The 52,484-nt window shown below is 46.5% G+C and overlaps 12 protein-coding genes across 12 annotated transcripts; 8 read left to right on the forward strand and 4 right to left on the reverse strand.

Moving 5' to 3' along the window:
- Window positions 1–1,437: 1,437 nt before the first annotated feature.
- B0T23DRAFT_2029 (uncharacterized protein) lies at window positions 1,438–4,038 on the reverse strand. Its single transcript, XM_062833415.1, has 2 exons — window positions 3,085–4,038; window positions 1,438–3,023 (listed from the first exon to the last, which is right to left on the reverse strand). Exons 1-2 carry the CDS (start codon window positions 3,870–3,872, stop codon window positions 1,571–1,573), a joined length of 2,241 nt encoding a protein of 746 aa, XP_062696446.1. The 5' UTR covers window positions 3,873–4,038; the 3' UTR covers window positions 1,438–1,570.
- Window positions 4,039–12,503: 8,465 nt separating this feature from the next.
- B0T23DRAFT_409026 (uncharacterized protein) lies at window positions 12,504–13,033 on the forward strand (the record flags this gene model as incomplete). The annotated part of the gene is made up of 2 exons (XM_062839357.1): window positions 12,504–12,811; window positions 12,878–13,033. Exons 1-2 carry the CDS (start codon window positions 12,797–12,799, stop codon window positions 13,031–13,033), a joined length of 171 nt encoding a protein of 56 aa, XP_062696447.1. The 5' UTR covers window positions 12,504–12,796.
- B0T23DRAFT_368617 (uncharacterized protein) lies at window positions 13,032–13,383 on the forward strand. The gene has a single exon (XM_062836457.1). The coding sequence runs from the start codon at window positions 13,109–13,111 to the stop codon at window positions 13,334–13,336; it is 228 nt and encodes a 75-aa protein (XP_062696448.1). The 5' UTR covers window positions 13,032–13,108; the 3' UTR covers window positions 13,337–13,383.
- A 1,707-nt stretch (window positions 13,384–15,090) lies between these two features.
- Window positions 15,091–16,074, forward strand: B0T23DRAFT_348538 (Cerato-platanin). Its single transcript, XM_062836014.1, has 2 exons — window positions 15,091–15,258; window positions 15,318–16,074. The coding sequence occupies exons 1-2, from the start codon at window positions 15,198–15,200 to the stop codon at window positions 15,671–15,673; spliced, it is 417 nt and encodes a 138-aa protein (XP_062696449.1). The 5' UTR covers window positions 15,091–15,197; the 3' UTR covers window positions 15,674–16,074.
- A 964-nt stretch (window positions 16,075–17,038) lies between these two features.
- B0T23DRAFT_2093 (uncharacterized protein) lies at window positions 17,039–17,953 on the reverse strand. The gene is made up of 2 exons (XM_062833525.1): window positions 17,422–17,953; window positions 17,039–17,342 (listed from the first exon to the last, which is right to left on the reverse strand). The coding sequence occupies exons 1-2, from the start codon at window positions 17,851–17,853 to the stop codon at window positions 17,163–17,165; spliced, it is 612 nt and encodes a 203-aa protein (XP_062696450.1). The 5' UTR covers window positions 17,854–17,953; the 3' UTR covers window positions 17,039–17,162.
- Window positions 17,954–19,013: 1,060 nt separating this feature from the next.
- B0T23DRAFT_368624 (uncharacterized protein) lies at window positions 19,014–19,920 on the forward strand. The gene is made up of 3 exons (XM_062836458.1): window positions 19,014–19,286; window positions 19,467–19,623; window positions 19,694–19,920. The coding sequence occupies exons 1-3, from the start codon at window positions 19,229–19,231 to the stop codon at window positions 19,779–19,781; spliced, it is 303 nt and encodes a 100-aa protein (XP_062696451.1). The 5' UTR covers window positions 19,014–19,228; the 3' UTR covers window positions 19,782–19,920.
- On the reverse strand, window positions 19,921–22,911 carry B0T23DRAFT_368625 (uncharacterized protein). Its single transcript, XM_062836459.1, has one exon. The coding sequence runs from the start codon at window positions 22,590–22,592 to the stop codon at window positions 20,217–20,219; it is 2,376 nt and encodes a 791-aa protein (XP_062696452.1). The 5' UTR covers window positions 22,593–22,911; the 3' UTR covers window positions 19,921–20,216.
- Window positions 22,912–37,007: 14,096 nt separating this feature from the next.
- On the reverse strand, window positions 37,008–38,380 carry B0T23DRAFT_368631 (uncharacterized protein). The gene is made up of 2 exons (XM_062836460.1): window positions 37,559–38,380; window positions 37,008–37,426 (listed from the first exon to the last, which is right to left on the reverse strand). Exons 1-2 carry the CDS (start codon window positions 37,931–37,933, stop codon window positions 37,040–37,042), a joined length of 762 nt encoding a protein of 253 aa, XP_062696453.1. The 5' UTR covers window positions 37,934–38,380; the 3' UTR covers window positions 37,008–37,039.
- On the forward strand, window positions 37,714–39,536 carry B0T23DRAFT_2147 (Thioesterase/thiol ester dehydrase-isomerase). The gene is made up of 3 exons (XM_062833624.1): window positions 37,714–38,423; window positions 38,913–39,083; window positions 39,152–39,536. Exons 1-3 carry the CDS (start codon window positions 38,025–38,027, stop codon window positions 39,509–39,511), a joined length of 930 nt encoding a protein of 309 aa, XP_062696454.1. The 5' UTR covers window positions 37,714–38,024; the 3' UTR covers window positions 39,512–39,536.
- Window positions 39,537–41,547: 2,011 nt separating this feature from the next.
- B0T23DRAFT_433760 (uncharacterized protein) lies at window positions 41,548–42,493 on the forward strand (the record flags this gene model as incomplete). The annotated part of the gene is made up of 3 exons (XM_062840464.1): window positions 41,548–41,595; window positions 41,652–41,948; window positions 42,024–42,493. 3 exons carry the CDS (start codon window positions 41,548–41,550, stop codon window positions 42,183–42,185), a joined length of 507 nt encoding a protein of 168 aa, XP_062696455.1. The 3' UTR covers window positions 42,186–42,493.
- Window positions 42,494–42,761: 268 nt separating this feature from the next.
- On the forward strand, window positions 42,762–43,175 carry B0T23DRAFT_296775 (uncharacterized protein; the record flags this gene model as incomplete). Its single annotated transcript, XM_062834292.1, has 2 exons — window positions 42,762–42,834; window positions 42,904–43,175. Coding segments are annotated over 2 exons (345 nt in total), but the record flags the coding sequence as incomplete, so codon positions are not given.
- Window positions 43,176–44,748: 1,573 nt separating this feature from the next.
- Window positions 44,749–47,799, forward strand: B0T23DRAFT_2216 (glucose-repressible alcohol dehydrogenase transcriptional effector). The gene is made up of 2 exons (XM_062833739.1): window positions 44,749–46,318; window positions 46,374–47,799. Exons 1-2 carry the CDS (start codon window positions 45,205–45,207, stop codon window positions 47,639–47,641), a joined length of 2,382 nt encoding a protein of 793 aa, XP_062696457.1. The 5' UTR covers window positions 44,749–45,204; the 3' UTR covers window positions 47,642–47,799.
- Window positions 47,800–52,484: the final 4,685 nt, after the last annotated feature.

Here is a 52,484-nt window from a genome sequence, read left to right on the forward strand (position 1 = left end):
GAGAAAAACCAATTTAAATAATAGCTCTATAACGATAATATTTATAGTATTCTAATTTATTTAAAATTTATAAGCAATAATTCACTATAATTCAGCGTAAACTAATATATATAATATTACCATCGCCTTCTAATATATAATCTAATACTTAATAACCTTTAAACTATCAAATTAAAACTAAATAACTAGCATATTGAAAGTATATCAATCTATACGAAAGAAGTCTTTAAATTAAATCTCAAATCTATAATATATAGTATCGGCTAACTTTTTAATATATATTAAACTACCCGGGTATATAGGAATAGGCGGCTTACAATCTTTTCTAGTACTAAAGAGAATATAAATAATATTCGCTACAACTATAGCAAAAATAACTTAATTAATACTATCTATATCAATTTATATAATAGAATTTAAATAATTAATTTATATAAGAATTATAATAGACCATTATTTCTAACATCCTACAACGAGAAATCCCAAAATACAACAAAACCTCATTTATACCCTAGAACTATACTAACTTAATTAGATTTTCATTATTTTATACTATCTATACGCGCTAATCTATACGAATAGTCTATACAAATTTAAAAATACTAGTCTAGAGACTATTTTTAATTCTAGTAGAATTACGCGTGTAGAGTACTCAACACTATAAAAAAGTAGAGATATCTAACCTATACTGGAAGGTGATGGGCGCTGTATTAGCGTGGTACGAAATTTAGTACCCTAGTTCGTATAGAAATTCGTCAGAATAGCTTTTGGTGTGAAAATGCTGCCAAATCTAGTCAAGTCTGTTTCTAAAATCGATCTTAGCGGTCAAAAAGCCAACTTTTGCCTCTGCACGAGGTGGGTGTGTAGGATGCCGATCAGGGCCTAAGGCAGTTTGGTTAAGGCTGCTTACCTTGTGTACTTGCTTTTCTTTGATCTGGTGGTATTGATAATTGCAAGACATAGAGAGGTGATCAAATTTTATCCAGCCAATTCCTATAGAATCGTATAAAAACCCAAATATAAACAAACAAATACACCAAGCAATAAAGATTCCTTTCCCTTTTCCAGCTATCAAATACTTCATACATCCAGATACCCGTACAACCATTCAAAAATCCATAAATCCAATGTCTACACGTATTTGGGCTTTTGTTCGCTTCCCACTTATTTCGCCTTTTTACACCTCGGAAAGCCAAATGTTGAAAAAATGTCAAAAAGCCCCCCTCCCCCACACCATTACCACCAATTTCAACATACAATCCACCGTTGCTTGGAAACAATACCTTGTGCAAGAAGCCAAATGATCCAAACACCCTTTTTGAACGCCTTGAGTAGTCAATGACATAGAAAACAAGCAGCCCTAGGCTTGAATGACTAGCAATGTGTAGGCATGTACCTGAGCGCCGTGCGTGCGTGTATGTGTGTAGTCAAGTAGAAACAACAATAACAACAAAGGAGAGAAAAGACCCGAAAACAGTCAAGCGTTGCTTGATTCGCAATGATTAGACAGTAAAGCAGAGTAGATACGAAGAAAATTCAAGCCTCCCCGGCTTCCCCAGTTCTAGCGTTGCTACCTATGCTGGACCTGCTGCTGCTGTAATGAGTTGTAATCCATTGGGTTCCCGCCGATTGAGTGGGTGTTTATCCTCAGAGAATCCATTGTCCCGCCCATTGGCATTTCCGTGTTCGCTCGTTGCAGTGCTTGGAAGTCTCCCACGGTTCGTATTTGCTGTGGCCCTCCTGGTTGCCCAGGTCCTGGTCCCATAGAGAGAGATGCTCGTTGGGGAGGTGGTGGCCTGCTCATGTTCATGGCTTGGTGATCCAGGGGATTGTTCAAGCCGCTGCCGATACCGCTGTCCATGCCATTATTTATCCCAGAATTAATCCCCTGGCCCATGCGTATTGGTTGCGGCATTGATAGGTTTGGAGCCGAAGTGATGTTCCCCGTGTTCATCCCTTGCATCTGGTTGATATTGGCAAAGGCGGGTATTGATGGGTGGTGACCATGATGCGACTGCTGACCGGTCATGCTACTGGGCGCACCTAGTGTTGTTGGTGGCGCGTGGCTTGTTGGGCTCATCACCATCTCGGGTAATGTGGTGAACTCGGCAGGGAGGCCATGGTGCATGTCCATCTGACCGGTTGGAGACATGATGGAAGGGGAGTTGCCATATGGAGAGCTCATGTCGTTGTTGGAATGTCCTCCGTGAGGGCTTCCAGAGTCATTGCTCAACTCATCCATGCGAGGAAGACTGAATTTGTTGTCGTCGTAATCAAAGCATGCAGGCTGACCCATGCCAGCGTTGCCAAATCCATCAAAGATGTCAATGTTGCAAGGAGGCAGGCCAAGGTTGGGCTGCTCGGGTGCAAACTGGAGCATCGGGTTCGCCAGCGTAGGGATGAAGTCGTGGACCTTGCCGAGAAGAAGCGGCAGGAATCGGTGATCACCAGAGCGAAGCACCGAAAGAACGTTCAAGACCTGGTGGAGCTGCTCACGAGGGCCCACCTTGAAGGGGATCCGCCTCGATGGCTGGTTGGAAAGCACGTCGGTAAGAGTGCAGGTAATGCCGAGAAGCTTCTCGATCAAGGTCAAGCCAGGAAGACCGAGGTTACCAGGGAAATTGGCGACCATGGGAAGCAAGTCGTTCGCGATATCAACCGGATATGGGTAAGGAAGACCGGCCTCTGTGCTGTTTCCGCTCGCCACCGTCAACTGCCATGACGTGTTCTTGAGCCACTGCTGGTTCATCTGCATCTCATTGAGCTGGTTGTCCTCGTCGCGGAGATATCCCGGGAGAATGTCATCAAAGCTCTTTTGTAGCCCGCTGAAGTAGCTGGCGCACTCGTCTCTCGTCTTGTTCCAAAGAGGGAGAAGGGTGTTGTCAAAGGCCCGGAATAGGTTGACCTTTTGGAAGAAACCGTTGAGCTGATGGGGCAGCAGTTCAGTGTTGTCATCGTTGATGGTAGGAGGGTTGATGGTCGCCTCAAGGGTCAAGGGCCGACGTCGTTGCAGGGCATAGGCTCTAGACAGGATCAATTAGCTTGAGGCAACGTAGGACGAATGGCGTGGGGGTAAAGACACACCTCTCCGTGGCAAAAAGAAGCCAGTACAACCGTCTGCGACGAGACGACTCGATAATGTCGTACTGCGTTTGCGAGTACGTGTCCTCCTTGTTCATCCCAGCAATGTGCGCCATTGTTGTGACCTCGCGCAGATGGAACCAGGCCTTTTCGTGCATGTCGAGGCCGTGGAAACACGCAAAGAGGAAGTAGCTGGTGACTAACGTGTTGAGGCTCGGGTTGTCGGAATATTCGAAAGCCTTGCGGACACGAAGCGTCTCCTCCAGCAGTAGCGTGCTCGAAACAATGTTGGCTCCAGGCATGTTCTCGAAGCTGTAGGGATCGCCACCAGGCATGGGCATGCCGGGCTGCAGGAACATGAAGGCGCATAGGGCCGTAAGTACGCAGTACGTGTCGACACTCTGATCGACGTAGAGGGCTTGCTGCTCGAGTCGCTGGCGATTTAGGATGGGCATCGATGTGTACATGTTGGTGAAAAAGAAATCTATGCATTCCTTGACCATATCGCTTGTGAGGAGGCCGGGGGTCGGGGCCAGGTTCGGGCTCGAAGGCGGGCTGTTGATGCCATTCAGGCGGTTCTGGACCTTGGCGGAGAGACTTGTTTGTCGCTGTGTTTCGCGCAGTTCGCTGATGACCTTTGCGCGCGAGCCCTTGGGGCCCTTCTTCTGGGGGATGGCATTGTAGGTGCAGGTCAACTGCGAGGCGTGGCAATTTCGACACGGATTGATGCCATCACACTTGACCTTGCGACGATGACAGGCATCGCACGCGCGTTTGACGGCGGTGGACATGGCGATGTGTTAGAAGCCCACCTTGGTGTCGTCCGTCGTGTTACTGGTCGGTGCAAGGCAAGGTACGCGGACGGCCTTTTTTAGTAGGTAGCGGTCGTGCGGTGTCCGTGGCAGCGGCCCTTGGTGGCACCGGTGGACCCCTTGTATAGTGTAAAGATGGGACGAGATGCAAGTGTGCTGTTTGTTTGGACGGAAGGATCAGGAGGTATGTATGTAGGTATCGATGTGGGTATGTATGATGTTATCGCGGTTCCTCGTTTGGAGGTGCAGTTGGTTGCAGCGTGGGCCGTGGACAAGGGAAGAACAAGGTCGCTTTTGGCTAGACGGGCTAGCTAGACTGGATGCGAAATTGTGCTATGCTTCAGGCCAGCGCCGACACATGCGGCTCTATTTGAGAAAAAGAAACAATAAGGTTGTAGATGATCTGGGGCAGCTAAGCGGGATCGTGGAGACTCTCCAGAGTCAATCGCATGCAGTCTGGGGTTGAATCGGCCCGTCGCACGAGGTTTGTGTGGAGGAGGGTGCCGGGAGGATGGGATGGGATGGGATGGTAAGGTAAGTTGTTGGGATGGTCGGTCGGTTGGAGAAGTTGGCGTGTGTTTTCTGGGTGCCGGCTGGCTGCTTTTTGGGTTTTGGGGCGCCTCAGGGTAAGGTAGTGCTGCTGGGGGGGCTTTTCGATGCGTCTTCAGTGCTGGCGTCGGGTGTGTGCCGTGCGTGTGTGCTTTGGGCCGGGCGGTACCGTAGTGTAGGTAAGAAGAGCACGGGACTTTGATGAACCGTGGTTCGTTCTTTTTCCCTCGTTTCGTTCGTCTGGTTTTTTCCGTCCAGTCCTTCTTCCTACTCTTTCTTTTCTTTGTTTTGCTGCTGATGCTGTTGCTGCTGTTGCTGCTGCTTCCTCCCTTCCTTTGCAGTGAGTGGCTTCCAGAGCAACAAAAATGCACGGGCAATGGGGAAACCCGAACAAAAACAAACAGACAATTAATGTGGTCGCGGAAACAGCTCCGGCAAAAAGGAAGGCTTCTCGAAGGGTTGGAGTTAGGCAATGACTCGCGCGCGTCTTTGCGAAGTGTCGCAATGCACGGGTCTCGAGTGCGGTGAACAGAGATAAAATCTCTGTTTTTTTTCCCCTCTGGACTGAAGAAAGCTGAGGCGCGGCCGGTGGACTGGACAGGTGGACTGGTGGAGAGGGCAAAAGGGAGATCAGCGCAAAGGGGAGTGCGTGAGTGGACATGAGGGCGACAAAAGAGAAGCGAAAGAGTGGATAGCATGAAACTGGGAAAGCCAGGACCAGGCACCCGCAGACATCAGCGGCGGGCGACGGACGGGCTCCATCAGGCACTGCACAAGAAGACGGGAGCGGGAGGTTCTCGAGTGCAGCAGCTACCTCTGCCGCCTGCAGTAGTGTGCAGTCGGAGCTTGTATCGTGCCTTGTCTTGTACCTCAAGGAGTGAGGCAGGCTGAGGCGGCATCTACACTAGGATTGGCAGGAACGGTGTGGAGCAGCGCCCATGGTGGGTCTTGGCGTCAGGAGATGAACGACGGGTTAAACCAAGTCAAGGCCCCCTGTTGGGTGGGTTAATTTGGCCTTTTGCACAACTTCCACTTCTCTGCTTTGCAAGCTATTTCCACTTCATGTCTGTGCAGCCAATGGTTCAGACCTCACTTGCTCGTCGGATGTCCCAAACGGGCATCGTTCATGGTGATTGAGGGACCGTGGTTGATGCCCATCATCAAACTGCCAGCACGGGTTGTTCATGCAGAGCGGAGGTGCCGTATTCCATCAACCATCGATCGTAAGCCTTGCAGTCAGTCGGGTTTCTTCGGGGTTCGGGCTGGAGGAACGGCATCATGCTCCGTCTGGCAAGTCAAGAACACACAGTAGAGCCTCATGTTTGTTCAGGTCACGACCGCGCCAGTTGGCTTCTCTGTAAGACTAGCGGGAATGAATGAATCTTGAGAGGAGATGCATTGTACCACGGTGCATGGTGGAAATGAGACGCTATACACAAAGAACTGCCCGTGGTCAAGGTGGTTCAGGAACCCGTCGTCTAGCGTGGCTGTCCGTCCTTCTGCTTGGGTCAGAACAAAAAAGGGATGGTGATGCAATGGATATGCGAACCCCTAATCAAAGCCAATGTCTTGCCATTGAGCATGCGTATTAGCGACTGCTGGGTTCAGCTCATCACGTATCTGAACAACAAAAAAGCCACATCATTTTGGTCGATTCGATATCGTGAATCTCGATCGCAGCAACGGCGCCAGTATACGAAGGCGAGCCCACTATTGTCCTGGAAATTTGCTGATTCCCTGAACTTTACCGAATTCCTCTTTTCCGACTGAAATCGGATATTGTCGTGCCGCATCCCTTGACGGATTAACGCCGTCGTAAGTTGATGGGCAAGTGGGAGGGAAAAAGAGGGCTGTCTAGCTCTTGCCTGATCTTGGTGGTGAAGCCAGCAAAGTGGACTGCAATTGCCTGGGACTGGGGTGGTGCGTGCATTTTGGGAAAGAACTGGTTGCTTAGCTGATGCGCCAATCAGAAGGCAGAATCCCTGGAATTCCTGCAGTTCGCAGTCTCCACTGGATTCTCGGCTGCTTCCGTCGCTCGTCTCCCTCCTTCGTCTCTCTCCAGTTCACACTTTTTGCGAGTGGAACGGTGACAGGCCACTTTCCATCCACGCAACCAACGCAACTCTTGCATTTCCTGTTCTCCATGATTACCCCGGATTTCATTTCCCAAGTCAGCAATTCACTCGCAACCGCGCAAGGCTACCTACTTATCACCGCTGTCCAGTGATAGTCGTGTCACTTGTCAGATGGTGCGCCGTTGACGATGCCGTCCCTTCCATTTCCATCGATTCCACCCATCCGGTTTTCGCGCCCCTCTGTTTCTCCCCTCTCTCATCCCAGCCAAGCCAGCCAAGCTTTTTCTCAGCTGGCACCTCACCCACATCGTCTCTCCCACACAACCCCCTGGCTTTACTCGTTCAGGTATGGCACGCTGCGAGATGTGCGAGGCCAAAATAACGCTCTCCGCACTTTTCCAGGCTAGTCCAGTCTAGTTTCATTTCACCAGCACACGAGGAGATGCCATAGGTGTTGCGAGACATGTCAAACCCCAACGTTCGCGTGCACACTGCTGTTACAGGTTGAGTTGAACGACGAGCGAGCCTTTCCGTGACGGGAGCCCATCGTGTTCCAGGGCAAGACCTTTACGTTGGACACCCGCCCACAAGGATGGACAGAAGGACAGCGTTTCATTTGCCCTGTCCTGTCTCACCGTCGTTCGGATTGGGCAATCCGTGGGATCCATCTGTAAAGTGCACGCTGTGGAATCACCATCCCGTCCTCATGGAATCCATCCCCAGGCAGCCAACGCACCACCGCTTTCTTCCTTCCCCGGTTTTTGGAGATCCCCTGGCAATGCACAATGGTGCGACCATGGTCAACGGCTTGACAAGCTTTCTGTCAGCACCGTTGTGTGAGACACTGAGACCAAACCACTCAGTCTGACGCAGCGCAGATACTGGTGAACTCCCCAAGACTGGACCATGGACCGTACCCCAAACGGAGAAGCCTGCCGACCTTCGGAACACGGAAAGGCCGTCTCAAGAAAAGTGGACATTACATAACATTTGTCGCGAAAAGAATCAGGCGTCACGCACACGGGGCTGGGCGCCAAGGACCACCAGTCACTGAGCCAAGGGTCATTGTTCAACAAAGTTCTCGAAATGGGTGGGAGCATGGGTATGGCTGCGTGAGAATGCGGAGAGCTCAGTAGTCCAGGGACCAATTGGATATCCGCTGTCTCAGGGACCCTCACGTCTCCACAGTCGGTCCGATGAGGCTGTCGGCATGTATGTACTTGCAGCAAACCACAATGCGGTGTTAACCTTTCTTGGAACAGAAAGCATCAGACCATTGCTGTTGCCTTCAGTTACGATACCCCGGATTCCCACATTCCAAATCTCCAGATTTCGGTGCCAGAAAACTGACAAGCAGCAGATATCCGACATGTTTCGGGCGCCGACACTCGGGAAAGGGGCAACTCAATATCGACAGGGCTGATCAGCCTTGCATGTCCTTGCAACGCCACCCTACCAATTTTGCAGCCTTGTTCAGACAGTGTCTCCTGTTCTTGTTCAGTACACAGTGGATGAAACTCTTGTCTTTGGACTCCCACAGTAGGGCGCAATTCATCATCCACCAGCATCTCCAGGTTGACACCCGGTTTCCGGACAAGTGACATCGGACGACGGCCCATCCGGCTGTCTCCGTCGGATATTTTCCTCGATCGGAACCGGGATCACTTTGTTCACACCATCACGGCATCGGTTCCGTCACTCCATCAACAACGTCTGCCGTCTTTTCCCGGTATCGCGGAAGTCTCCGGACAAATGTTTCTTCCCCTGTTATCTCGAGACTTCCTGTTTAGGGATTTCCCCAGACTTCATGATTTGGTTGCGGGGAAGCGAGAAAGACGTCAGCTCGCTTAAGTGAAGAGGCCGCACACACACACACACATCTGTAACCTCTGCCGTGCCGCTTCTCCCCTGTCCCATTTTCACACCCATGACCATTCACAAGCCGTTCATGACCACTTTCTCCTGCGGTGCTCCGCGCGCAACTGCTGCATGCTATATTGAATAAGACCAAGGCTAGCCAATCAGGCTTCATTTCTCAAACAATAATGCCGAAAGGTATTTTGCATGGCCATTCTAAACTTTTACTCCGCGCTTCGTTGACGTACGTCGCATCGCACAACCTGGGGACGCAGAAAAGGGTCTGGAGTTTGGTCTTGTGCCTTGTCACGTTCTCGTCACTTTGTTGCTTTCTTCCTTCATTGCAAGTCGATTCTAAGGGCTTTGTTGCTTGGCTAATGTCGCCATATGGTAGTATCAGTGCTGTCGGACCGATGACTACGCAGTAAACGAGGAGAATATCCAGATCTGGAAGTGTTAGCCTTCATTTTAGTGTAGAAGCTTGTCGTCCAAGGGTTCTTCAATCCGAGATTCCAAGATCCTAATCACATCAAATGAAACCTCCGACCGCGCTATCCCCGCATTTCCATCTCTTTTCTGCAATGCAGGTCCGGCTGTAACCTATTTCTCCTTGCCATGCATATTTCATCGCGACATCGTTCTTGGAAGGTGCGGGGATGGATTCCACCTTGGATCGAAATCCAACCCCATGAACCTGGGGGGAGATATCATCAAGGGATCGCTAAAAAATCTGGGGTCGGTTCTGGTCGCGAAAAGAAAAGCCACATTCACATGCATTTCCATGTGTAGGAGCATTCAGGAGGAAAAGGACACTCTGCCCCTTTCAATCATCTTCTTCGCCCGCTCACACTACTACTCGCAGGACCTCCGCAGCGTCGAGTCGGTCCTTTTATCCTTTCTCTCCTAGGCTACTTACCTTCCAGCTCTAACGGCGCACACGCTGTGAGGCTTAACGCCTCGGCGTTGTTGCTTGGAATGCTTCTAGCTCTTCACGGTGTCCAACATGGCGCTGGACTAGTGACAAGAAAGGGAAATCTCGGCCGTCGCTCACGGTATTTACAACATGATAGCCTACGTACCTATTTACTACCTCGCTTAAAACAAGTCGACTGCTTACATGGATCTGCAACAGCCACTAGAAACAGATACGCGAGCCCCAGACTGTTGACCCGTTCCATGCTTGTGACACTGGACATTGGAGTAACGAATTAGGAAGCTCCTTGATACCACGGTGTTTCAAAGGACCTTGAGGGCCGCGATCGGCCGCTGGGACAAGAGAGCAAGGCCGTCGAACAAGGCCGTCGTCGCGCCATTGCCAATACTCCCTTCTTTTGCATAATGCTTTACGACATGGCATGTCGAAGGACCCTTATCACCGGCATCGTTCTCAGAAAAAAAATCCACGAACAGGGTCATGGCGAGATAGTAGACCTGACAGTCATGTCCATCTCCATACTACATACCTCTACTCACCAAGACCAAGACACAAAGAGAAAAAGGATGTGGATACTGAAGTTAGTCCTTCCTTCCTGCCATGTCGAATCATGCATCCGTTTCTACCTACCTCAGAGTCTTGTCTGACCTCCAATCGGACTGGACTTTTCGATGTCACGGCCCATTACTGCAGGTACGCTTGCTTGCACTTGCCGTGGGTACGCAATCCCTTGGGTATCTAGGTACACAGTCCTTGATCAATCAATCAAGAAAATACATTACTGTATCAGGTCCCAGGAATCATAAGCTGTGACTCGATCCCAGATCAACAACAGCAACACTCCGACACTCCGACACTCCGACATGCCAGTCAAGTCTGAAGCAAGCCCCGTGCGGAACCCCTTTCATTTCTGTCGTTGATGTTTCCTCCCGCTTTATGCCAGTTTTGGGGTGCTCACTCGGGGTAGTGTATCTTGCTCGATTCTAGGTAGGTAGGTATGCTATTGATGCTGAGTGTTGGTAGAGATTTTGGGTCTCATCGAACGTGGAGGTCTAGTCGTCTCTATCACGTTATGTCATGCTTGTGGGCTACAGATGGTGTCGAGTGTCTATGTCTCCATCTCTAGAGGTACATACCTTCTTTCAGCTATCCATAGATACATTAGGCTATACTACTAGTGACACTACCTCTAGATGATCTGTCTATCATCATTTACCTACTTACTCAGGTAAATACCAACAAGCCAACCTTTACCCCTTTTTTTCCTATCCGGGTAGGTACACAAAAAACAACAGGCACGCTTGATGCTGCCGTGAACAAAAACACATCGATTGTAACTCGACTAGCTTCCATAGCGGCATTTTCTATACAATTACCTAGGTACCTACCGACATGACCTACCTACCTACCCACCTCACCTCATTGGATCCCTGCTTTCCCCCCTCGTTGCATATACCCTCCAAAGCACGCGCAAGCGGAGAGAGGGAGGGAGGGAAGGGTACAGACGGCCGAGCGGGCCTGGCTAAGTGCCACACTTACCTCATCGGAGGTACCCAGCTTTTACTACCTTTATAGGTATGATACATGTACATCAGATCACAGCAGTCGTGTACGAAATGTGATGCCCCTCTCCTTCCTTCTGAATGGCTCGGCGATTGATCCCGGCCTCTTTGGTGTGGTGTGGTGTGGTGTGGTGTATACGCGTTAGTTAATGGAAAGATGGGTGAGGAGGAGGAGAAAGAAGGGGAAAAATAATGTGAGTGCGGAGTGCGGAGTACAGGAGGTGGTCACTTGGTTAGAGGTAGGTAATCACTTTGAGACTAGACTACGAACCCAGAGAGGGGAGGTAGCATGCGTCCACATCGCTAGGTAAGGGAGGAAAAAAAAAAAAAAAAAAAAAGGAAAACAAAAGAAAGGACCGGTGGAGTGTTGATTGTGTCTGCTTGTGCTTTGTGAAAGAGCTTGAGCACCGCACTTTTTGAGAAAGGTATATTATAATAGAGGCGAGATCCCTTGTAGTCTTAGGAGGTTCTTGATGTCCCGTCCTAGTATGTGGCGACTAAGAGAAGGGAGGGGGGGGGGATGTTCGTGCGTGCGAAATTTGTTGGTACCTGAATAGGTAGGCATTAGACAGTGGGTAGATATAGACCCAGATCTGGGGTTCAATCTCCGAGGAGGGGGCCGAAAATCGTCAGGTAGGTACCGTTAGGGGCTTGGCTGGATGAGAAGAGGGAGGGGCCAGTCTCCGTCTACCATCTACCATCTCCCGTCTTCCTCTCCGCGATAGTTTTAATGAGGTCGAAAGCCAGGAAAGGGGGAGACAAGAAAGGGACAAGATGTTGGGATGTTGTTGTGAATCAGTGAAATAAAAATGACCGGTGACGTTCGTTTGTTTGTGTCCCATAGTTGGGAATTGGTCTGAATGAATGTGGTAAGTGATGGACTGATGGGTGGTGCTGTGAAGGTGGCTGTACTGCCGTTGTTGATTCAGCTTGAGCTAGCTGTGTATGTAAAGTTCTCTGTTAGTGTAGGGACGTCTCATCATTGATCTTCCTCCTGTCGTTGCCTGTCTTTCAGCCTCCTTTTGGCCTTTGTCCGCCGTTTTCATAGCAATCGTTCCTTCTCCTCCTATTAGAAGTAAGTAAGAACGCCCAGATTCTCTTTCAAAAAATTAATCCGCCTTTCGATATTTCTTGGTCTTTTCGTCCCTCCTCCCAATCGTAGGTACCCTTTGCCAGCAATGTTCCTTCTCCCATCCGAGCGTTAGTCCATGACCGTCAGCTGAATGGTGCTATTTGGGTTTGCCTTCCGGACACTTCCGTTCGTCGCGACTCTTGTCCACTCGATGCTGTCACCAACTCGAGAACTGGAGACGATCCTGGATGCTAGGATTGGGAAAGCAAGCGACACTAGTAGGATGACCATGGACTGCAGTGGACTTGAGCAGAGAGTGCGCTTGCTCCCTCGCTCCTTCCGCGACTATTGGTGTAATAGGAGGAAGCCATCACGCCCATGCCATATCATGCATGTTGCAAAGAGTCAAATGAAACATGGACCGTCCTCGTCCCCTTCGCATCCTTCATTCCTGCCATCGCCAGGTCCTTCGAGTGAACGTTGAGTTGTAAGATCGTACACTCATCGTCAAGGTTCCGGCCTCGTCAAGACAGCTCTGTGTTGGACACTCAGTCACTGGGAGTGGAGGTAACGGGATATGGACAGACAAAAGCGGTGAACAGAAGGCACAACCAAATGCGAACCTGAAGGTAGGAAACATGAGCGAAAGAATCAAGGCTGTCGTGCTAACGTAAGGCAACTTTGCACACAAACAGATACGATACACGACGCCGACCGGTTGACAGTTTTAGTAACTCCGTCGTGTCCGGTCGTGTTCGGGTCTGGTCGTCTTACATCATCGTCAGCCCAGTTCGTGTACTTTGGGGTACGATGCGCAACGTTACTCAAACTAAAACTCCATCTCTTTGCAAAAGATGATCGGCCAAATCGCAAAGTCACTGACATCCACATCCAGTCAACATGGAGGTTTTTGTTTGCACCAGGATTTCTCCCAGCCTCCAGCCCTGATTGGAACTTTCGGTCACCTGCCTTCACGTATCGGCGCCTTCCCTCTATTGCCTCCCGGATTAGAAACGCGCAGCCGCGTTCCGCAACCCAGCGATACGGCGGCGGCTGAGCCGCATTCCTGGGAGTCTCTGGGAAGTGGGTGACTGAATGGGCAAGTGGCGGGATCCGACTTCAATCGGCCGGCCCGGAGCGGGGGCGGAGACGGCACGTGTTAGAGGATGATCGGATTGGCCATTATTATTGGGACCCTGCTTCTGCTATGTAGCTTGCCCGAGCTAGCCGAGCCTAAAAGGACGTGTTGGCAAGCCAAGTGGTGGCCAAACTTGGCCGAGACATCGCTAACGAGCAACATGCCGTGCCGGGGAAAGAAGTGGAATTGGAACAGCCGAGTTCATTCAAGCATGTTCCAAAGAAAGCCCTGTGAGACCTTCCCGCATAGGCGTTGAAGAAATGCAACAAGACGATGTCGTGCACGGAAAGATGCAGAGCGGTTGATGGCATGGCAGGTGACTGGTGGAAGCCCGGTAGAAGAGAAGCAAGCACTACAAGCTTGTTACGCCTCACACGAGTGGACGCCTCCCCAGCCTCTGTTTGTTGTCATACTTCCAAATCCTCCTCGGAGAATATCCGTTGACATGGTGAGGTAGAGGTACGTAACAAGACTTTCTGTCCAGAGTCCAAGTGCACACACATTATGCGAACAGGCCGATGTCATGTTACCTCCGATCCAGCTCTGGTGATCCCCCGCACTTTTCCCATTTGCCCATTTCATGATTACCTACCTTTTTGCTTTATCAGGCGGCAGTCAATATGAGATAGCAACGATGATTTGTCTGACTGTAGCGACTCCATACCTCTATGTCATGGATATTGTTGTTTTCCATTGGCAGAGTTGCACCGGTCGTGGAAACTAGCTGAATACGAGAAATGCTGAGTGCCGATCGTGTCCAGAAACCTCCACTTTTACCCGCTGCCATGGTCCTGCCACCGCTGTGAGGATGGTGTGAGGATTTGTTTGTTCGTCGATACGAAGGCTGAAAACTCCAGAGATGGGAGCATGAATCGAATGTTGAGGACCGTTTGGTTCCGCTCCCTCGAAGTTTTGGTTTTGCTTGTACGGTTCTGATGTCAAAAGAGCTGCCAAGCCTGTACCACTTGGTGTTTGCTTGTCTTTCCGAGTGTTTCTCCTGCAAAGCCGTTACTAATTAATGGTTACACAACATCGTTGAGGCTCGGTGAGTGAACCAGCCTCTCCAGAACTCTCAAGCCAAGCTAACAAACAAAAGCAATGGGTAATACGGAGTTTCATGGCATCCAACCATTGTCAAAGGTTGCAAGCCTCCGTACTCGATAAGGAGTAGTTTACACTAGTTGCTGACGAGATCTTTTTAGGGGTGTTCTTGGCTATCTCTAGTTCGTAGGTTGCAAAACCTGGGCCAGTCAAGACAAGATGGGTTACTGCATGGAGTCAAAAACACGGGCTTGGCATCGCCAATGGTTGATGGCTGCGGCGGCATGCTACCCTACTCGGCTCTGACGACCTACCACTTTCCACCTGGGCTGTTTACACATCTGCCGGGGGGGAAACGATATTTGAATCCTGTGCGAATTCGCGGTCAGTAGGATAGGTAGGTGACAAAGATGAATGAGAAGTGGAAGTGTCTACAGAAGAATAGCACTCGTACCGGCAAGAAAATCTACTTTTCTGTAGGCTAGAAGGATCACGCTAACCGTTTTTGCCCCGGCAGAGGTCCAAGTACCCCATTCCTTCGAATCGGCCACTGCACTGCTTTCCGCCGTTTTCCTTACCCATGACGTCTAACAAGGCAATCGGAACTGCTGGCTGCATAGTGTGGAGACTGGGGAATTCTATTTGCGGTAACAAGATGTTGCAAGTGTCCGTATGGTACGTAGCTTTCGCAGTGTCCCTCGCGTCGTGGGTGGTGACTGACTGGTGGATCTCCGCACCCAACCACCACCAAGTTACACCCGCACGATGCCGTTTAGTCCGTTCTTTCCATTTCTGGGGTGCTGATGTTGTGTTCGTGAACGAGAAGAAGGAGCTACACCAAAGGTAGAAGGGAGGGATGATCTTCGGGGTGCATATAAGGGTCCTACTCCCTCCTTCTGAGACATCGAGCCTTTGCATTCCACATCAGCATCCAGCTTCAGCCTCCATCCACAACAACTACTACTACTACTACTACTACTACTACTACTACTATACCTTAATACTACCAAGTCTTCTTCTTGGATAATACTATAATCACCAACCCCATCACATCACATCCCACACCCATAATCAAAATGCAGCTCTCCAAGATCCTCAGCCTCTTCACCCTAGCCACCGCCGCCTCTGCTACCACCGGTATGTCTCTGCATTTCTCTCCCCCTTCATACTTAGACACATACTAACGTGCATCACAGTCTCCTACGACACGGGCTACGACGACCCCAACCGCTCCCTCACCGTCGTCTCGTGCTCAGACGGCTCCAACGGCCTCATCACCAAGTACCACTGGAACTTCCAGAACCAAGTCAAGAACTTCCCTTACATCGGCGGCGTCGAGGCCGTAGCCGGCTGGAACTCGCCCAACTGCGGCACCTGCTGGTCCGTCACGTACAACGGCAAGACGATCAACATTCTGGCCATTGACCATGCCGGCGCGGGCGTCAACTTGAGCAAGAAGGCGATGAATGAGTTGACGGGCGGCAACGCGGAGCAGTTTGGCCGTGTGGACGCGCAGGTTCAGCAGGTGGCGTTGAGCGCTTGTGGGCTTTAGGGGATTGAAGCAAGGAGTGTGGGAGGTGGAGAGGAGGATTCAAATTCTCACTTAACGTAGGAAGTGAAGTTCGGGAAGTGGGTGGTGGGATGGATGAGGAGGCTGGTTGGATGTACGGCGGCGCCTCGAGCACACCACCCGGTGCAGGTGCAGCAGGAAAAGGAAAATGGCATAACAGGAGGGGGACCACCGAAGAGTGCACATGGTGGAGGTACCTCTAATGAGTCCTTTGCAAAGATGATGTTCGTGGACGGCACTGTGGGGACGTGGGACGAGTTTCTTGTTAGGTCGGCGTGCCTGACGGTGGCGTTTTTGCTGGTGGTGAGGATTGGGCAGATTACGGATTATCATCGTTAGTTTGGTGTGCTATGGTTAATGAATGAATGGTTATTACGTATGTTACTCACTTTTGTCCATGATTGGTTTGCTTCTCTTCGTGATGTGTGATGTTTCCGCTTGTATGGTTTATGTTGATGTTGGTAACATGTCAGCTGCACACTGGTGAACGTTCCCGTTCTGCTTAGATGCCCCCATCTTGAACTTCCCCTTATATTACTACCTATTATCCGCCTATAAATCTTGCAAACCGTCTACCTTGGAAATTATTCAGGGATTTGCTAACTTTCCCTCTGCTTCCTAGCCATTGTGTGCCGCCTTATGTTCTATGAGACGGCTGGCTGTCTGGGGGTGGTCGTGAATTGGGATTGAACATCTGTTAGCATTATTCCAGGTATTTTAGTCTCGTTGAGAGGTGGTCGGAAGAAGGAGAAGCAATCATACTAAAATTGATGAGCGGTAGTCAAATTAAGGTTAAAAAATCAGGAACGTTGGTCTAAGCACGTTTGGGGAGATACCACACCGGGCCGGCCGCTTCCAGGCAAAAGGTCGGGATGAGGGGTCGGAGGATTGGGACGAGATGTGTCGATGGAGCGTTGGGATGAAACACTGGTGTTCGATGTTTTCAATAATACAACAACATGTCTGGCCCTCCCATCGGATCCTGGAAAATGTACAAGGCTCCGTACTCGAGGCAATCGATGATTCTACATCACCAACTCGCCTCATGGGCTCCGGTGGCCTGGCATATCACAACCTTTGTATCAGTGTAAACGATCGGACGTCTGTACTTGGCGTTGTCAACAGCGATCCCGCCCTATGTCTTGAACGTTTATGTTTGTAGTATGAAAGCAAAGTTCCGCTATACATGGCATCGCGTCAATGTTTCGCAAAGACGGATGTAACAAGTTGATGAGTACCCTAGGCGCTTGATCGTGATGCTGAGCCACTAATAGCGGACCGACCAGCTCATGTCTTAACATCTGAATGTAAATAGGTACTTCCTCCCGTGACAGTTTTTGATCATACCTAACCATCGCCAACATTCCTGAGCAAGCTCGTAGTCTCCATGGACTTCAAGCCATAGGTGACTCTGTCTATTTGCACCACGTACAGGCAGAAACCCACCCACAACACGCCCTGCGCTGTTTGCCTAGCACTCGTCATACCTAACAATGACATTCCAATTATCCGTCATGAAGATCTGACCCTTGGTCAATTCCGCATACGGTCCCATGTTCCACAAACCTATACGTTGAGGGCAGTTGTTGACAATGGTCTGGGCAGCGCCAGTAATGTAGCCGAACGTGTCAATCGTTTTGCTGACAGTGTTCTGTATGCCGAAGTCCATGTCAGCAAGATGTACCTAATTTCATTCTCGAGCCTCAATAGAGACGGCAGTGTTGACGTACATCATTGCACCAGTAAGTAGCAGCACCGTATGAGCAACTGACCCGACCACAGTTACCAGGGCCAGGGCCGTTGGTCGGTTTGCCGGGAATGTTGTTTAGGTAGAACATGCCCGTTTGGATTTCCTCCAGGAAGGCCCATTCAAAGACGTCGCAAGTAATGTGATCGATCGTGTATCCGCGTGACTCGAGGGGCATGGAGAGCGAAGAGACGTTGACTGGTTGGTCAAAGCCAAAGTCGGAGATGAAGCCTGGGTTAATGGTTTTCATGTGCTTGTAGGCTTGCTCAATGGTGCCTGTAACGTTTACGGCAGGACCTCCGGGAGCAGTCTGAAGCTCCCATGTAAGCTCTTTGATGCCATACCCAGAAATGGCTGAGGCATCTTTGTTGGCAACGGTCGGTGCGGCGACAGCAGGAAGGACCTGTTTCATCATGTCAGTGTCATGAATCGTGTTGGTGGGTCAGACTCATACCAGTAAAGCAGCCAGGATACGGCCGGAGTTGATGAACGAGGACAGCATTATCACGATACTTCTCGAGGGAATATTGCAGCAAGAGGGATTGAGTGGTCTGTACCGGCGAACTTGGGCATAAGAGAAGGAAATGTTTTTCCAGTACGGATTACTCGTCCCATTTATACAAGAACCTGAAAAAGGACACTTGCAGACTTCCGCTTCAATGACCTCATGTGATTTGGCCTGGCTTCCAAACCGACGATGGTGTTTTGGGCGGTACTACGACAAAAGTCGTGGTGATTCATCGGCGAAAGGCAATGGGGGATTGAGACGCAAAGGCGACCGTACACAATCACAGTGTACGCGAATATAGAAGAAGCGGGTTGAGCTGACTGGCGGAGAGATGGTCCACTGCTTCGACCTGGTACGCCAGGAAAGGCGAATGTTGGGAGCCGCATGCACAAGCAACCACTCACCCTCTCAACCGATGGCCAACCGACCCATGACTCCATGATGGTCTATCATGACTCCAGCTGGAAGTTGATCTATTCGATGGGCCAGACTTGACTGCCAATGCAACAACGAATCTCCGGGGAAATCGCCTACATGTTGGTATGTAGAACATGGTGAACACCGCCCGTACTGGTTGGAAGACGCCGATGAGCTTGCCAGTCTGAAAAAAACGCAGCTGGTCAGGGCCAGCCAGAACGCCGCGGGAAGTTTTCAATAGAGGCTGAGCGAAACTTGTGAAGGGAAGGCAGTGAACTTGGTGATAACAAGGTGAGAGGTCAGGTATAGATTCGAACTGAGCAGGTGGTTCGGCCACATCATGACGATCAGCACGTCGGGCCACCAAATGTCTTCATAGGATGAGAGATGCAGGGACCGATGGGTGGGATGGACTTCGCAGAGCAGACCAGACTGTTCATGTTCTTGATAGAGTGCAATATGAGAAGGTAGATGTAGAATTGGAAGTAAGTGACCAAGACAAAGAAAAGAAGGTGGAATTTGATAACATCTTGCGGTGCTCCAGACGGGAGGTGCTGTCCGCAGGCATCCAACTGATAAGATAAGAGCTCCCCAAGCAGCTCCCGTCCCCCAACTTCGGAACCACTTCCTTTCCCCAAGCCCCTAGGTATGGCGTCACGCTACGGTTAGTACTCAGTGATGTGCACGGACTTTCCTCTTTATCAACACCAACACCATCATCATTATTGGATGCAATGTAAACACTCATCATTTACACCACCAACCACCCTTACAAAACAACTAGCATCTATTTTTCTTTTTTTTCAAAATCATCCGTGAACCCCAGTTATTTGACCCTTCAATAACAATAACAATATCAACAACAATGGCCCTCCCACCACCTAACCCCGTCCTCCGTCGCCAAGTCATCCAATTGTACAAAGGTACTAGTAACCTTACCTCTTCTTCCATCCTCCCCATGAATTCTTCCACTTTTCTACGAGGTACCTCTAGGCTACACTAGAGGTACCATCGATACCACCAGCACCCATCCATCCATCCATCCATCCATGATACAGAAAAAAACAGAACGGACAACTGACTGACAAAAACAAACAAAACAGAACTCCTCCACATGGGCAAAGAATACCCCCAAGGCTACGACTACTTCCGCCCCCGCCTGCACCGCGCCTTCATGTCCAAATCCAACCTGCGCGACGAAGGGGAGATCAAGCAGGCGATTGCCACGGCGCAGTTTGTGCAAAAGGAGTTGCAGGCTTTGTGAGTACCTCTACGTTGCCTTAGCCCCGGTCAAAGCGATACTAAATGGGAATTGACTTGACTTGAACAGATATTATCTCAAGAAATACCGAACGTTAAAGAAACAGTACTATGAAGTGGGGGAACCACAGGTTTTTGGGGAGTATCATCAGGTTTGAAAATAAAGGGTTAGTATCTTTTATGGGATCTCCTCGGGTGTGTCAGTGAACAGAAACGGTCATAACTCGACAGATCCTACAAGTTGTACACATAGCAGTGTCATTGGATAGCGCAAAATTTTCAACTCGGAATCAGGGAATCTTGATACGACAGATGCGACTGGACTTCACAGGTCCATCTTTCCTATATACCTATCCATATACAAGTCCATCCAAGACATCTTCCACCAGACCTACCCACCCAGATGCATCCCATCCAATCCCATCCATCCACCCATATCCAAAACACGCTCACCCTATATCCCGGCCTCCTTCCTTTCGACTCCAGAAACAGAGGCCACCATTAAGAAATTACCATTCGATCCGTCACAAATGAAACTACACCTCCCTTGACTACTCTCCCTCGTTACTTGCTCAACCTCAAACAGTCTCACCTCACCTCCTCCTAGCCCACCATACTCCAACCTCCAAACACTCTCCCCAACTCGTCCCATTCCCCTCCACCAGATCATTCATCATCTTGCCCAACCACGCATCCCACTCATCCTGACTCTTTCCCGACACATCCCTCAGTATATGCTCCAAACTCTGAATCATCTGCACAACCGTTATCAACGCCGTCCTCCTCAGTGCCCGCGCCTCCGGCCCCAACGTCTTTCCCATTCCCCCATTCGCATCCATTTGCAGATTCGAAAAACTCGGCTTTGTCGAGATAAACGCCTTTCCATCCTTGGTCACCACACCGCCCACGCCCTCGCGCTCCCAACGGACTTCTGATAGCGGAACAGCCAGCCGCTTGTTGCCCATCGCCGTGAGGGTTTCAGCTTCTTGAAGCATAATGGGGCCGACGAGGGTACAGGGCATGGACGACAGAGAACGGGCTTCGAGGGCTTTGGACAGCCAGGCGTTGTATTCCACCAGGAAATGATTGAGCGGGGAGGAGAGCGGAGTGTTGGGTGTCATTACGTAGGCTCCCATGCGGGCGGCTTCGGCGGCTTCGATTTCCTCGGGGCTTTTCTCGACTTCGTTGTCCTCGCTACCTTGGGCCGGCTGCCCATCCTCACCAGCGGCCGGCGCTGACGAGTTCTGCATATGTTCGGGGACGTGCGGCCTCAACATCCGCAGGGTATGATCGCTTTCCCAGATTTCGATGGCACCGCCCGGCGCAAGAAGGCGAATGTACTCGTCAATCAACGGCTGCTGCATGGCAGTAGTAGTGATGAGAGACACGTCCTTGCACATGATCAAATCGAACGAGCCGTCAGGAAAGGGGAAAGGGAACTTGCGGCAGTCATGCTGAACAAAACGCCAGTTCATTTGCGGGTCAGGTTGCATCCCCGAAGAGCTCGTGGCGCCACCTCCACCTGCTGCGGACAGCGTAGCAGACGAGGAAGAGGCGCGGTTGCTGCGGCGCCCTTCGCTACTGTCGCTGTTGCCCGAGCTGCTGGGTGGAGCCAGGGGAGCAATGTCAATACCCGTAAAGGAAATGCCGTCGGCCTGGCCGAGTTTCTTGTAGTGCTTGTAGCAGAGCATCGACCAAACGCCGGAGCCGCAGGCAATTTCCAGAATGCGCTTGGGTGGCTGGTCGGCGAACTCGGGCGAGCATATGGGTTTGCCAAAGAGCTGCAGAAGCAACAGCGTCCTCAGTGTCTGCCTATGTATTTCCTCGAGATCGACGGGCAGCGGGTACGCCAGCGTCGGATCGGAGATGTACGTTCGGCCGCTGCGCACAACAAATGGTCGGGCCTCGTTGTTGGCGAGCTGGTCGGGGTTCGGAAGCGGGTCGCTCGAGAGGAATGTCCGACTGCTTACCGTGGTGCCAGCAATGCTGGAGACACTTTCGGCGCGGGAGCCATCGTAACCAGAGATCTTGGAGCTGGTGCCGGACGAGAGAGGCATGGCGCCGGCTGCGCTACTGGCATGTTGTTGCCCCTGGGAATGGGGCGGCTGCGGCGGCGGCGGCACGTGACGACCACGCTCGAGGATGCTGGAGGCGGCGTGGGCGGCAAAAGCAATGGAGGCGCCGGCTCCTCCCCCGACAAGACTGAGGTTATTGCTCGTAGTGGGCGCGAGTGTGCGGGTTCCGTCACGAGAGACGGGCGACCGGGCTGACGAAGGCTCGGAAGAAGCGCTGGCAGTATTGGGGGGAGTCCAGTATTTGCTATCGTGCGTGTCGATGCGAGACGTCGCGGGGAGCTGCCTGTGGCCGTGGTGTGGGTTCGGGTGTAGGCCAGCCGTAGGTATCCAGTCGGGATAGTAGCTGCGGTGCTGGTGATGGGATGATGAGGGAGGGCTGAGGAAGTCGCGGCGCGAGGGGCGATAATGTTCGAGAGACGAGGTCGCGCGGGGTCCCGGGCCCGCCGAGGCAGATGAGGCAGAGTTGGCAGCGCTTGTGGCGGCCGCGTCGTCGCTGCGATCTGATGGTGGGTGATGTGTTCCACTTGGCTGTAGCCAAGCTGGCTTCAACAGCTTGTGCTTGTGGGAGGACGATGCTGGTGTCGATGGATGATGATGACCGGCGGCGCTGCTGACCACCTGCAGAGGAGCGCCCGAGCTGCTGCCGGTGGTGCTGGCGCTGTTGGTGCGAGCGTGGCCGTACTGGCGATGGCGTCTGTGCGAGTGAGCGCCCGAGGTCGACTTGGAGCGAGTGACGGTGGGATGGAGAGGATGCGGCGGCGCTCGACGATCGGAGGAGGACGAGGGCTGCAGCAGCTGGCCAGAAGATGAAGTCGACGGTGGAGGCGGCGGCGGCTCGACCTGGTAGGCGGATAAAGGGGCCCTTGCGGCTGCATAGCCTGACAGGAACTCCATCTTTACGGTACGGTAAGGTACCTACACTACGTGAGGGAATCTGGGCCGGTCGTCCTGGTGGACATGGAAGGCAGGGCACTCAGCCGGGCAGGCAGCCAGGGCAGCCCAGGCCAGACACAGAGCCAGCAGGGTTTCAGCAACCTAGCTCTGTAGGTAGGTACGTAGAGGTAAGTACTGTATGGAGGTAAGGTACCTACGTAGGGAGTAGGTGAGGTAAGGTAGGTAGGTAGGTAGAGGTAGTGGGTAGGTGTTGCTCGTTTCCCGAGACGGGGCGGAGGATGGAGACGGGGTCACGGTCACAGTTTGGAATGAAACAAACTCTTTTTTTTTTTTCTTTTTTTCTTTTTTTTTTTTTTTTCCCTCCCTCTCGTCCCTGTCTCTTTCCCGCCCGTCTTTCGTCTCTCTGCCCGCTTGCGTGTCCCAGTTAGGGCGTTCCCCCTCCCCTCCCCCCGTCTCCTGATTTTCCAATGGAACTGCCGGTGTGTGGGCAGGGGTTTGCTGCAAGCTGTGCCTGCCCTCCATCTGCCCACTGGTCGCCCGACGGGAATGGAGATTCCTCAGGGTGCAGTGCTAGAGGCATGTAGAGGTAAGAAGGTCCGTGCACCCCCTTCCACTTCCCCCCCGCTAGTGTAGCCGACCCCGCTGTGCAGTTCGTTGGAAACAGCGCACTAAACCACTAACAGCGGAAGATCCTCCACCCTATCCGACCGACGGGACCAAGCCTGTAAGGTACACCCGAACCTTGTGCACCTAGGGTCAATTCGGGGTTGACAGGACAGGACCTGCAGGGCACCCGGGGGGCGTGAACCGCTTCTCCTTCGTTGGTCGAATTGGTTCCCTTCCCTTGCTCCAAACAGCTGGAGCACCTAGCCAGTGAGCCAGCCAACTGTAACGTAACTGTGGACGGTGACCAAGGGTTTTTGTTCTTTTTGACCGACCCGATGCCATGTGATGCGATGCTACCTTCCCTTCTCTCTTCTTTTCTTCAATCCAACCCACCCTGTCTCCAGGCTGTATGTACGGTGGCTGCCGGATGTTGCGATCCTGCGGCCGCTATCGTTGTAACCCCGGCCGGACTTCCCGTCCGTCTTGTTTCTGCAATGCAAAAGCACCTTCTGCACTGAGAAGGGATTCCGAAGCACGCTAGGTAGGTAGCTACGTAGGTATTTATTTGGTTGGTGGTAATGTTTGGAAATACCTACGTAGCCTCTAGGGTGATTGACCCCTTTTTGATGAGCCTTTGTTTCGGTCGGTCGTCTTCAATCCCGCTTCAACAATAATGACAAGCGACGATGGGACCTGAATTGAAGGATTCTGAATTATCCCATCCGATTGGATCCCCTACACTGCCGTCACTTGTCGTCCCGTCCTTCCTTTGGATGATACCTTGTAGGTGGCGGGACCGAACTTTCCAAAATTTCACTTCGTCCTCAACTCGGCTATCGACCTTGGCTTCCTTTCTTGCAAGTGAAGAGATGTTGTTACTCGCCTTCCAGTGGAATCGATGCGTGGAGTTGGACACGGAGATCCAAACAACAAGACAAAAATAGAGTTGGCACTTGGCTTGCAACGCTTGGAAACAAGGCAAGGAGTAACAGTGACGAAAAGGCCGGGGGGAAGTAGTGTACACTATCAAACACAGCCCTTTTTGCTGTCGATCATCGATTCAAACAAGGAGCGAGCGGGCCCCGAAAGGTGCACTTGTTAGGGCGCGTTCGGTAAACCAGTAAATGCACCAGTAAAGGCTTCCAGTAAATGCCTTTTACAGGGTAACGCACTGGCCAGATCGTAAATATATATGGCGGTAAGCTCCGCCTTAGTATTAACCCACTTTTAGTACTTTCTTAAGGGGATTTCCAAAATCTGTTCGAATCGCTAGAAATATAGAAGCGGTCGTATCTAATCATCTATATATAATCTTGGTGTTGTTATTAAACAATATAGATCTTTTTCTTTCTTATTACTCCCCGTTCGTCACCACCCTTCTTTATGTCTGTTGAAGAACGAAATCCGCTTATTTTTACACTCAAATAAGTAACAGCCAAGTTTCGCAAGTAATACAAGAGGAATCCCAGATAATAGGGTCTCAATTATTGTCACAAGGCAACTAGCTTCCCCTAAACTAGCTCAACCTATTTCCCTATAGTCAGTCTACCCCCCCTTCTAACTAGTCCCAATTTTAAATTAGAGGTAAGAAGAGGAATTGTACGGTTACTAAGAATTAGATATAGAATAGCGAATAGGAGGTTTACTTATTTACCTTCTTAAAAAATATTGCGAATAATAGGGTAACTAATTAGAATAGTTATAAAGATTAAGTATATAATAATTTCGTAAAGGATATAATTAAATAGTTTAATATTAAACTAAATAATAATTAAATCCGTAATAAAATCGACTAATTTTATTATAAATAGCGTATATAGTTAATTTTAAAGAATTACTCGTAATTAAAGTTCGGATTTAATCTTAATACTAATACCGCAATTATTCCCAACGAAATATAGGATTTACTAATCGAAGTTAATATATTATACTAACCGGGCATAGATTTGGACTATATATACTAACCCTAGTTAATAGAAGAATAAAAAGGTCGGCTAATTTAAGAATAAACCTTTCCCGTACTGTAAATTCATAGAAGAAACTTTTGCTAATAACTAAGGTACTACCGGTAAATATACTAAAACTTTAAGCGTATTATTAATTATTAGAGAAAGTTAGGCGCTTACCCCCCTATTTAAATTTAATAATAATAATAAAGAATCCCCTTTACTTATCCCTATTTACGTTTATAATAGTAAAAGGAAGGTTGCCACTTCTAATAATAATCCCAAAAAGAAGAAGAAAAAAATTGTTAACAAAATAGTCGCTAAATATATACGGGTATTAACCAAGGTAGTAAGAGAGATTATTCAAAAGCCTGCCCCCGCCCCGCAATTTAACGTATAGCTTAATAAGGCGCTTGAACTCTTCTATAAGAAGTAAGAGGATAGAATTAATAATATTATTATTAAAATCGCGTTTTGTAAATAGGAGGAGTCTAATAGAAAAGTGCGCTATTTTGTAAAGATATTTAATAAAAAGAAAGAGGTATACTTTTAATTATTGAAAGAGAGGATTAAAGGGGGTAATAGTATAGTTATTGGAAGAGGAAGCTTTTATTTTAAATACTCTAATTTTATCGATCCTAAATTATAATAAATTTAAAAATATATTTATTAGTAGGGTATAGGCGGGAGGGAGCGGGAAGTAGGTTAATCCCGGATTTTTATATTTTATTTTTTTAATATACTTTTTCTACAATTAAGCAAAACTACTACAAAAAATCGTATTTATAAAAAAAATACACTATTATAATCGCTAGAATAAACCGAATTGATATATCTACTTTATATTAAATTTAAGGCAATATTACAGGAAATACAAATATTATTAATAATTTTAGGATCTCGGTCAATAAGGAAGTCGAAAAGCTAAGACCGTACTAATATTACTTAATATATCAAATATATTCATTTAAAATTTGAAATATTTTAACACTTTTTACACTTACACGCACTCAATTCAAGAAGGCCACACTCTAGTACTCTAGGGGGGTAATCCAATAATTTAAATTTATAGCTCGATATATACAATAATAATCAATTTAAATACTTTAAAGGGTAATTTAAACAATTAGTACTAAATTAAACTATTTATTCCCAAACCCTTATTTACACTAGTAAATTAATTCTCCTCCTCTCTCTACTACTAAATTTAACCCCCTCTCTTACACAATCTAAATCTCTACCTCTCTCCCCTTCTATTAAACTTATCGCAATAACTCCTCTATATTTATTTCACAATATAATTACGCAATTAAATTATATACCTATTCGCGCCTCCCCTCCACACCTTATTAATATAGTTATTCTAATTCTAATCCCTTTAATTATCCTAATATATACTAATTCTACTAAATAACTCGCTTTCTTTACCGATTATATTATAGAATTTCACCTTCTTATTTATTATTAAATTATAGTACTTATTGAAGAGTTCGTTATACTTAAGAAGCTAATTCAATACTACCGTAATTGCAAAAATAACTTTCACTTATATATTAATATTGAAATTAAACGAATATTGGTAAATATAGAACGTACCCTTCAATCTACTAATAACCTTCTCCATAATAATATATATCTAACTATAACGAAGGTTAAAAAACTCTTCTATTATTACTAATCTAAACCCCGCCCTTACAATTTTTTAAAGGTAATATTGAACACTACAATACGGCACGAGTAAATAGTTACTAGGGGTATACCCCACGTTGGTAAAGTAATACTAACTTTAAAAGATACAAAACCTACTTACTCCTTACTATATAAAGGTACTATTAAGAACCCTTATATTATTAATAGAACCCTCCCAACCAAAGAGGATATATATAATATAATTATTAAAATTATATACAATCAATATATTAATTAAATATATACTTTTATAATTACGCTAAAAGCTCGCGAAAACGTTGAAACGCGGGTACTTGGTCGACGACAGCGACAAAATCGTTTTTGACATTAGAATCGTATTTAGGACGTCTAATTACCCCCTTCTACGATATTGTATTAATTGTGTATTGAAAGCGCGGGTGTCGGGGCGACTGGAAGCGTTGGGGGCGGGTTAGCGTCGAGCCGATACGTACCCGGGGTGGCCGGAGCCGATATAACGACGATAATACTCCGAACTGGTATAGAGTTAGTAGAAGCTTTAGAAACTTTAGGCCTATTTTAGGAAGAACGAAAGAAGTTTATAAAGGAGGCTATAAACTTTCCCGGTATTAATAGCCCGCTTGCTGCCCGGGCGGTATAAGTTGAAAAATTCTTCGAAATTATAGTAGTTACCCTACGTACCCGAAGTTAGAGCCTTTAAACTATTAATAATAATATAAAATAATTCTAGGACAATATTAATAAATTGAAAAAGATAATTGCCGAAATTGCAAAGATTTAGAAGTCCCCCCCTTTAAAGTCCTAAGCTATAATTATTACGGGCCTAAACACCCCCCCTATAAATATAAAGAGACCCTATTTTATATTAATAGGTATTTAAACTATTATTCCCCTCCGGGTTGAATGGTACTTAATAGTAAAATTAAATAGAAAATTTTTATTAATTAATAAAGAACGACGAATAATAGTAGAAACTATTGATATAATTAATAAAAAATATTTTAAAGTTAAAATTAAGGCGGTAATAAAATTACGCTTTAGTAAAGATTATATAGTAATATTTAATAAGGAAGGTAAATGTTAGAATTTTAAAAATTAAATTTAAGTAATATATATTTTTTATTAAAATATTATAATTACCTTTAGGACGGTTTCGGTAATAGTTTATAGTATACTATAAACGTTTATTAATAACTTAGAGCTTAAAGCGTTAATAAAGAATTTATCCGAAAAGAATAGTATTAATATTATTCGGGCGAGAGTATAGCGAAGGAAGTACGGGAGTAAAAGGGGCTCCCTACTATTCGAAGTACTAATAGTAAACGATGGAATATATTTAATAAAAAACTCCTTCCTCTAAATAGGTAATACCTTCTATTATAAGTCCTTTGAGCGAGACGTAATTCCCCAATAGTATTATAATTATTAGGAGTTCGGCTACTTAGGCCGGTTCTACCTTAATAAAAAAGAGGTGCGGTACCCCCGCTGTACTAAGAAGAAATACCCTAGTACAATTATAATAGAATCCAAAGCTAATTACCCCTTTAATTAATAACCCGAATTTAAGAAGTACCTCCTTTATAATTATAAAGGCTATACTACAATATTAAATAAATACCTACTTATAAAAATTATAAAAGGCTACGCTTTAATAGTATTTATAGAGTAATTAAAAGAATACGCCCTATAATTTATATTAATTATTATTAATAATATACCAGCCCCGAATTAGGACCGCTGAAAAATTGCTTAAACCGTCCCTACGACCCCCTAATAAATTTACTCTAATATAAAAAATAATAACGTTAATATCTCTAATACTTTACTTAAAGACTTAAAAACTTAATAGTAGGAGGTTCGTTCCTCTAAGAGATGTAATATTTATAAAAAGGAGTATAGGATATTTAAAACCCAATTCGATAGAACGTACGCGAAATAGTAATAGTAAATTACTAATATAATTAATATTATACGGAGAGCGAATCCCTAATTACGCTAAAAGTTTACCGAACTCTATTTATTTATCTAATAAATTTAAAAATCTTCTATTAGAATATAATAAAGTTATATAATAAAATAAAGATTATATTTGAAATAGAAGACTATTATAATATTATAGTAATATAGGAGCCGGGTTAAAGTATAATTATAGGTAATATATTTAATATTAAAGTGTTTTATTATTAGGTATTAAATAGTGCTAATTAAGGATATGTAATAATATATATTAGTAAATAATTTATAACCGAATAGTAGGATTATAAATAAAAAGACGATTAAATAATAATATAATTAAAAAAAGGTACTGAGGAAATACGAATATAGTTAATATATTTATTAATTTAGGACGCCGGACCCGAGGCGTATTAGCGGACCCCTTTTAAAAAGATTGTATTAAGGCCGAGGGGAAGAGATATTATAATAAGTAATATAAACCTTTATTACTTAAATTAGAATATTTATAGGAAGGAAAATCGAAGTAGTAGAATATTTTTAACGTTAGTGGTTAATTATTAATTAATTTTCGTAATACTATATAGTAAATTAATAAAATTAAGAAATATAATAAAAGACGAATTCTATAGTATAATCGATTATATTTAAATTATAGAATTACTATGTATTATATATTAAATAATAGAAAACGGAGCGTTTATCGGGTTAAATTATTAAGTATAATTAGTAATTATCTATACCGGAATTGTAAAAGAGCCGAAGGAGGGTAATATAGGATATAATTAAATATTTATAAATATTAGGAAAATTAAGGAATTTACTAATAAATATATTATAATCCTATAAATAGTTTCGATAATAGAAGAATTAAAGGAAGTAGCGAATTAATTAATATTCTAGTTAATTAAAATTATAAATAAGGCGGTTCCGAAATAGAAGAGAAGTATTAATAAAAGAGCCAATTAGTAGGATAGGGATATAAGGGAAGTAATTAAATATATAAGAAGGGCGGCCTATATATAAAGGTTAAGGAGAATATTAATAAAGAAATAGGAATTAAATAAAGCGAAATAGAAATAGAATAAAGTTATATAATTTATATAAATAAAGTAATAGTATATATTCGCGGAAAATACGTCTAAGGATTTGAAAAAACTATAAATATTAGAATAATAGGGAAGAATATGTAATTATTTACTATCCGAATTATTTAAAATACTGGTATTATACTGTAAAAATAATAATAAAGAATTGAAGAACTATAAAAATAAAGTAGAAGTTTTAATAGAGAGGTTCTTTCCGGCAGTTAATATACCGACGGATTACCTACTAGATTAATATATAAAATAAGAAACCTAGTTAATAATAAATTACATAGTTAACGCTGATAATATAGCGAAGATAATACGGCAAATAGTACTTAATAAAATATTAAAGAGTAATTAAATTTTTAATAAATTTTTTAAAATATATAAGCGTAAGTTAATAAAAATTTTAATAATAATAATAATAGGGAGTTTTATATTCGGATTATTCCTAATATAATAGCGATATATTAAGGTAATAATCCTAAAGAAATTTAATAAAATAGCGGTATAATAAAAAATTATAAACGTATAGAAGTTTATCGCCCTATTAAATTATATAAGTAAAGTATTAGAAATTATAATTATAGAACGGTTTATATTTGCGGTGGAAGAATATAAACTCCTACCTAAGGGTTAAATAGGAAATTAAAAAAGGAAGTTAATTAAATTTATAATAAGGGTTGTAATAGAAATAGTATATATAATATAAAAGTTAAGAGTAATTATATTACTATTTCTCTTCGATTTTAAAAGGGTATTCAATCGGGTAAACTATAAATAACTCCTATATACGCTCTAGGAAAAAAAATCACTAATATAGCTCTTATATTAAATAACAAATTTCTTATTAAATAAAATAAATAATTTCTACTTCGATAGGGTAATATTAAGGGAATTCTATATAATTGCAAGGGTATTATAAAGCTCCCCCTTCTCCCTAATCTTATTCCTCCTCTTTATTATAATGTTATATAAAGTACTAAAAAGGTTTAAAAGTATTATTATAATAGGATTCGCTAATAATATTAATATTTTAGCCTTTTCAAAGTCGATAAGGGAGAATTGCGAAAAATTCGCGATTATATAGAGAATCTATTACGAATAGACAATAGAAAGGGGAATAGAATTTAAAGTAATAAAATCGGAATTTATTTATTTTATATAGATATAATAGCCTAAATAAGAGACGGTTAATTTAAAAGGCTACTAATTAATACCTACGGAAATAATATAATTCCTAAATATATAGTTCGATTGTAAATTCATTTACAGAGCGCACTTCTAAATAATAAAAAAGAAAATATTGATATAAATATATACCCTAGTGCGAATTATAGCGAAGATATAGGGATATAATTTCGTACGAACGTAAGAGGTTTATACTAAAATAATTAGGGCGGTAATAACTTACGGTATATTAATTTATTATATTCCGACGGAATTAATAGGGGAATTTTATAAATTAATACGGGATTTAGCCGTAATTTAAAATAATTACCTACGGGTAATTTCTAATATATATAAAGCAGTATTAATATTTAACCTCGAAACGGAGACCTTTTACCCCCCCTTTAACTTTTATTTTAATAAGAGAATCCGGGTATTTAAAGAGTAGTTAACCTATTCCCTAATTATAATTTTTATATAGAGTATATTAGTATAAATAATAGCCGAGGTTTAGGATTGAAAAATATAATATTTATTAAATTTAATATTAATTAATAGTAGAATGAAGGTTGAGTAGGCCGTATAATAGGCGCTATTTAAAAATATATTAGTATTATAAAAAGAAGCGAGAGAATTTACGCCGGAGGAGAAGGAGAAGTAATTAAAAGAGGCGATAAAGAGGGAGTAGGTAGTAAAATAGTATATAAAAGTAATAGAAATTATAAGGAAGAGAAAATACTTTAGTATTATAAAGGTATAAGTACGATTTAATAGAACTATACTATAATACTATATACGGCCTAATATAAATAAAAATCCTACATTATACTATTTATTAAAAGTAATAAATTCCCTATTAATATAGGCGAGAATTGGGAAGATAGGCCTACGAATATTCCTTTTCGAAAGAAAAATTCCGGAAATAATAATACTATATTATTAATATAGCGTAGGGAAGGAGACGTTCGAATACTTAGCGTTAGAATACTAGGAAACGGAATAAACCTAATTTTAGGGCGAAGGTATATTTATATAATTAATAAATAAGGAGGAATTCTATAATAAGTTCGAAATAAATACGGAACGGATTTTAAAATAGGCCCTATAGTTAGGGAGGCTATAAGAATATAAATTGGTAATTAAGATTAAGAAGGTAAGGGAAATAGAAAAAACGTTTAGGGATATAAATTAGTGTATTTAATTATATATATAAAAGATCCGGCTAAAACTAGTAATTATTAAATTAGAACGGAATTATATTGGAATTAATAAGAAGCCGATTAAATATATATTAAATATATTGAAGGTAGCCCCGGAAGAAAATTAAATTATAATTAGACTAAGGGAATTAGAGAATTAACTATTCTATATTGCTATTATTTAATATTATATTAATATTACTATAAGCCTCAACTTCTTTAGGATTATAGTTATTTTCTAAATTAGAATTTTTATTATTATTCTTATTAAAATCCTCGGTAATAATGCTAATAAATACCGTTTTTATACTATAATAGGGCTAAATAGAAATTGAATTATTAACTAGACCTATAATTAAAATACAATTATAAATATTATAAATAATTTATTCGATATTAATAAATTATATAAAGGAAATTAGTAGAAATATTAATATAGGAGTAATATAGGGTATTTATAGTAGAGAAGTAAATATTAAAGTTATTTTACTTAATATAAACCGCTATTATTCCCTTACTAATATGTATAATATCGATAGTAGCTATATTAATTTTATTAGAAAGAAGGCGGACGGATTCTTCGACCTTCACAATACAAAAACGAATTATAGTAATATTATTACGAAGTATAGTAAAGTTTATAAAAATATCGATAGTAGTATAAATAAATTTTTTTTTTTTAATAGGAGATTTAATTATAATTATTAAATTAAAAACTAAGAAATTACTAATAAAGGAGGGTTCGGCGCTAATATAATCCGCTATAACCTATATAGTAGCTACGGCCTCTACCTTACTAATAAAAACCTTAAAATCGCTTTTAATAATATTATAACCGTATAGAGCCGTAGCAGCTTTAATAAAGGTATATACTAAAAGAGTAAATTTAACGTCCGGGTATTCCTCGGTCCTCTTTTACAACTAACATTTATAATAGGGAATAAAAGGATAGACTACTTTATAAATTAGAAATAAAAATACTATAGTAATAGTATAAATACTTATAAAAATCCTAAAAATATTAAGCCTAATTAAAAATAGTTTTAAAAACGGCTATATTCTAATAAATTAGAAGGAGGGTATATTAGAGCCTATAAGTATAAATTTTATACTATTTATAATTCGTAGGAGTCCGGAAATACTTTATAGTAGTATTTTTCTTTTTTAATATTTCTTTTAATAAATATTTCTAAACTTTTTTAAAGGTAATAGGTTTAATAGGGGCGTCGTCGTACAGCGAATTAATAGGGCCGATATTAAGAAATACTATATTCGAAGCGGCGCCGCCCTCTAAATTATTAGGGGAAGTTGTAACCTTCGTAGCCTTAACTGTCTTTAAAGTAAGCGTTTTTTTAGTAGCGCCGTTAGGTTTCTTATATAGTATTATAAAGTAGTAATAATATTAATTTAGGTTAGGTATGGGCGAATAGTAGGAGCGGATTCGGTTAAAATATAGATATAATATAATAAAGGCGGTAATATAGTATAAAGAAGAAAGAAGGGAAGGAAGGAGAGAATTAGGTCGAAATTTCCTTTATAGAAATATTTAGGCAGCCCGGGATAATATAATTAAGGAAAAATAGGATGAAAGACTATTAACTGTAGAGAAGCTATAGTAGGAGGACGAAGGAAGGACGGTTACAGGCTAGAGTCGGGTCGGCTATGTATATAATATAAATTTATAGCTTCGGTTATAATAGTGAGGTTATACCGAGAGGAAGGAAACCGGGAAGGTACAGAGCTAATATAGTGCTATTGCAATAGCGAAGCGGAGGGTTTTTACCCGGCTATTACAGTACGGTTTTTCCTACCGACTACGAGCGAAGTAGTACCGCGTGCCCACTGGGCGGACTATGTATATAGTTAGCGTGTATAAGACTAATAATAATATAATTACGCTACGGTCTCGCTATACTAGCACTAGATTGTACTTCAAAATATAATTTATTGAATATACTTAAAACCTTACGAAAATAAAGGAAGGTCTTCGGGTTACCCTCTATAATACTAAAAGTCTATACGGGGGGTAATTTAATTTTATAGTTCCCAAAGATAACGTAAGTATTAAGGACCTTATAAAACGCCCTACTTTACTAGTAAATAATAGGGTATAATAATTTTTATAACCTTTATTAATTAACCTACTAATAGTATCAATACTATAACTAAGTAAGTAAAATCCTATCCGGAAAGTTACGCTTTAAACTATTATAAATAAGAAAATCAACACTTTCTTATAGGCGGATACATATTGCAACAAATATAATCCAATACAATAATAAAACCATTCAACCAGGGCATAGAACGTACAAAGTCCCATACGGATTAAGTCTTTAAATTGACCCCAATAGCCATAGAGAAACTACTTTATTATAAAAATACCTTGCCAACCGTATAAATTCATAAGGATTAGTTATCTCTATAGAATAAGGAGGTTAATTAAAAGCGCCGTCACTAAAATCACGACCTTCCTTTATACTAGATAATAATGATAATGAGTTTCCAATGCGGTAGACTATATTGTAGTAGATTACTGGTGTTATTATTAATATACGTTAAAATATGGGGTATGGCTGCGTTGAGTGTTAAAAAGTGGATTTCTGAGCATTTCCAGCTATTTCGAGGAGAGAAAATGAAGTATAGTATTTTTAGAGAAATATATGGATTTAATTGGTTATTTGTGAGTTGTGGAGCAAAAAATTTATTGGAATTGATTTTGCAGCAATTTACTAGCAAATCTGTTACTGACCGCTTCGAACAGGGTTCAGTAAAAACGGCCAGTAAGGTTTACTGGCGGTATTTACTGGTTTGCCGAACGCGCCCTTAGTGTAGTGTAGTGTAATGTAATGTAGGTGCTTTCTCAAACAATTCCAGAAACCACTTCTTGCAAGCAGCAGCAGCCCCGCCGTCTTTGTCTCTCGGTGATATCGGAGGACTGAGACCGGGAGGGGATTTTGGAATGTATTTTGATTTTCCAGTACCGGTCCGTACTCCCGAACGTAAAACTCCACCGTCCTTGTTTCGCGACGGACGACAAGTTGGTGTTGAAGGCGAAATTGGCTCGCTGAATCTCAATGTTTGTTTCTTCTCCTCAAAGAAACCAAAAAAATAAAAAATAAAAAAGAGCCCTAATGTGAGGCGATGCCAACGGTCGCGGCGCGGCTTGTTTTCGTTGCTTTGCTTTTAGGGCGAGCTTTCCACAACGCTTTGTGTCTTGTTCGTTTTTCGCTTGCTGAGGCCGGCGCCCCCTGTCCAGTGTCCGCAATCCCCCTCCACCCCCTGGCTCAGGGGTAACACACACACTACTGTGTGCACTGACGAGATCTCTCACTCAATTCACCCTGCCCAGGGAAAATCACACACACACACACACACACGGGCGGGACAGTGAAAAGCCAAGTTTGTAATGACTTTTGTGTGTCCGTGCCTGCGCCTCGCTTCTGGACCGGACTGGATTGGACTGTGGTCGGCCTTCTCGGTCCGTTACACCATCTGGTAATGGTCTGTTCTCGTACTAGCTAGCGTTCTAGCGTAGTAAAAGGCATTTCCGGAGGTCTAGTATAGGTACGGTCTCGTGAACTTTTTGTTCTGGGCGTTCGTTTCTGCTTGTGTAGTGTAAGGCCAGGGCCAGATCCAGAGCAACGGAGCCACAAGGGGAAAAGATTGTATGTCTCGGGACAAGATTATGTCTTGGTTGAGAGACGAGGTGATGCACACACCGTGTGTGATGTGTTCGAGTCAGAAAAGGGCAGCGGTGCGGTCTTGTCCGGTAGACCTTTGTAGACTACAGCTCCGCTTCATCAGAGGAGGGGTCACGCGAGCAGCGCAATCAGCATGTGAGCGGGTTCTGAAGGCTGCCTCGGTTGTGCCGAGTATGACGACGGTGACGGAATAGACGACTCGCTTGTCCAAGTCTTTTTCATCGCCCGAGTTGCTTACGAATCGTGGAATGGAACATCTTTGAAGGTGGAAGATCAGTCTCGTCCTTAGTTTTGGCTACCGCAATGTCGATCTGGCTTCAGGGTCGATTGTGTCACGTCGAACGGGATTCGATGCGGCTAACGCGACTGACCGCGGTTGTTGACCACCTTTGATAGGTTTTGAAATCTCCGATCCACAATTGCTTCTCTGGCGGTTGGGTTTCAGCTTCGGAGAAAAGAATGAAGCGATAAGAAGTATGATCTGAATGAAGAAGCAACGAAGAAACCTAGGCTCGAGGCTGTGGTCGACCCTGGAGAGGAGCTCCGACCTGAGCCTGGAAGGGATCCTCCGATCAAGACGGACTGAGAGGGTACTGCTTCAAAGGCAAAAAAAGAAGCTCCGATGATAAGAAATAAAGGGCAAGCGAGGATCAAAAGGACGGTTATAGATAGGTGTATACGTCAACAACGGGGTCGCAGACGACGACCTCAACCTTGCCCTACGACTCTCACATCTCTTTCGAGATTGACACATGATTAACAAATTGGCAATCAACTTGCAGGCGGCCACTTTGTCGCCTCCAGAGCCGGGTGACGAATCCTGTGGTTCGGCCATTAATGTGCATGCTCACCTACCTACCCAAGGCGCAATGTTCGCTCATCGAGGTGTTATCAAGTAATCCCATGACTCTGGTTCTGGCTAGATTCGGTCGTTCGCCGGCCTGTCTTTTGCTTAAATGGAAAAGCCGCGCTCTGCAAGATTTTCCCCGCACTTTTGGTCGTCACGGATTGGCTGTCTCGTCGAGGGGTGGGTGGGCGAGTCGTGGAATGCTTCCCAACTTTCCAGCTTTCCAAACTCCAATCCGCCTGATCATTGAACTTCTTTCTTGGTTAAGGTCAGAGCACGGTGTTGGTTCGGACAGAGAGGAGAAGGCTGGTCCTCTCTCCTCCAAATCCCCTTGTCTCATGACTATCATGATGTTGTAGGTATCTTGCGAGAAACTGAATTGAGGGGGTACAGAATCCTGTGAAAAGGCACAAACGGATGTGCCTCAATTGGAAATCTCGCAGCGCGGCAAGTGACGGCAGGTTCGAACCTCGATAACCCGCATCGACATGTGTGACATGCGGAACATCTGGTCCCGTCAAGCCTGGCAAAATTATATGGTGAGACTGGAAGGAACCGATCGACTGACTGACCGATTGCTTCAACATCCTGTTCTCAAACGCGAGGACCCTGAACTTGAACAGCCTTTCCATGCGCCAAACATAACCTTTCAACAAGTATATCCTCTATACTGGTTATATCTTACGGTTAGGGTAACTCGTACATCTTCACTTCGCTGACTAATGGCTTGAGGTTAAGCCGGGTACCCTGACCCGACCTGATGCAGATAAGCACTAACAGCCCCATAGACCGTCGTCGTCGTCAGACTGCCATTGCGAATCCAACACTGACGATGGCTTGCCATACAAACAATTGCTGGATTTCCCATTGGAAATATGACCACACTCCCGAGCGGCCCAGGTCTTCTTGGTATTCCCAGTTCTCTGGACGCAATCGGCCCAAGTGCCCATCATCCCATCTGTTAGGTAGCGGAGCCCCACCCCGGCTAACCCCGCTGCCGAGAATGACGGGCTCGATCTACCGATTGACGACGACGGCCAGGCCGAGGCCCGGATCACCGGATTGAACGTCAACCGAACCAACTCCCATTCCTTGGCTCCGCTCCGCTCACTTACAGCATCTTGATTATTGATCACATCATGAATTGAGTTTCGCATTCTCATCCTGCTCAAACTTACCTCTACTTGCCGTTTCTGATTCCTCTCACACGTCCCTTAACTGCTGCTCCGTTATCGCAGTCATCGCAACGCAACCATGCCGCCAACTCTCCCCGTTATCCCACACTCCGGCCGGTATCTTCTCACCCGCACCATCACCCAACACCTACAAAGAACCACCACCAGCACCACCCGCCGCATCTCAACATCCCCTTTCCTCACCACCCATCACCACAGCAAATCCCCCATTATCACTTCCCTCGACCAACAAATCCCCAAACCCCCACCCAAGAAATGGATCACCGACCTCCCTGCCCGCCTGGGGAAATGCATCATCTTTGGCTGTTCTCCCTCTCAGATTAGAGATGCGTCGGTGATCTTGAGAGCGGTGGCGACGGAGTGGCGGGGGTTGTTGGCGGGTGCGGAAGGGTTCTTGACGGGCGGGAGGAGGGGAGTGGATTCGCGAGAGGTGGTCTGGGGGGAGATGGATAGTTTTGTGAGTTTGTTCTCCTCTTTTTTTTTTTTTTTTTTTTTTTTTTTTTTTTTTTTTTTTCCCCTTAGTTGATGAAATTTGGGGGATGTGAGGGCGGGGTGGGGAGAAAAGGGGAGGGGGAAAAGGGGAAGAGGAGATGGAGGATGGGTGGGAAGGGTCGGAGAAAAAATGGGACTGGAAGGGGGAGTTGGGAAGTCATGGAGGAGATGGGGAAGAGAGGGGGGTGAGAAAGAGAGAAAGGAGCGGATATGGGAGAACAAATCGGATGAGAATATATTGGGAGATGTGCAAGGGGATGGATGATCGAGAAGAGGGGGGTGATGGCGGAAGGTGATGGATGGGAATGGTCGAAAGGTGGATGTGGTGAGAAGGAAAAAGGGCAGGGTGAAAAAGAAAAGAATACGAAGGGCAGAGAGGAGAGAGTGTGAAGCAATACAGCTGGATTAATGGGGCGCTAAGTACATCAGGATAAGAGCTAACGAGAAGCAATAGGGCCACGTAAACAACGTCAACTACTACCGCTACGCCGAATCCGCACGAGTCAACTGGATCACCAACTTCTCCGTGCACGTCGACCCAGCTCACAGGCAAGAGTGGGCGGAACTAATGCAGCCAAAGGCCATCGGTCTAATCATGAAGTCCCTAAAGTGTGATTTCAAATTCGTATGTCCTTTTCCCCTCCATGATTCCCTTCCGCCTTCAACCCCCCTCCTCCACTAACCCTCCCCCAGCCAATGGTCTACCCCGACCGTATCTCCGTCTACCACCGCCTCTCCACGCCGCCCCAGCACGGACAAACCAGCTTCCACCTCGACTGCATCGTCCTCTCGCACCAACATCGCCGCGCCGCTGCCCGGCTGGAAGAAGACGTCGTCATCTACGACTATCGCAAGGCAGGCAAGACGGCCATGCCCGAGTTTATGTTGACTCAGTTTGAGAAGACGTGGAAGTTGCAGCAGGAGGAGACGATCAGGGCGCGCAAGAGGATATGGGAATTGATTGCCGGAGTGGAGAGGTTAGAGAGGGAGACGTGGGATCGAGAAGGTGCGAAGGAGGATATGGGCAGTGCGGTCAAGGGGTCTTCGTCTTGAATAAGGATGACGGGAGCGACATAGGACTGAAATGTTGAACGGAGATGGGGTTATGTGGCTGGAGAAGGGGTTTGGATAGCAGGTAAGTGAACGATATCCGTGAGTTCCATGGCGGAAAGAATATGCTGACAGGGACACGGAGAAGAACTGATAGTAATAGAACTGTAACGCCACCACTTGAAAGTCGAAATGTTCATGTTGGGTGGGCTGCCCGATTCCAGCATGTGAGCTGATAAAGAAGGGAAAAGAAGATCCGCAGCGACAGCCGGTATTAGGCCTCTCTCGAGACAACTTGAATCCCACTTACAAGGCCAACGGAGACTGACTGATTTTTCCCGACTTTCTTCAGGCTTGGTCTTAGACATTGCAATCGGCTTGTATTGAAAGACGCAAAACTTTCTGTTATACCAGTCTTCCATCCTGACTTTCCTCATCATCTCGTCCAGACCTTTTATCAGCGATCGGTCCTGGATGTCCAACCTTGATTTGACTACCACTCGTCGACTCGCTAGACATCAAGACCTTCAGCCTTGTAAACATCAACATCGCCACCAACACGCTCTACTCGACATTCTTTGCGGGTCTACATATACCAACCGGTCATGCTGCAGGTATGAACCTGCTTTCAAGGCCACTTGTTTCCGACGAGATATCTTGCTGAATACAAGTACATGTGGTCACATCTAACTCACAGACCATCCACACCGCCACCATCCCAGCCATCGTCTGCAGAACTACCTCGAACCATTACGGTTATATGTCTTGCTACGGCATTACGAGTATCCTCGCCTCGAAGTTCCGGACTAAGGAGCCCTAACACCACCGCCGATATGCCGATATACCGATGACACTAGCAAACACGTCACTCAATACACTGAAAAGGAACAACACCACCGTACCGCAGCGACTCGAGGAATACAACTTGAGCTTTCCCTGGAAAACAGGCAGAATCTGCAAGCATATGTACTAAGATAATCATACTTCTCTGCCCACCAGAAACTTTATGCAAGACGTTGATTTGGAAAGTGTCATTTTGGAACTCGGTAGGCGGAAAAGAACCTCAAAGCCGAAGAATCCAATATCGGGGCTCGCAAGCTATATCCAACAATTTTTTTTCTCTGGCATGAAATGCACATATTCGTGCAGTGTGCTTACAGATTCTGCCTGATTTCCAGGAAACCTAAACTCGGGGGCGGATAGCCCGAGCCTTCGGATACAGACGACTCCGAAGCTCAAAGGGCGCGGCTGGCGCCAAACGGTGGTCATACTGCATTGGCTGCACGAAAAAGCATACCCGCCCCAGCCCTGGATATGCCGTGTATGTGGTGTTTTGATCACAAGGAACAAAAATTGGTCGTGCATGGCAACATGGATCCTTCACCCGAACGTCTGGCAGTCATCATCAGCCTAAGCCAGACAGTCTGTGTGAAAAACAATTGCCACATCTTTCGTGGTCCTTTGGCCCGTGTTGCGCGTCTGGAATCCAGTTTTCACGCGATCAGCCTGGTTGAGGAAAGTTCATACCGCAGAAGATGCATGTACAAACCCATCTTCACAGTCAACAGCCTTGAAGCAGCAGAGCGGGCCCTGAATAATGCAGGTAGAGTGAGAGAAGAAGCATGGCATTGCTTTTATTTATTTTTATTTTTTATTTTCCTTCGGCACGCATGCGATGCACATACGCCGCAAAAATATGGAAGTCCTTCGGATTCCATTTTTCTCTTACGCATCTTGCCTTCGTGGCCTTTTCCAATGGCCGTCAGGAATTGTATAAGAACTCGCTCCTCCCCCCTTCTGGCAGTTGTGTTTTTTCTCCATCATCATCATCACACACACACACACTCCAGACCTCTTGACCACTTCTTCTGTTCTCATCAACAAAGAACTTTACCACTCCAAGACCTCTTGATCACTTCTTCTGTTCTCACCAACGAGCATATTCAACAAGAAAAGCTTTTGCCGTTTCCTCGTGCCATCTACTTCAACAACAGTATTCGCCCTACCAACTCGAAAAATCCAACTGGAAATCAGTCAAAATGTTTTTCCCCAAGATCCTCATCGGCGGCGTTTTTGCCATGCTCCAGGTAAGCTCTTGGTCTACTGCGATCGAAACCAAAACACCCACTAACACTCTTTACAGATGCAGCCTGCCGCCGCAATTCCTATCAATGCCACCGCGATTTCTACCTCTGCCAACGCCACGATGCCAGCCAGCATGACCCTCGCGCGTCGGATCATCGATGTCGACACGGTCGACTGTCATGACGAATGGTATCAGGAACCGGCAGTCCGCACCAAGATTGCCATCACAAAGTTTATCCGAGAGGGCATGGAGTACCTCAGACATGTCGCTGGCGTCCCCAAGCTCGGTCCTGGTTCCAACAACTGCGAGCGGGTCAGCTGCTCAATGTCGTCAGCCATTGCCTGGTGCAACCACGTATGTCCTACCACATGAACCTGAATAACGATAAAAAAAAAATCATCTATTGATCCCTTACTTACTTCTTCTCAGGACCCCGACAACTCAAACGAGCTCCCTTCGTATGAAACGATTGCCGAGGCCGCTGAGATCATCCTTGGGTGGTGCAAGGCGAGTAAGAAAGAATTGCATATCAAGGGCCAGGTCTATTCGAAGCAGAAGTGGAGTGTCATTATTGAGGGAGATGATTGCTGAGACGGGAGGTGCGCCTACCTATCCTCTAGACATTTTTACGACAAAGGCATGAGGAGCATGGGCATTATCTATCCGAGTGGGCGTCAGTTTTGATCACGGGTTCATGCATTGTACAGGGCACAGGTTTGCCAGGACGGAAAATGTTAGGTAGCGACCCCAGGATCAGACGAGGTGGTCTTTTTGTTTTGTCTGGTCAGTTTTTGGGTCTTTGGGTCTGCATATAACATATCTCACGAAACAACAAGCTGAGGTGGAACTTGGATACCTCCGTCCACCGGAGAATAAGTTCCACTTGTCATATCAGTCTTCGGACACGTCGAGGTACAATTGATCTCCTTCTTCTTCTTCTTCTTCACCCTGAATTGCCGTAACTCATGACGGGCGTTGAACGTGGGGATATTCGACACTACCTCTAAGGTATGTTTGACCTAAAAAGATGTAAGAAGTGAAAGTCTTTGTTGACAATAAGTTTTCCATCACACATCAGCTTCAGGAACACCACAATTCCGGAAAAGCAATCCAGTGCGTACCATTGCGTCAACACCATTACCTCTATCGTTACCTTATGACAACTGAATGCACAGCAGCCGTCCTCATCGTATCCTCAGTCCTTACCTCCGGGTCTGTTCTGCTCATCTCCCTAATCCAGGTTTGTTCCGAATCCCGTGCAATTGTAGTTTTAGCGGACATTGACTTACATCTACCTTATGGGTCGCAGGTTCTTCCTTATCGCAGCAGTGCCAGCTGCTTCGAACGAACCTCGACAGCCCCATCTCCGGCTATGATATCCAGGAAATTGTCTTGGCACTTCAGGCTGCTGCGGGCATTTCTGCCGTCCATGTCACGAGAACCATTCAGGATGTCATCCAGTATGCGGAGAGAGTCAACCCTGGATCCCACTCCAAATTCACCCTCACCCAGCAGCCTCTCAAGGACGAGAGATTCGAGGTCAATAAGTTCAGGTTCTCCTTATTCCCAAGATTGGAAGACACAACGGCACGACTGACGCTATCTGTTAGGACGAAGAGAGCAAGGAACTTGACAGCCATGTTAGCATTGCGGAGGCTAGGTACTCAACAGCTTATTGATAAAGGTCGAATGGGCGCCTTTGTTCGTTATCGGCCTGATCCCCTCAAGGGCCATTGGAATGTCATCATCCAAAGAGAGAATGGTGCAAGAAGACAAGTTGTCGGGGAGCGAGTGAATGCAAGGCGACAGATAGGGAAAGAAGAAAGAAGCAATGATGTGGACTAATGGGGTAATAAAGTCGATAATCAGCGAGTTCCGTCTGATATCGTCATAGGCCGTGGCCGGCTGGAGTGGATTGATGACTCCCGTTTTGATGCTGATGGTTCAGTTGAGACTTTGTTATGATGGGAAGATGTGCAATTCCCATGGACAGCCATGAATTCTGTTATCTTCTGTTGATCAAGGCACCCATCAGTTTGAGGCGTTAGAAAGGGCGACTACAATACGGTGCCGGTTGACCATGCCAGCCCTTGCCAGCCATTGCCAGTAAGTGCTGGCCAGAAAGGGGCCCGTGACAGGTGGCAGCTGGTCATAGCTCAAAAAGCAAGCACACGGACAAAGGTCCGGTAATCACGTGATGCAACCAATGGGCATTAGGTAAGCAGGGCCACGGTGGAGGCTGCTATCTCTGCAGTGCGGTCTGCGAATGGAACTCCATCCAAAGGCGGGTCCGGCTGCGTTGCGCGAGAGGAGGGACCCAGTTCTGGCTGAGACACCAACCACAGCCCAGGAGCCCCGACCAGTCAGGCTAGTAATGACATGACCTGACCACCAGCGACCGCCGCCGCCGCCGCCGCCCCCAGTCCACACACCACAACCAACCCGTACACTACACACTACACAACAACAGCATCTTCACACGAGTATCCATTGACGGGCGCGACACCCAGCAAACACGGTTTTATCGGCCGAGTATCGACAGAGGACGCATAGTGTACACAATCATTACCGTACGTTTTTGCCCTCCAGTCCAGTCCAGACTCCTTGGCTCCGACCTCCATCCATCCAGCCTTGGCCCAGACCAGATACCAAGGTAGCCTCGAGCGACGGGAGTGGGAGACTTGGTGGTTAGGTTGGCAAGTCAGTGTGAGAGTGGAGGAACAGCCGGGTGCCACCCAGCCAGCCCGGCCACGGCAACGGCACTGCTCCTATTCCCACCACCACCACCACCACCATCATCGAGTCTACCTCCAGTCTCACTCACTCTCTCTCTCTCTATCTCTTTGGATCAGCTGCTAGTGCGGCGCATCGCATCTTATCTGATCGTGTCCACCTTCTTGTCCCTCCCTGGCCTATTCTTACCACGAAAGACCAAGCTCCTCTTCCAGCCAAGGTGGTGATATTCCTCCTCTCTGCCTCACCAACCACACGTGACACACCCCCTTTGCTCGTTACCAGTCTGATTCATGAACTAACTTTCGTCTCGTCCATTGCGCTCGTGCTTAGGCTTGTGCTTCTAAATCACTACATGCGATTAGACAACCGTTAACTTGCGTCGATCGTCGAGCTTGCCTCTTGCCCCCCCCTTCTCAACTCAACCACCCTCTCCGAGAAGAATTGAAACGGAACCCACCCGACTACCACTTACACCGACGACGTCACCTTCCTCTCCCCGAGACGATCGACGGTTCAGCGAGTACTCACCGCGCGCGTCAAGACAACCCCACGGCACTCCACGTGCGGTTCCTCCTTGCGCTGCTACGACTACTACACTAGCTCGTGCCCCCCGCTGCCTGCTGTGCTGTTGCGCTGCTGTCGTTGCCGGATGGCCGTCTGAACGTCTGGCACCATCCCCCGCCAACGGCAGACGCTTAGGACACTGCATCCATGCCCGAAGAAGAGACTGCTGTGCTCCATGCCAACTTTGCTTTTCCACCTCCCGACAACATCGACTACCCGAACCTGGTCGACCCAGATAGCTGTTTCACGCGCGACCCTCGCGCCCGACCCCACCACCTTCACAGGCCTGCTCGCCATTCGTCGTCGCTAGATGGCAGATGGTCACCGCTATATGCAGCAGTCCTTCTTGACCCCTCTGCCCACCCAGTTCGCCTCTAACAACCACCTCGCGACGGGACTCCTCCTGAATTCCCTGCTCAACCAGTTTATCGCCGACCCCTCCGCCGCCCAGCAGCAAGCCGCCGCCCAAGCCAACCCCGCCCACAGCTCTGCGACCCAAATTAATCGAGGCATGTACGGCCAGAACCACCCGCAGGGGCACAACCCCCGACTCAATGGCGCCGCGCCAGGCCGACAACCCAACATGCCCATGTTCTACAACCACGTACCACAGCAAGGCCATCCACACCAGGGGCACAATGCGCACCACCAGGTCCTCCAGGCCGGCCACTCGGGGCATGGCGCGAGGAACGACCTGATGAGCCATTCGACCTTCTCGAGCGGCATCATGGGCAACGCCAGCCCTTACACTACCAACAATCTCCAGAACGGCCACTCGGTCGCCGCTAGGGGCGGTCCGGCTGAGCAGCCCGCCAACGAGCATTGGCAAAAGCAAATGCGCCTAAAGGAAGAGTCGGATCGCGCACATTCTGCAATGACGGAGCAGCACCAACCTCATTACTACGCGCGGCTTAAGGCGCCCGAAAATAAGGGGATTGGAGGAGCCCTGACTGCGGGTGGCACAAACGCCTCGGGTGACTCCGAGGAGGAAGTGAGGAGAAGACCCTACCAAGTGGAAAAGAGGAATAGACGACAAGACTGGCACAATCTGGACATGAGTGGTCAGGGCCTGCGCGCTCTTTCCTCGGCGCTGTTCAGCTATGACTTCTTGGTAGAGCTCTATATCGCCTCCAATCGATTAACGTTCCTCCCCGCCGAGATTGGCAAACTGCGTCACCTCAAGATTTTAGAAGCGTCCAACAACCTACTATCCGAGCTTCCCCCGGAGATTGGCATGTGCACCAGCCTCGAGAAACTGCTTTTATTCGACAACCAAATCAGAGATCTGCCCTACGAATTGGGCTCCCTTTACAAGCTGGATATTCTTGGTATTGAAGGAAACCCAATCAACCCGGGTCTCAGGGAAGAGATCGTGGAACGTGGAACAAAGAGCTTGATCAATAGCCTACTTGAACAAGCACCAGGTGAGTACCACATTTGTAGCTCGTAACAGCTGTCAAGCTAACGCGCTTATTGCAGTTCCTCTTCCTCCCAGTCCTCGGAAACCCATCGTCGTACAAGAAGACGTATCGCCCAGTCTCGAGCGGATCAAGGTGATGACCTGGAATATCCTATGCGACAAGTTTGCGACAACCACCATGTACGGTTATACGCCTACGGGAGCGCTCTCCTGGGAATACCGAAAGGAGAGGATTCTCCAGGAAATACGGGACAGGGACGTGGACATGTTGTGTCTGCAGGAAATTGCTACGGACGTGTTCAGGGATTTCTTCAGCCCGGAGCTGGCTCAGAATGACTATAAGGGTGTGCACTGGCCACGGCCCAAGGCCAAGACAATGAACGAGAAGGATGCGGCAGCAGTTGATGGATGCGCCATCTTCTACAAGGGAAGCAAGTGGATCCTGCTCGACAAGCAGCTTATCGACTACGCCAACATTGCCATCAACCGTCCGGACATGAAGAACCAGCACGATATCTTCAACCGAGTCATGCCCAAGGACAACATCGGCATCATCTGCTTCTTCGAGAGCAGGCGCACGGGCGCGCGCGTCATTGTCGCCAACACGCATCTGGCTTGGGAGCCAACACTAGCCGACGTCAAGCTTGTCCAGACGGCTATTCTTATGGAGAATATCACCAAGTATGCCGAGAAGTATGTCCGCTGGCAACCCCTGAAGGACAAGCGCGGCATTCAGATCCCGCAATCCGTCTCTGTCGAGAGCGACATTCCAAAACCCGAAATGCCCGAGCCGGGCCCCTCGCAGGAGTACCGCTCCAACACGGACATTCCCCTCATCGTCTGCGGCGATTACAACTCGACGCAGGAATCCTCGGTTTACGAGCTTTTGTCCATGGGCCGCGTCACGCCCGAGCAATCCGATTTTGGAGGCCACCAGTACGGCAACTTTACGCGCGACGGCGTCGCCCATCCGTTTAGCATGCGGTCCGCGTACGTCCATCTCAACGGCACGCCCGACGAGCTGTCCTTCACCAACTACGTGCCCGGATTCCAGGAAGTCATTGATTATATCTGGTACTCGACCAACACGCTCGAAGTGGTGGAGTTGCTTGGCCCTCCCGATCAGAACCATCTCAAGAGGGTGCCGGGTTTCCCTAACTACCATTTCCCCGCGGATCATATCCAGATTATGGCCGAATTTGTGATTAAGCAAAGGAAGGGCGAGAAGGTCAAGGTTCTTCATGGTGGCGGTGGCGGCGCATCAGGTCAGCAGCAGCAGCAGCAGCAACTGGAAGGTGGACAGGATTTTGGATCTGGTTCCAAGTAGCAAGCTGGGTGAGGGGTGTAGTGTGGAAGGAATGGAATGGACAAAGGAGTGATTTATTTTGTGCTTGGAGGTTGTGTTGTGTAAATGTGATGTGGATGATACGTACGTACGATAGAGGAAGAGATGGATGGATGGAGTTGGGAGGAAGTGGCAAGAAGAAAGTAGGTTTGGTTTGGTTTGGTTTGGTTTGGTTTTTGCAAGTGGAGACTTGACTTACTTCGGAGCAATGAATGAACTTTCTTGTGATGTTTGTTTCAGTCCAGTTTTCAAGTTCAGTGTTGAGTTCATACCGACAGGGCGAACGGTTGTCAAAGTCTATCTTATAGTTTGGAGCGGTACTACGTAGTTTTGGTAGCGGTTGTTCTTTTTGTTTTGTCTCACTCGCTTTTTTTCAACGCTACCTCCTTCTTCTTTTTTGATTTTGCCTTCATTGTTTCCATGTATTATGGTTGGATGTATGAGGAAGGGTCGTTTTTTTTTTTTTTTTTTTTTTTTTTTTTTTTTTTTTTTTTGTCCGTTACGCATCTTGGACTCGCGTAGGTGAGAAGCATAAACCATTTTCTTGGTAGAAAGTACCTACAGGCAGAAGGGGGACGAAGTTACTAGACCAGGTCTTGGGTTTTACTATGTAGACACTTTCCGGGGATTTGGAAGGTGGTGGTGATATACTCGGTGTTCTGGTGGTTGATTTCACTGCTGCTTCAAGATGATTGATTACCTAGCGAAGAGTTCCATTTGTACCTATCTTCACGCGCCATGTTTTGCTCGGCCTGCATTATGTTGTTGCTCCTTTTGGGTATCTCGACGTTTTGATGAGTTATTGCTATTAATTACTACCTAGGTAGGTTCTACCAGATTTTGTCCCATCTTTACTTCCACCAAGATCTATTATCCTTCCTCAACAATCAAGTGTTCTTCGCTAAACCTCTTGATAAACCCTCCATGACATCGACTTCAATCATGAACTAGTATGTCTAACGACAGCAAATTCCTCGCCGAAAGTCTTTTCCACCTACACGTATAGGTACCTACCTCTAGTGAAGCTGGTTCCAAGTATATGCGTCCATCATATGTTTGCTTCTAATAATTCACTGGGCAGTATGGTAACTCGAAACATTCAGAATCCCGGGCTAAGACCCACGTCAGTCTGTTTGCCCCGAATATAAGCCGAAAGGCTCGAAATGAGCGTTTCAACTTATCGACTTGACGCGTCATTGTTTTTTTAAGGTAGCTGTGGAGGTGCACAGGCAACCGGGCGATCCGGGCGATTCAAGGTAGCAGGCATTGAGAATATCGAAAGGGTTGCCTAGGTGAGAGGTATTACCTTCCGCATCACGCCTTTTGGAGGAACAACCGAAGTTACTTAGTCTGTCAGTATGGTGTCTGGACTGTGTGTCTATCCTGTCTAAAACCAGGAGCGGCAACGGGAGCGGTACCCGTGCAGCTGGCGGTTGATGGTCGATTCGCAGTACATATAATATGACATGACATGCACCACATCAATCTTGGTGCCTTGTCACTGCCATGAACGCTCATGTTTGATTTAATCCTTCATTGACATTGAACTAAACCAAGTCAGTCACCGTAACCAATCTCGAGTCGCTCGTCTGGAGCAACTAAACCGGGCAGGTACAACTAACTAACTTGTTGCCCGTGTGACCCGCCCCTCACTAGGTAGGTACCTGGTCATCAGGCTGCTACTATTGTACCTATCTTCTGAATTGAATCGTCAGGCAGGTACCTTGGGTAAGTGACTTTCAAGTGCTTCGAGGCAGCAGCCGCGCACTCGTGATTGGTACCTAAGTAGGTAGGGAGGTAGGTAGTCACCCCTCTTCGTACCTTCCTTCCCTTTGACTCAAAGAAGAACCCAAAAGAATCGCGGGGTAGCTTGACGGGAGGCTAGGCCTGGATTGGAGCTGTCGGTATGGAAGACCGAGTACGCGTATCTGGAACGAACTGAAGGTTACAGGTAAGTACCTCTAGGCAAAATAGTATCTGCAATATTAGAGGGAGGGAACTGCCGGGTGTCATTCGGTCGGTATGGGATCCGAATGACTGCCAGTCAACTTTGGGGATGACAAAGACGTCAAATTGTTCATCATAAGGAAGAACACAATCGACAATATTCTAGTCAAGTCCCTGATAGATATCACCACAGCACACTATGATGCCTCATTCGGCTACCGGCTTATGCCAAAGCATGCCATCGCCCATCGGGGTGGGTGTCGCGTGTTATTGAAAAACTCCACACCCCGTCCAGGGCCGTCCAGGGCTCACAGGGTTAATGCCAGCAATCGCAGTATTTCGTAAACCCTTTAAAGCATGCATGCACACATAGAGGTAACTAGATCTTGGTGAAACGCCGCCGCCGGCTTATGCTCCGGACAAAGAAAGGCTACTAATATGGTGCCTGAATGATATTGACCTGTCGACAAGGTGCGGACGAACATAGAGGGAGGTAGCTACTTACAGTACATGGAAGAAAACCGTCAGTCATGATACACCGGGTAGAGAGATATTAATCGATCACATCGAGATCCATCGTCATATAGGTAATAACCATTGTAGTATTGTATTTTCCTTGGAATAACAAAGTTGACAGGATGCGACATGTGGAAGAAGAGCCAAAGACAGGGGCAGAGAAGAAATGAAATGAGCGATGAAAAAGACAAGAGTTGCTTCTTTTCCTTTTGACCAATGGGAAGGCTTTGCTGCGGGAGCAAATGCCGGCAGCAAGATCTTCGGCGGTGGTCTTTGGAGTGCTTTTACCTTTTTACCCCTAGTTCATTCAATGCTATCGGCAGACTGGGTGGTATTATGGTCAGTTTTGGCGAGTTGGAGGGTGTAGAAGGTGGTATCAGTGGTCGAGAGTGATATAAAACCCTTGTCTTTTGTGGGCGGAGCCAAGACTCAAGATGGCAGGACGTTGTGTCTCTTTGCCATCTGAGATGCTGGGGGAGGGGGAAATGGTGGTGGGGGGTTACGACTTTTGTTAGGTAGCTTAACTCCAAGGCAAAAAGGGCTGGCGATATCGGAATCTTTGAAACGGAGACAAACAAGCCTAGAGGTATGATAAGTAGGTAACGAGAATCTCAAGTAAACGCAGACAAGCCAGCAAACAACCAGTCCACTTGCAAACAGAACCGCAAGACATCAATTAAACAATGGAAGGGAGACTGAAATGACCGAACGGCGTGTAGTAGCAGCGCTAAAGTGTGAAAAAGGACCGGGTAAATCTGGCACACTGTGCCGCAGCCGCCTTTTCTGTAGTGTAGCATTTAGTCAAGAACGTTGCCAAGGAGGCATCATCGACAAGGAGTGAGATCGGGACATCGGGGGGAAAGGAGGGATGGATGGGATGCGGCTGCGACTGGAGCGGGTGCGGCGGGTTGGTGAGCCAGCCAGAGCCAGTTCGGTTCCCTTGTTCCAATCCGTCGGTTGGTTCGCTGTCAAGCTTTGAGGATTCCGTCGCTTATGGTTGGGCAGCTTGCTGATGCTTCCTTCCCCGCCTTCTTGATGCTGATGTCTGATGTTGGGTCGGTCTGATGGGATCGGAGACGGGATATGTTGGCAATCATGATGTTCAAATTACCCGCTGTCCGCTGTTCGCTGCTGGTCGGAAAGGGGGTTGGAAGTCGTTGACGTTGACGTCTTTGCGGTTTGATCCTTGACAAACGTCGGCAGAAAGGTGGGTTGACGTCTGCATGTGAAGATGGGGGATTTGCGGGCATATCGGTGCAGGCAGGTGTCGTCTGTCGTTTTGTCTCTTGCACTCAATCGATATCGACAATGTTGGATGTTGAATTCTGGACAACAAAGAGGCTGTTGGGACTTTGGATGGAAGGGTTCAACAACAACATGACAGACTTTTGGTGGCGGCTGACGAACATCACATCATCCGTCTGCACACTGCAATTGCCATGCTGCGCCTGTTTCATGTTGAATGGGAGAAAGGTGAGACGGACTGAGAAATGCGGATATCCGTTGCAGATCGTATTCAGAAAAGAGTTGAAGGGATGGTGAAGACCTGACTGAGGAGTCGTGCTCTTTATCAATTCCTTCCATCTCAACTCCTGTCTACAACACCTCTACATATTGTACCTGGTGAGTTGGTGTAGAAGACTCCGAGATGTTGTCCGGGCGCCTCAGCGACAACCAAACTCCGCTCACAGTGTCAGATTGGCGGGGCTTCAGCTGAGGTTGAGATTAACCCACTCACGTACTGCCGCGTACCTTGCATCGCAAAACGTGTTCAATTGTGGGAGACAAAGACTTGACGGTACCTTTCAGTTCCCACCTCAGCAAAAGACATGGTTCCCCGTGGCTTCTTTGGGGGCACACGACTTCCCCACCGCCCGGCATCCACGGCGAGGTTCCACCAGAGAAAGAGCGTTGTGAGCCTGTGAGCCAAACACTGACGAGACTGACTTCTTCCTTCCCACACTGTCCTCGGTGGGTGCGGACCTGCCATTCTGGAGAAAAGGCCCTTGTTTCTTGTCCACTGCTTGGTTCCCTTCCTTGCCTGCCATCCCAGTCGGGTCCCGTCTTGACAGTTCCTTCGCCTTGTGCCGCCCGTGTCTGTGTCTGGTCCGTTGAAAACCTCTGTTCAAAAATCCGCTTTTCTCCTGGAATCCCACCTTGGCCGGCGCCAGCTTGCTTAAGAGAGAACATTGTATCGACCATACGTACCTATCTACAGTAAAGACTTGATATTCGATAGACACTTTGCGCTCGCCGTCGCCCGCCACCCGGCTAGCTCTGCCCCCCCTCGAAAATTATAAGAAAAAGAGCCAGCCGACACCAGACTTGGTTCCCCAAAAGACCAGCTTCCCGATGGGCAAAT

Source organism: Neurospora hispaniola, assembly GCF_033458365.1.
Source record: "Neurospora hispaniola strain FGSC 10403 chromosome Unknown B0T23scaffold_1, whole genome shotgun sequence".
NCBI classification, from domain to species: domain Eukaryota; kingdom Fungi; phylum Ascomycota; class Sordariomycetes; order Sordariales; family Sordariaceae; genus Neurospora; species Neurospora hispaniola.

Bases quoted from the DNA above. Each gene is read 5' to 3' on its own strand.
- B0T23DRAFT_2029 (XM_062833415.1), bottom strand. From the start codon at position 3,872: ATGTCCACCGCCGTCAAACGCGCGTGCGATGCCTGTCATCGTCGCAAG. The intron at 3,024-3,084 runs GTGTGTCTTTAC...GATCCTGTCTAG, and splicing joins CTTCTTTTTGCCACGGAGAG to AGCCTATGCCCTGCAACGAC.
- B0T23DRAFT_368617 (XM_062836457.1), top strand. From the start codon at position 13,109: ATGATCGGATTGGCCATTATTATTGGGACCCTGCTTCTGCTATGTAGC.
- B0T23DRAFT_348538 (XM_062836014.1), top strand. From the start codon at position 15,198: ATGCAGCTCTCCAAGATCCTCAGCCTCTTCACCCTAGCCACCGCCGCC. The intron at 15,259-15,317 runs GTATGTCTCTGC...CGTGCATCACAG, and splicing joins CGCCGCCTCTGCTACCACCG to TCTCCTACGACACGGGCTAC.
- B0T23DRAFT_2093 (XM_062833525.1), bottom strand. From the start codon at position 17,853: ATGATGAAACAGGTCCTTCCTGCTGTCGCCGCACCGACCGTTGCCAAC. The intron at 17,343-17,421 runs GTACGTCAACAC...TTCGGCATACAG, and splicing joins CTACTTACTGGTGCAATGAT to AACACTGTCAGCAAAACGAT.
- B0T23DRAFT_368624 (XM_062836458.1), top strand. From the start codon at position 19,229: ATGGCCCTCCCACCACCTAACCCCGTCCTCCGTCGCCAAGTCATCCAA. The intron at 19,287-19,466 runs GTACTAGTAACC...CAAACAAAACAG, and splicing joins AGTCATCCAATTGTACAAAG to AACTCCTCCACATGGGCAAA. The intron at 19,624-19,693 runs GTGAGTACCTCT...TGACTTGAACAG, and splicing joins CAAAAGGAGTTGCAGGCTTT to ATATTATCTCAAGAAATACC.
- B0T23DRAFT_368625 (XM_062836459.1), bottom strand. From the start codon at position 22,592: ATGGAGTTCCTGTCAGGCTATGCAGCCGCAAGGGCCCCTTTATCCGCC.
- B0T23DRAFT_368631 (XM_062836460.1), bottom strand. From the start codon at position 37,933: ATGAGAATGCGAAACTCAATTCATGATGTGATCAATAATCAAGATGCT. The intron at 37,427-37,558 runs CTATGGGGCTGT...TAGAGGATATAC, and splicing joins AGTCTGACGACGACGACGGT to TTGTTGAAAGGTTATGTTTG.
- B0T23DRAFT_2147 (XM_062833624.1), top strand. From the start codon at position 38,025: ATGCCGCCAACTCTCCCCGTTATCCCACACTCCGGCCGGTATCTTCTC. The intron at 38,424-38,912 runs GTGAGTTTGTTC...GAGAAGCAATAG, and splicing joins GGGGGGAGATGGATAGTTTT to GGCCACGTAAACAACGTCAA. The intron at 39,084-39,151 runs GTATGTCCTTTT...ACCCTCCCCCAG, and splicing joins TAAAGTGTGATTTCAAATTC to CCAATGGTCTACCCCGACCG.
- B0T23DRAFT_2216 (XM_062833739.1), top strand. From the start codon at position 45,205: ATGGCAGATGGTCACCGCTATATGCAGCAGTCCTTCTTGACCCCTCTG. The intron at 46,319-46,373 runs GTGAGTACCACA...CGCTTATTGCAG, and splicing joins CCTACTTGAACAAGCACCAG to TTCCTCTTCCTCCCAGTCCT.